Raw genomic sequence first — 72,089 nt, 5'->3', positions numbered from 1 at the left:
TATCATTTATAAGAAGCCTACAATTTAAGTGATTCAATTTAGTTAATAGGCTTAAGGGTATATATGTTATGGACCTAAACTAGTTGTATAATTTCTATTTCTATGAGGGGCAGAAATAGAAATTAAAACATATTGGTTAAAGTTGGTTTTCATTCCTTTTGAACTTTCACAATCTTTTAGTTTTGAAAACCAATAAATAGAAATTAAAACCAATAATGGTTAAAGTTGGTTTTCATTCCTTTTGAACTTCCACAACCTTTCAGTTTTAAAAACCAATTACAACCTTTAAAAGGTTATGGTCCCTATTCCTTCCCAGGTGAAAATAAGAACACTGCCATTTTTCTTTCTAAATCCTCTCAAGGAGAAACATAAGGCACCAAAGGGGAAAGGATTAGAAGGCAATAACATAATCAATAACAAAGAGTTCATTGATAATCACGCTTCCGTTTAACCGTTCATCAATAGATTCAGGTATGTCATTTTGTCTTGATTTCTTGATAATACACATGGTAAATGATCCAAAGTGTAAGGTTTATGTTCTGAAATTTATGTTGACAGTACCTACTTCTCTGCGGGTATTTGGTCTTTCACTATAGACTCTTTCACCAACTTAATCACATTCTCAAATCATAAATCATGAGTTTCGAATACCGTTTTCAATTCCACATTCGATTTGCAAATTACATTTCTTAACATTTCCCATTCTCATTTGGGTTATTCTCAAAAATCAATTCTCAATCATTACTTCCAATTTTACGATGTTCAATTCTTGATTCTCAACAATACTCACTTTCATCACAATTAAAATTTCAATTCTCAATTCAATCGAGTTTTTAAATTACAATGCTACTCGTGTATTTACAATCAACCAACAAAAAAATCTGTTCAATAACTCCACCATCTATCAATGGGTTTTCAAATCTCAAGAATTCAATAATTTAATTGATCAAAAGCGAGTTTCAATTCACCCTAGGTTGGTGATTTCTACCACAATGCAATTCTCTACCAGTTGTTAACAATAAAAAAAAGAAATCTTTTGATTTGCTCTTTCAAAACAACCCCTGATGCCTTCCGTTCTGTGGTATAACTCCCAAGAGAACTCCTACTGCACAGAAGAAGGTTGCTGTGGCTTTGAACTGGAAATGTCTGATGGATTAGCAGGGGAATTGGACAGACATACGTTGCCCTCCAAAGACCAACTGTAGGAGAATTGTACAATGGATTAGGATGATTCCATGGTGGTGCGACAAAATCTTCTATGAGAGTCTTCTGAACTCTTGATGGTTGGACAGGAGGATCAGCTCTTCTCTCTGGGGTCCTCTAAATAGGATGCACTCTGATGTCTGCAACTCGTCCTCCTGGAACATTGGTGGTAGGTGATGGACTTGCGAGATCCTTTCCTTTTATCTCTTCCTGACATTTTCCCTTGTGCCGTGTTTGGTTAGGAGATTTAGGGAGGGATTTGAAAAGAGAAAGGAAAAAGGTGTGTGAAATTATGTGAAATATAGGCATGATTTATTCACATTTCACCTACCTTTTTCATTTCTCTTTCCAAATCCCTCCCCAAATCCCCCAACAAAACACAGCATTAGTAACTCCATGAGTACCACCGAACATGCCAAAATGTTTGTGCAAAAAATATAGAAATGTACTTTTTGACTAAAACACAAGTTTTGGCTAAAACACGAGAGGTTTTTGGTGATTTGCGGGTATGTCAAGACAATAATGCCTAAATTGATGAAAATGTACTTCAAAAAATTTGACTTCTGAAAATAGGAAGCTGTGTGAGGTTTAAAGGAATAAAAGACCTACTGGTTCTAATTTTCCCTCAATTAAGAAGACTTAAAATCTTTATGAACTTTTTAATGTCAAAAAGAGAGATAAATAAAGAGAAATGAATACCAAAACACATACTTTTATAAATTTAATGGATTGAAAATTACAAAAGCATAAGAACAAGTTTGAAAACATGAAATTAAGTTACAAAATGAATGTAAACACAATCTAAGTCTCAAAACAATGCTTATGAATGCCAAAAACGACTAGTTTGACGTGGATGTCATGATTTAAGGCTAAAATCTATGGCAAATATGCCTTTCAAGTCTACTCCTAAGTTGAACTATGGCTAAACTAAAGATAAATGACACTGGGTTATGTATTAAGTTGTGTTGAATGTTGGATTAATTGGGGTTTGTTCCATTTTCATTTCTTGTATTTATAGATGATGGAGCCTCTTGAAAATGCACAACTACCTCTTGAAAATCTAAAACAACTTCGGTTAGTAAGGTGCTGAACCTGCTTCTGAAATGACACATGTTCCACTTTGTTCCTCCTCTTTAAGATGTTAATTGTATCAAAAATGTTTGAGGGCCCGAAATCCCATTGGCTCGAATTGGCTCGAAACTCAAAACGATGACGTCGTTTTGGGTTTCATTTTTTTTTTTTCTTTTCTTTCTTTTTCTTTCTTTCTATTGTTGCTTTTGAATACAAAGGAAGAGAGGTGAGAGAGAGAGAGAGAGGAGAGAAGAGAAGAGAAGATGAAGAGCAAAGAAGAGGAAAAGACAGTGATGGCTTCGACGGTGATGGCGGTGATTGCTGGTGGGTATCATCGATCGCCACTCGCCACTCGCCACTCTATTTTTTATTTATTTATTTATTTATTTTTTGGATCTGGAGCTGAAAATAAAGGGGGGGAAAAAAATTTGTTGGCTGTGTTGATGTTGATTTTGAAGATGTTGTTGACGAAGATGTTGATTTTTTTTTTTTTTTTTTCTACCAGATCTAAATCTGAAGATGAGGGAGAAAAAAATAAAAATTGTGATGATGATGATGATGATGTTGATGATGAAGATGACGTTGGCTTTGTTGATGAAGATGTTAATAATGAAGATGTTGATTTTTTTTTTTTTAACTGGATCTAAATATGTAAGATGAGGGAAAAAAAAATAAAAATTGTGATGATGATGATGTTGATGAAGATGCAATTGCTCCCTTCTCTTATCTTCTTTTTCTTCTTCTTCAACAGCGAGACTTCTCATCTTCATCTTCAACAGCGAGAAAGAAAGGAGGGAAAAAAAAAAAAAAAAATTTAAAAAGACGTCATTTTGAATTCGGGACAAATTCGAGCTTGACAAATTTGGACCCTCTAGCAGCTTTGTAATTGTATATCCCGAAGACTTGGTCATGGGTGTAACTGCCTCTTGATTTGAGCCATTGGATGGTGGTGGGGTCTTGGATGGATGACAATTGTCACATGCTTGGTCAAAGAGATCTCATAAATTTTGCAACTGTTTGGACATTTGAATTGTGACCGAATGATGCTTCTAGTAATGGAGCTCTTTGCTTTCCAGATTGATGACACATGTCCCATCATTTTTATCTTCAAAAACAACAGATAAATACATATATATACTTATCGTTTGATAAACATGGCTGGCACCCCCTATTTCGAAGGAATTTGAAATAATCATGGCATAGACTTGATTGTGTGGTCCTCAAGAATCACCAACTTCCGTTCCTCAAATTGCTAAAGTCACCCATCTTTTATCACCACATGCACACATGGCGCGTTCCCATTGGCCGGTCGTTTTGGTACCAACAATTATCCTCTTCTTTTATTTTTCTTCTTTTATTTTTTTATTTTTTTTCAAAAGGTTTCATACGCATGCATTGTCATCATTTTTTTTTTCCTTTATTTTAATTTTATAATTTTAAAGTAATTCATTAAACACTGCTTATTTGTTAGTTAATTTTTAGGGGTCTTTTTATACAATTCTCCCACTATATGTCCTTAAATTATGTTTTTCTGGACAAGAGTACCCTTAGGTACTTTTATATTTGGAATAAATTTTAAAACTTAAAAATTAAATACATTTTTTTAATCTAGATATCCAATTTTCATAAAATTTATATATTTGAAATCATCTTGTTGATATCTATCAAAAAAGATCTATATCACTATAAAATTTGGGAAAAAAATTTGACAAAATTTTTACCAAGTTAGTAAAATTTTCCTGACTAAAAAGAGTCTTGAGAAATTTCTCTATTTTCAATTTGCACTTAGAAATCGCAAAATTGATGGCTAATTATAAAACATTAGTTTCTTCTTATCAAATCTAGCAGTAAATAATTCAAAATAATTAAATTGAAAATTCTACTAAGGCCAAGTTTGGAAAATTGCCAAAAAATCAAAAAGTTAAAAAAGTTATCACTATTCACCAAAAGTTAAAAATTACGACCGCATAACTCTCAATCCTAATTTTCCCCTACACACTAATGTATATAATTTTTTAATACACATTTTTCTATAAAAATTCAAAAAGTTAACCCAAGCAACCATATTTTTTTCCTCAATTTTTTAGTCCAAAAAGACAAAAAATGCACTTACTTAGGACATACCAAACAACCCCAAGTTTGCTATCATCAAACAATGGTTAGTGAAATTTCACTGTGTTCAGATAACAAAAGCAATGGAAATTGTAAAATTGAAGGCCCATTGTAAAAATTAGGTACATGTTTTAAATTTAGGAATAAAAATATCAAATTAAGGACTCCAAAATGATAAAACTAAAGAATAATGTTTGAGGTCCCGAAATGCTTGGCTCGAATCCGGCTCGAAGCCCAAAACGACGTCGTTTTGGGCTTCAAATTTTTTTTATTTTATTTTTTCTTTTCTTCCTTTTCTTTCTTCTTCTTCGTTGAGTTGAGCACAGAAGCGAGAGAGAGAGAGAACACAGAGGCGAGAGAGAGAACGCAGGTCATCGTCGGCGTCATAGCTCGGCGGCCGATCGTCGCTCGTTGGCCGATCTTCGCATCGCCGCCTCCGCCTCCGCCCACCTCTGCTCTGCCCCCGCCCGCCTCCGCCCGCCTCTGCCGCCTCTGCCTCCGCCCGATTTTAATGGCCCCTCCAGTTCCTCTTCACCTCCTTCTTCATCCTCCTCTTCTTCTTCTTCTTCTTCTTCTTCCTCCTTCCTTCTCAAATTCGAGCCATTCGAGCCTTTGCCCTTTTCGGGCTCTCTACCGGGACTGAAAACTAAAAATTTCTCAGTTCTAAGTCAGTGAGTTTTTACTCTTTCTATACAAAAAAGTCAGTGACTTTCTCTTTCTTGAGAAAACTTTTATTTTGCTTATACTAAGTAAATTGTTAGTTGCATTAAATAACAATGATTTTTGTGATTTCTATTTTGTTTTGTGTTTTAATGAATCTTTTCCTTTAACGGGAAGTTTTACTATACACACTCCTTGAAAGAGGTGTACTAGATAAACTTTAAAGAGTAATGCTAGAGACCCCAAATATTCTACCAAAAGTTTTACCAAATGTCTCACATGGGACCCACATCCCACACCCATGTGAGACATTTGGTAAAACTTTTGGTAGAATTTTTGGGACCTGTAGCATTTTTGAACTTTAAATTATGTCTTTTTCTTTTTTTAGTTATAACAAATTTTTTTTTTAGTTATGATAATAGTTTAATTATGACTTATGAAATCTTTCATTATGCCTTATATGGTGTTTGGTTATAATTTTTTTTTTTAAATTTGATAAGTGCACTTATTTAGGTCACATAATCACTTTATTTTTCTACACATTTTTTCATAAAAAGTCAAAAAATACCTTAAAATAAACAAACCTCAAACTTTGTTGTTTTGTTTTTTTGTTTTTTTCCCTAATGGTGCTAATTAGTTCAAGCAACCAATTTCTGTTTTTGAACCTTGATTTAGATGAAAGCAGAGAGCGATGAAGATGAAAGAGTTAGAGGTGGTGGATATCATCAACGTCACGTCCAGATTAAGAAGTAAGGGGTCTGCTTGTACTCTTTTTGGCAAAAATTGTCATGTGACAATTTTCTTAACTGTTAATGCCACGTGGAAATGAAAAATGAAAAGTTAAAGATTTTATGAGACCCACGACTAAGATCAGGAAGATTAGATTAACTAAGCCATTAGATTAATTAATTAATTAATTTAGATTTGTTTGGATAGGTCTTAACCATTCTTAAAATTGAGGAGGTGATTGAGGTTTATCTCCTATTTTGGTACTTGTCTCCTATTTTGGTGCCTTAGTTGATAAGTGATGAAACTTATAAGATTTGAAGATTTTCCATATTAGTTACAAGTCTACAAAGGTGGAACCGTATTTTCCTAATATCAAGGCAAAGGCAGCTTGCGGAGATATGAAGGATCAACATGAACTACAATCAATGAGTTAATTTTCTAAGTAAGGCAAGATTGGTTCGTTGAGTTTCTTGAGGATAAACATACACAATCAAGAAAAGAGGATTCTATGTACCAACCAAGGAATCTGCCCCTTAAATCAAGCAAAATAAAGTCAAATTCAAGTCTAGAGGGACACGTGGCGGCTTGTTAGAGCTCAATGGACCAAGTCAAAGTAATAAGGATAGGTCTTAGCCTTTGAAGATCAAAACCGTTCATACTCTTGGGAAATGAAGATTAGCATCAAGGATACATGTCACCAGGATAAGTTGCCACGTTCCTGGTCGTTAAGCAGAAATATGGGCTTCTCCAATACTATATAAAGGGCTCTAAGTGCAACATTCAAGGGATCCCCGACTAAACACTTGACCAAGAGTCTCTCAATACATGTCTTTCAATGCATCTTAGCTTCATAACTTATTTATCTTAATTTCATAACTTAATTATCTTATCTTAGCTTCGTAACTTCTTTATCATAGCTTAGTTCTTTTAGTTTCATAACTTAGATTATCAATTGTGCTTCATTCTCAATCAATGCAAGTCACAATTTTAGTCTAATTATCTTTGGCACCTATAAATTTGTTAAAAGTCCTTTTCATTGGGGTAAGATTCGAACTAATGACTGTTCCTCTTACCCATACACAATTATTTCTCTATATTAGAAGTCAAAAATATTCAACAATTACTACACCTTGAATTAGGTTCACAAGTTGTGGCACGCCCGTATTTAATCAACAAGCTTTTTTGTGTTCATATTTGTAGGATTTCTTGAGTGGCAACAAGAATTTTTGAGGAGTGCAAACAGGGCCCTAAGCCCTCCAAAGTTTTGGCAAACATCATATATATATATAACAATACAATAAATTCAGATTTATCTACTCAGAATTTATTCAAAAATAATAATCAATTGTTCAAATGCATTTCATTCATGGACCTCACATTTTAATCTCCACTACACATACTTATCCTGAATAAATTTGGGACCCTAATTTTGGGATCCCATACTTTTCTTATATATATGTATGCATTCTTTCACCAAAAATAAAAAATAAAAAAATAAACCTTTCAAATGCCCCCCAAACTTAATTTGATATCCAAAATTTTTTAAAATCTCATTTTATATGAGGATTCATCTTAAAAAATGTCTCATGTAATGACCCTAAAAAAATTTAATATGACAATATAGTCTATTCGATTGATATGAAATCACATTTTTTTTTTTAAAAGAAGAAGAACATTTTGCTTAATTTCTCCTAGACAATTTGAATTGGTTTCTTGTGCCGATTTCTATTTTTTTTAATTAGACCATTTATAAAGTTTTTTTTTGGGTGAATCCATTTATAAAGTTTTATCGGCTTAAGCACAAAAATAGTATTAAAATAATTATATAAAACTTTTGGCATTCCCTATTTTAGTCCATCTTTTTATCTTTTTTAAGTTACATCAATAAATATCTTCTCTCTACTTTTTTACACATCTTTTTATAAAAAGTCAAAAAGTGCACTTATTTAGAACATCTCAAACAACTCCTTATTTGGTGTACTTCTTTATTAATGGAAAGTTAACAAAAGTTAAAAACATTCTTTCTTAATTTTTCCATAATTAGTTCATATATACAGGCCCAGTCCTGAGATTTTCGGGGTCCAAAACCAATAATCAACTGATAAATTTTTGGGGCCCTTCACATTTTTTTTTTTTGTTTTCATTGAATGAAAAAAAAAAAATTGAAGGTAAAGGATAAAAGATTTGTGTCAAAATCACAAAAAATACTTAACATTACATTACAACAACTAATAAGTATCATATGATTCTCGCTCTTCTTACATTTTTAGAAGTAAATAAATCAATCGTACTTACATAATCTAGTTTTTTTTTTTTTTTTACAAAATTATTTTCAATAGATAACAAGGCTAATTATTTTAAATGCCCTTTCAATTTTTTTAATGAATCAATTTATTTTAAATTAGTTTGGACCTTCCTTAAACTTTTTTAGACTTAAAATATACCTAATATATTACAATAAACTATAATAGGAGGGGGCCCTTTTTTGGATCTATTGTCAATGGATAACAATGCTAATTTTTTTAAATGGGCCTTTCAATTTTTAAATGGGTCTATTTATTTTAAATTAGTTTGAGTCTTCTTCAATTTTTTTGGACTTAAAACATACCTAATATATTATACTAAATTATAATAGAAGGGGGCCCTTTTTTGAGTCTATTTTGAGGGGTCCTAGGCCATGACCTGGTGGGCCTATGCCCAGGGCCGGCCTTGTATATATATATAATTTAGGGGTATTTAATAATATGATTCAACATTTAAAACTGAATATATTCAGTAATAATTAATTAAGTCTGTTTGATAATTACAATTGATATTACTTAAAAATTTAAGTACCTTTTGAAATGTAAGTTAAAACTTAAGAAAATTTTAAATCATATGAAACTTATTTAATTCTAACTGGTTTATAAATACCAAACATAAGTATCGATTTACACTATTATAAACTCATCACCACCACCACTATCATGCGACCACCACCACCACCCCTACTACCATCTTCATCACCATTGTTATTTGTTAGACTTATTTATTTTGATAATTTATTTAATTATGTTTTAATTTATTTGAAAGAGAAAAATAGAATCCAAATTTATTTTGATGATTTATTTGAAAGAGAAAAATAGAATCAAAGTTTATTTTGTCCCATTATTTCTCACCTAAACCTTTATCCTAAATGTTGTTAGAATGTATTTAATATTTGATTAAATTAGGAGTTCAAACAGCCCAAAACAAAGATTCAAACAGCCTAGCATAGCAACAGGCCAAAAGGTTCAAAAGGTTCAAGTGGAAGTATTCAAATTAGTAATGATAGAAGTACAACGGCTATAAAGGTTCAAAAGGCCAAAAGGTTCAAAAGGTTCATGTGGAAGATATTTAAATTTGTAATGATGGAATGGAAGATATTCAAATTGGTAATGATGGAAGTACAACGTCTATAAACGGCTATAAATTCAAATGACTATAACGGCTATAAACGGTTATAAATTCAAACGAATACAACGACTATAATTTTCATTATATATACCAAAGCCTCTAATGTAAACAAGTTACAAAAAAACTTGAAAATATCCTTTGATCTATAATCACTCACATCTATTCTCAGAAATTATACACTGAGCCTTATAGCATTAAACTCATCTTTCCTGTGTAAGATTTACAGAAAAATCAAAGTTTCATTTTATATATCTATCTTTGAGAGATATTTATTGTAATCTTTTTTTGAAAGCAAAAATACCATTTCATCTTGTAAAAGTGTTGCAAACACTGTGTTCTTGAAATCTTGAGAGTGATTGTGAATCACCTAAGATTTGTAAGGGTTTGGACTTGTGAAGTCTGTGTAAAATCCGCGGAGGATTGCTCAATTTGTAAAGAGGTTGCTAGCACCCCTGTGAAGCTAGAAGATAGTGAAAAATCTCAAGTGAAGCTTGAAGAGTGGATGTAGGCTTGGTTGAAACCGAATCACTATAAATCTATTTGTCTCCTCTTCCCTAATCTCTTTACTTTCTGCTACTGCTATAGCTATCTAATATTCATGTGTTAATCATTTGATTTACCCTGTATGTTAGTTATACTTCATTGTTATTTTGCTTGATCATTTATTGCTAAGTTCATCATTGTGCTTGTTAATAATTTGCTGTACTAGTAGTTAATTTTATTGGGGTATTATTAATTTTAATTTGTAGAAACCTAATTCACCCCCTCTTAGGTTACTTTTTGGGTAACAATTGGTATCAGAGCCTGGGGCTCTTATTTAGATTTAATAATCTTGAGTTTTTTATCCATAGCAACCATGTATTCTACTTACTCTGCTGTAGGACAAGCTAACAATAAGCCACCTCTCTTTGATGGTAGTAATTACATTCATTAGAAAGAAAAAATGACTTTGTATCTTTTTTTTATGACTTTGTATCTTTTTATCTTCAAGCTACCAATTATGCTTTATGGCTCATTATCACTAAAGGTCCTAAAATCCCTACCAAGGTAGTAAACCATATCAGTGTGCCTAAACTTGAGGATGAATTTGATGAGCGTGATTATAAACTCCTTCAAGCTAATGCTAAAGCCAAGCTTATTCTTGTGTGTGGACTAGATGCAAATGAGTACAATAGAATTTCTGGGTGTATTACTGCTAAAGAGATTCGGGATAAACTTGAAATCACCTATGAAGGAACTAGCCAAATAAAAGAATCTCGGATTGACATGCTTATTCATGATTATGAACTTTTTACTATGAAATAATTTGAATTTATTTCTGAGATATTTTACAAATTTACCAATATTATTAATGCTCTAAAATCTCTTGGTAAATCTTATACTAATAGTGAGCTTGTAAGAAAAATACTTGAGTCTTTGCCAAGTGAATGGGAAGCTAAGGTTACAGTTATCCAAGAAGCAAAAGACCTAACAAAATTAGGCATTGAAGAACTCCTAGGCTCACTCATGGCTCATGAACTTTCAGTGATGGATGGCAGCAAAAAGGAAGCCATTTGGGGAGAAAATGATAGAGTAGCCAACCTGTGTCTCATGGCTCTTAGAGAAGAAGAATCCACTCAAGATGAGGTAATTTCTAATTATGTAAACCTTGAAAGTGCTTTCAATGAATTACAAGACATATTTAAAAATGTTTGTGTTACCCAAAAGATAACCTAAGAGGGGGTGAATTAGATTTTTACAATTAAAATTAATAATACCCTAATAAAAATTATGACTAGCACAATAGATAAATATAATTAATGAAATAAAAATAATTTAAACAAGTGTCTTAACAGCTATGTCAGTTAATTATTTTAGTACAGTAAAAATGTGAAATATAGCTATGACAATTTAAAATAAAATAAAGAGATAAGAGAGAGAGAGGCAAACAATTTTATAGTGGTTCGGCTACAACTCAGCCTATGTCTACTCCTCAAGCTTCACTTGAGATTTTTCACTATCTTCTAACTTCATAGGGGTGCTAGCAGCTTCTTTACAAATGGAGCAATCCTTCACGGATTTTACACAGACTTCACAAGTCCAAACCCTTACAAATCTTAGGTGATTTACAATCACTCTCAAGATTTCAAGAACACAGTGTTTGCAACACTTTTACAAGATGAAATGGTGTTTTTGCTTTCAAAGAAAACTTACAATAAATATCTCTCAAAGATAGATATATAAAATGAAACTTTGATTTTTCTGTAAATCTCACACAGGAAAGATGAGCTTAATACTATAAGGCTCAGTGTATAATTTTTTAGAATAGATGTGAGTGATTATAGATCAAAGAATATTTTCAGATTTTTTTTGTAACTTGTTTACATTAGAGACTTTGGTATATATAATGAAAATTATAACCATTGTATTCATTTGAATTTATAGCCGTTGTAGTTATTTGAATTTATAGCCGTTTATAGCCGTTGTACTTCCATCATTACCAATTTGAATATCTTCCACTCCATCATTACAAATTTGAATATCTTCCACTTGAACCTTTTGGCCTTTTGAACCTTTATAGCCGTTGTACTTCTATCATTACTAATTTGAATACTTCCACTTGAACCTTTTGAACCTTTTTGCTTGCTGCTGTGCTAGGCTGTGTTGAACCTTTGTTTTGGGCTGTTTGAACTCCTGATTTAATCAAATATTAAATACATTCTAACAACATTTAGGATAAAAGTTTAGGTGAGAAATAATGGGACAAAATAAATTTTGATTCTATTTTTCTCTTTCAAATAAATCATCAAAATAAATTTTGATTAAAATATAATTAAATAAATCATCAAAATAAATTTTGAATTCTATTTTTCTCTTTCAAATAAATTAAAACATAATTAAATAAATCATCAAAATAAATAAGTCTAACAGTTTGTGTTAAGAATTTTAAATTACAAAAATTAATTACTTCTCTTTCAAATGATATGGGTGTTTTAAAAATAGAAAATGTTACTTTGAAAAATGACTTTACGTCTATTGCTAATATGAAAAACAATGTTGAGGATTTAAACAAAACTCTTGAAAATTTTGTAAAAAGAAAATAAAACCTTAACAAGCTTCTTAGAAATAAAAGATGTGTTTTTGATAAAGTAGGTATTGGTTTTGATCCTCCTAAACCTTTTATGAGATTAAATGTTTTTTAGACTAATCCCTATGGACCCAAGAAAGTATGGGTACCAAGAAAGAAATCAAGGTATTTTGTAGGTGGAATCTCAAAGAACACCAAGGACTTCGAGAGGAAATGTACAACAAGAGTGTTCAATCTAAAGAGCAAAATCAGCTCCTACAAGAAGAAGAATGATGAAATGAAAATCACCAAGATAAACAATAGAGGTAATGTATGGGTGAAGATTCCAAAGAGGTAAATGAAGGTATAACTCCTAACACATCTTTAAGTTTAAAGTTCTATGTTCTTTAAGGTGTGATTTGTGTACAATAGGTTGCATCTAATCATTGCTTCCATATAATATAATTGTACTAAGTTTGTTAAGTCATGTTCTGTTAGCTTCTTTCAAACATTCATTGAACTAAAAAATTATAATTATATTATTTTGATGAATGCCTATTAGAATATGAATGATTCATGTATTCATTAACATTTTATATCATGTCATCTATATGAAAAAGAGATAAAAAATGATAATTTTTTTTGTGAGCATACTTTTCACATCTTATATATGACTTCATACTAATATGTTAATTCCTTTTTGAGTCATATCTTTGTAGAATCAATTTTGATGTCATAACATGTTTTTGAGATGTATACTATCTATATTTTGAATTGTACATTTGCGATCTCAAGAATATGCTCAATATGAAAATTTCATGCTTATATACTTTACATTGGAATATTTAAATGAGTTATGAAATTCTTTGATAATGATCCATCAACAATGTCTAAATGAAAAGAAATATCATACGTTTGTAGAGACATTGCATCTATCTTATTGAATATATTTTGAATATGGATTATATTGGCATACATCTCATGAAATGCTTTTGATTGATAAATTGTTGAATTAATTGTTTATAACATTCATGTTGTGTTCCACATTAAGTAAAATGTTTTATCACACTTGAGTATGTGGATTGAATTGATGAAAATGCCTCTTGATAATGTTATACGATTAAATGAGATTGTTGCATCATTTCTTAATAAAACAAAGAGCATAATATTATTTTCTTATGCATATTATGCTATCTGCTACAATTTGAAAATTCTGAAAAATAGCATTCCAAACTCTTGTTTGATAATTGAATTATTTTTCACCTTTTGAGTTTGTGATAAGAAGTGATTTGTGCTATATTTTTATTGAGTAATAGTGATTGTTCTATGAATTCTATATTTACACAAAATCATATTAGAAAAGAGTAACACCAACTTAGGGAGAGAAATCATTTTGCTAACATACTTGTTAAAACCTTTTGAGGTTAACTCCTCATGAAAGAAAATTGAAGATTGAAAAGCTTCCATCTTTTGAACCTAAGGTATGCCTCATATACTCTCTTAAGCTTTTGAGGTAAAAATTCTATCTTTTTTTTTTTTGGGTGAATAAAAATTCTATCTTATATCTCTTGAGATAATACTATTATTACTTTGATATGAAAAAAAAAAAATTTCTATTTTATATCCCTTGAGTTAATACTGTTATTACTTTGATATGAAAAGGATTAATTATGCTTCATATGATTTGCAATGTATACTCTTTGATGATGATCTTACCTAAAAATCATGCCTATGCTTAAATGTGTGGTACATATTGAAATTCATGATTTTTTTTGGCATATGAATTGCTATACCTTGAACATGTTTCATTGTTTTTGGAATTACATTAGCTCCATGAGATTATATTGAGTTTAACCTATTATGAGCAATATTTGGTATTTTACATAATGCTTGAGCTATGATTGTTAAATCTTCTAGATTGCATATTAGTATCCTTGGTAGATTGCATGTTGGTATCGTTTTGGCATCCTATTTGATATTATTGACAAGAATATTTCAGTTATGAGCTTTCATTTATCATATCTCCTATTGATTTTGCGAAATGAAATAAGGGAAAGAATTTAAACTTGATTATTTTTTAAAATCCCCTCAGTTTCTATTCTGTTTTTGATATCAAACTTATGGACTTGCACCTTCACATGTTACTATTTTTTTTGCCCATTATTGTCAAATGGTATGAGCTTCAATTGTATGATCATTATGTGCTATCATTTTTTTGGTATCATAGAGCTACCTTGATATGGATGATTATTTGTGATATAATGAGACTTACATTCTTTCATCCTATATGTTGTACCATACTCCCTCCTTGTGCTTGATTTTGTTGAAAATGTCATCGGGGGAGAAAAAGAGACTTGATTGTTTTAGTATCTCTGATTATTTTGGTATCTCTATGATTTTGGTATCTTAATTCTTACAACATGACCTTTGAGCTGATTAGTTGTTGATAATATAAGAGGAAGATCGTTTTCCTTAAGGAAGAGTGACTTGAACTTTAGCTCCATATTTATGCTCTTGCTTGGCAACCTTGTTTGATCTATGCACTGTTATGTCTATTATAGTCTTGAGATTGGTATGTTCTTGCTAAGAAATTGAGAATTAGATCATGCTCAAATGCTTCTCATATACTCATTAACAATTTGGTCTCTCATTATTATTTTTTGTTTGGACTTAATTTTCTTATTTTTTTCTCTGCTTTTTAATTCGATTTTTCAGTACTTAAACATAAACACACCAACAAATCAAAATACAAATATTTACATAACAAAACCAAAAAAAAAAAAAAACCTTTATTTTTTACGGCCACATGCTGACCAAAATAAACATAAAAAAATAAATAAAAAACCCTTCATTTTTTTCAGCCATACGTCGATCTTACTAACTCGCCTCTTCCACTGCTCTCTTCTTCTTTTTATCACCTTGGGCGACCCTTGACGCCTCTGTCCCCGTGCTTTCGTCGAAAGCGACGACTCCTCGCTGACTATCAAAGGCCAAGAACGACATTGCTTCAAATTGGGCCATTGAGGTGGTCTTCCGTTTAAGCTCTTTATTTTCGACCTTCAGTGCGCCTATTTCTGCTTGCGCATCCTTGTATATGCGCTGGAGCAGAGAGAGTTGGGCGTTGACCTGATGGAGCTCACTCGTCTTGCTTTACAATCGGTGAGCCAATTTTGTGACTGCTGTCACCGTCTCCATACATGATGTCAGTGTGAAATGATTGGCTTCTATGTCAGATTGAGTTGCCATGATTTGCTCAATCGACATCATAGGAAGGTTAGGAAGAGGAATGACAGGAAGAGTAGGAGTAGAGGCACCAGCAGAGCTTATGAGATCGTTTAGGTCCTGAAATAGAGTGAGGGGATGAGATGGGGAAGCCATGGTTTAGAGGTGAGAGTTGTAAATAAAATGAGTTGCAGAGAAATAGAAGAGAACAGACTGAGGTTTGGCCTCCTTTGTTCAGTTTTTTTGTCTCTCGATGAGGAAGAAGAAATAGACGAGAGTGGTGAAGAAGAGATAGAAGAGGATGGTGAAGAAGAAAATGGAAGAGTGTGTGATTTAGAAGAAGGCTGAAGAGAAGAAGACAAGGAGGGCGAGATAGCCGAGGCGAGCAGCAATTGAGGAGAGCTGCTATTGTCGACTAATGAAGCAAAAGCCAGGCCACGTGGCAACTGCGTTTTGCGAAAAACGAGAGCGATGCGGGAGAGTTGTATATGTGATATATATATGCCTCCGTTTGGGAAGTGGGCTGGCTTTTTGGCTTTTTGGCTTTTTGGCTTTTTGGCTTTTTGGCTATTTTAGCCTGGTTTGGGAAGGGCTTTTTGGCTTTTTGGCTTTTTTGGCTTTTTTTGTGAGAGAGGATTGTAATGATTATGGGTTGGATTTGATGTTTTGTTTTTTGTGGCTAAAATAGCCTATTTTGTTTTTTGTGGCTATTTTAGCCCGTTCCCAAACAAAGGCTATATATATTTGTTGATTGACCGTTGATTGATATATATATATATATATTTTTGATGCCATTTATCACTATTATTTTTCTCTTCCTCCTCCAGATTCTGAACCATGATTTCCTTTGATAATGTCACAATGTGAGAAATTATATGATGTTATGTATTATGGTATTATTTTGTTATGATGTTATGTATTCTGGTATTATTTTCAAATTATGGTATTATTTGAAAACTAATCTGATGATTATGTATTTATAGTTTGATATTTTAGTCTCATATCATGTCTCTAATTAAAGCTTATTTATTACACATGTGCTAACCTATGTATTTAGAAATGAATTCAGAGAGCATGACTTGAGGGGGAGCTTTTCTTACTCCCAAATCAAATCAAAACATCATTGTGTGCCATCATCAAAAAGGGGGAGATTGTTAGACTTATTTATTTTGATGATTTATTTAATTATGTTTTAATTTATTTGAAAGAGAAAAATAGAATCCAAAATTTATTTTGATGATTTATTTGAAAGAGAAAAATAGAATCAAAATTTATTTTGTCCTATTATTTCTCACCTAAACCTTTATCCTAAATGTTGTTAGAATGTATTTAATATTTGATTAAATCAGAAGTTCAAAGAACCCAAAACAAAGTTCAAACAGCCTAGCACAACAGCAGGCTAAAATGTTCAAAAGGTTCAAGTAGAAGTATTCAAATTAGTAATGATGGAAGTACAACGGCTATAAACGGCTATAAAGGTTCAAAAGGCCAAAAGGTTTAAAAGGTTCAAGTGGAAGATATTCAAATTTGTAATGATGGTGTGGAAGATATTCAAATTGGTAATGATGGAAGTACAATGGCTATAAACAGCTATAATTTTCATTATATATACCAAAGCCTCTAATGTAAACAAGTTACAAAAAAACCTGAAAATATTCTTTGATCTATAATCACTCACATCTATTCTCAGAAATTATACACTGAGCCTTACAGCATTAAGCTCATATTTCCTGTGTGAGATTTACAGAAAAATCAAAGCTTTATTTTATATATCTATCTTTGAGAGATATTTATTGTAATCTTTTTTTGAAAGCAAAAATACCATTTCATCTTGTAAAAGTGTTGCAAACACTGTGTTCTTGAAATCTTGAGAGTGATTGTGAATCACCTAAGATTTGTAAGGGTTTGGACTTGTGAAGTCTGTGTAAAATCCGCGGAGGATTGCTCAATTTGTAAAGAGGTTGCTAGCACCCCTGTGAAGCTAGAAGATAGTGAAAAATCTCAAGTGAAGCTTGAAGAGTGGATGTAGGCTTGGTTGAAACCGAATCACTATAAATCTATTTGTCTCCTCTTCCCTAATCTCTTTACTTTTCTGCTACTGCTATAGCTATCTAATATTCATGTGTTAATCATTTGATTTACCCTGTATGTTAGTTATACTTCATTGTTATTTTGCTTGATCATTTATTGCTAAGTTCATCATTGTGCTTGTTAATAATTTGCTGTACTAGTAGTTAATTTTATTGGGGTATTATTAATTTTAATTTGTAGAAACCTAATTCACCCCCTCTTAGGTTGCTTTTTGGATAACAGTTTCCATATGCACCATCATCGTTTTACTACCACTATCATTGATACCGTTACCACCACCACAACCACGATCACCATGCCACCGCCGCTACCACCACCAGCACCATTACCATCACCATCAACGTTATTGCTACCGCTACCGCTACCACTACTCTCACCACCACCACCACCACCACCATCGTATCGTCACCACCACCATTACTACAACCATCACAATATAAAAATTAAAATATACAATTTGAAAATAATAAATTTTAAATTTGATCTCATACATATCAAACAACTTATTTTTAGTTCAATACTTAAATTTTTATCAAATAACTTTTCAGCTTAAAAAATTCAACATTCAATTTTTAATACATAATTTTCAATTTTCAATTTTCAGTTTTCTACTTTATCAAACACCACCTTATTTAAACTCTTTTTATCTCATAAACTATAAGAAAAAATTGCATGAAACACATTGACATACATTCTCAATATTATAAAAATAAATAAAATAAAATTTAAACAGTCTCAATAAATTACACCAAATATGACCATAGGCTTAAATGACTAGTCTCCTATATATTTTTTTTTTATTGGGCTACTTGTGTTGTATTGATTTTATTTTAATAAGTATTTAATTGTTTTAAATGTGGCCTGATCCACAATTTGACTATGTGAAATCTGGGATTAGAGAGGTTATTGCGCACTTAAGTGGTTAATGGAATTTTTTTCGGGTCTCATACTGACAATTCGAATCGTTCACTTTTTAGAAAATATCAAGTAGAACATATCTGCAACATTTCAAGTTAATTTGTATCTAAAAATTGAATGGTAAATTTAATTATAAATTTGAATACAAACATGACTTGATGGAAGGGATACCGATGTTCGATTAACTTGAATTTTTGAGAGCATGTTTTACTCGATATCTTCTAAAAAGTGAACGGTTCAGATCATCAGAATAAAGTCCGGAAAAGGCCTCATTGGTTGCGCAACAACATTGCTGCGCATCGCAACAGCACTGGTGTGCATGGTGCACAACCGCTCCCCAAGCTCGTGAAAATCTACGCTCTGCTTTTGGTCACCTCCTTTTTCTTTGAAAAAATTGTTGAAAAGTCCAAGCTAAGGAGGATATAAGGTATTAGGTCCTATGGATATTTTTTGTTGGTGAGAGGTCCATCATTTGTGAAATAATTTGGTTTGTTTTGAAAGATATTTTGTTTTTAATTTTATCCCTTAGTTTATCTGTTGACTTTTCTTGACTATTTGTTTAAATTTATATCTATCTGTTCCTATATGTTCAAATTTATATTTATTTGTTTAAATTTTTTGTCTATTGTTCAAATTTTTTTAATATATCTGTTGAATTTTTTTTCTTATATGTTGAATTTTTATAATCTATTTTTTTTCTATCTGTTCAAATTAACACCATTTTCGCTTATTTTTTTAAATCTATCTATCCAAATTTTATTAACTGTTCAATTTTTTCTTTTAAATTCTGTGTTATTCCACTATCTGTTCAACTTTAAGACAATTATGTTTTATCTGTTCACTTTGCAATATCTTTCATCCTCATCATCATTAACGACAACCTTCTAATATATATATATATATGTCATAAATAAATCTCAATCAGTGTACACAAAACTAAAGGCACTTTTGCTTCTGTTCATTATTACCAACACACTAATGGCAATCTTCCAACACACAAATGTGCTAGCATGCATATAAATTCGTTTACTTTTGTACCAGATCTGATAAAACAAATTTGCATTTTTGAGCTTTGAAGATGATAAAGATGACTCATGACACTCGTCGACGGCGGAGATAAGAGGCGCTGAAAAGATTTGAGAGATAAGAGGCGTGGTGACGTTATTGCTTCGGCTGCGACAAGATGATGATGGCAAGACAACATGTGGTAGTGGTGGTGGTAAAGGTAGATGAGGAAGATTGCCGAGAATGAAGACGGATCGCTGGTTGTTAAGATAGGGGATGAGGAGAGAGAACGATAGAGAAAGTGAGAGAATGCGTTGTTAGGGTTTGAAAACAATATGTATGCTAGGTAGTTTGGTTATTTGGAAGGAGCTTGTCCTTATAAATAAAGTATTTTAGAGTATGGACCTTTAAGTAAATAAAATTCAAAATTCAATTTATGAACCGAGTATCTTTTTTCTTTTCCTTGGTTCGGTTGTTGTGTGTAAGGGTAAATTAACTCTAATTTTACAAATGGAACAACTACAATTATACGGACACTCAATAAATTGGTTGTGAGGTGGTTTATTCGAAATAATAAGAAAAATGTCTACTTTGTTATAAGATTGAAATTATACAAATTTTGAAAAAAATATATATTTTTTTTCATTAAATTAGGCCTCAACAAATTTTGATTTGTATAATTATTACCAATTGAACTCCATGAACGTGAAAAATTTTAAGAACTATAAATATATAAAATTAATAGTTTAAAAATAAAGTGGAAAAAATGAGAATAGTTTAAGCCTCCGTTTGGGAAGTGGGTTGGCTTTTTGGTTTTTTTGGCTATTTTAGCCTGGGCTAAAAAGCTTGGTTTGGGAAGGGCTTTTTGGCTTTTTGGCTTTTTTGACTTTTTTTGTGAGAGAAGAATGTAATGATTATAGGTTAGATGTAATGTTTTGTTTGTTATGGCTAAAATAGCCTATTTTGTTTTTTATGGCTAAAATAGCCAAAAAAGCGTGAAAAAGCCCTTGCCAAACACAGGAATAAAAGTGAAATTAATTTTTTTAAAACTAATAACTTAAATTGTTGGGTTAATTAACTTTTTTACCCTTGTAGTTTAACCCTCGTTTTACTTTAATCCTGATAGTTTCAATTAGAATAATTTGATTCAAATACTTTAAGTGTAATTTTTATTTGATCATTCTATCTAAATTTTTGTTAATTTTATCCGTCCGTACACCTTATAAAATTAACAAGAATTTCAAAATTGTTAATTTTAATTTCTAATTTAGATAGAAGAACTAAATTGAAACCTTATAAAATTGAAAAGTGTTTTAAAATTATTAATTTTAACTTTTAATTTAAATGAAAAGACTAAATTAAAATTAAATTTAAAATATAAGAACTAAATTATTTAAATTGAAATTAGAAGGATTAAAGTAAGATTTAAGTTCAATTATAAAGATAAAACTGTATATGTAATCCTAAATTAGATAAAACTGTATGTAATCCTAAATTATTTTAATTATTAAAATGGGCAATCAACATTGATTTATCCCACTAAAAACATCACCACTAATAGTACTAATACATTAAAAAAATAAAAAAAAATATACAACTTCAAAATCAAAATATCACATCATTAATGGCGAGACCCTCTGCATTTTTCAATGGGCAATTTAATTGTGGTAGGTAGGTAAAATTTTTTCTCTATTAAACGCATTTTCCGTGAAAACCGAAGCAGAGCAGAAGATATGATGGCTAAATTGTTGCCAGTTTCCCAGTATTGTGTTGTTGTATTGCCTCCCAAACTTGGATTTCATGGCGGCGGCGGCTCCGGCTCCTCCACTGATCGCACCTTTGTTCGTTTCTTGACCACCAGCAGCAGATCATCGGAGCTTGGCACATTTTCTGGATCAATTGGCGCTCAACAACAGCACCAAAAGTGGGTTTCGAGGAGGACTAGGGTTGTCTCTTCTTCTTCCGACTCCAAAGCTCCGACTATTATCGTCGAAGAAATCCAACCAGATTCTATTATTGGCGGAGGAGACGGTGCAGGTCACGGCGGAGAAGGAGGCGGCGGTGGAGGCGGAGGCGGCGGAGGAGACAATAACAGTAATAGTAACGAGGAGGAGGGTGAAGAAGCCGAAAACGATAACGTGGACAAGTCATTTTCCATGTCCATGTCCCAGAAATTGACACTCGGCTATGCTGCCCTGGTCGGAGGTATTCTTGATTTTTCGTACTTTTGTGTTCAAGGTATTCTTGATCTCTTCCTGGTGACATACAGGAAATGTATGCTAGATTAATAATTCATCGTACTATGGTACCAATCACATCCACATTAAATATGCATAAGATAATCATAATCATAAGCGTCTAAAAAATTACGTAGTCAATAAAATATCCACATTGCGTCTAAAAGGCTACGAAATCTTATACTCCTCACAAGTTTGGAAAACATCCTAGTAGCTTTAGTAAGAAGATCAATCACAATCCTACTAGTAGAAAGGCACCTTCCTAGAAATTTTCTATGCCTTTACAATTCAGATTAAAGCAAACATTTTTGGGATTGCTTTTGCATCTAATTGGTTTAGAAACAATTTAGTTCAAGTAGTGTAACTAGAACCTTAACTCTTTTAGTCATTCCACCAAATCAAATATTATGGGTGGCTTATTCACATTTAAACTAGGCTACAGTTCTTGTTTGGGTACTTCTGAGCAAAGAAACACAACCCACATGTCTTTATCTGAAGCTGCATGTTAAACAAACATCATTTTGTGCTTTAGTGTGAAGCTTGCTTGGTTGCCTCAAGACAAGTTGTTTCTTGGAGGGGTGGTCCTGATGTAATAGGATTGTACAGCTCTCCTAGTCTCAGTTGTGTTAGTGGATTAGCCCATAGTTATAGTTATAAATAGGCAGTGGCTAATTGTCATTAATACTCAGTTTTGAATGATTTAGGGATTATAATTTCAGAGCTAATCCTCTCTGTACCCAAAATTTGGGCTTTTCTCCCTCTATTACATTGATATTCTAGATTTGATTGCATCATAGAGTTGCAGTGGGGGAAGGAGCCAAGGAAGGGGGTTGCAGGGTGTGGGGAGGGGATCTTGGTTGAATGTGGAGTGGATTTTGAGCAGCAGATATATGAGAGAGAGAAAGTACCTTTGAAATCTCTGTGACTCTGTGATCATTGCAGCCTTGTTGCCTTAGAGGAGGTGACTGACCATAGAGAGTCTTGTAGCCTTGGGGGAGGTTACGAACTGAGTTCAAGAAGGAGGTTAACGACACTAGAACAATTCACCCAAAAAAAAGGACACTAGAACCGAATTGAGACTGAGAAAATTGGAGAAGAGAGGAGATGAGAGACGAGGGTAGATTGTCGTCTGAGTGCCATTTGAGGACTAAGAGTGATTGAATGAATGAGGAGTGGGTTATGTTGAGTTAGGGACATGGGATTTTGAGGATTGATTGTGTGTGGGGAGGTGGCCAAAAGTTTCATGTGTAGTACTTACAAGGTATTGCGGGTTTGTTTGGTTGAAGGGAGGCGACCTACTAAAAAAAGTACTGCCAAACATCCCAAACTGTGCAGGTCGGCGTGGATTGGGTGAGTTGGCTGGTTTTTTGCAGTTCTAATGAGTAGTCCAGCTATGATGCCACCTTGTGAAATGTAGCATGAAATGGGTTGCAATTAGTGGACAAACTCTTTTTAGGGATAATTCTATATTTTCCTATCTTTTATCTTCTTCTTCTTCTTCCTTCTTTTTTTATTTTTATATTTTTATATTTTTATATTTTATTTTTTTATTTTTAAATTGTGAATCCATCATTCAGATGAAGCTTGCAATGATTTTCTTTATCAGTTATCATCTGAAGTTCTTAAATCCCTTAGATTTTAAATATGTGTGACCAAAAAAAAAATGCATGTTATTATTGCTTTGGACTTGCATCCTTGCATGGTTTTGTATCTTATGTGTTACTTTATCGTGCTCAATCCCATTGTTTTTTATTAATAACTAATGATGATAGTTTTCATGAGGCCACACATCTACATGCTATAATTTTTCTTATGATTGTTGTACGTTAGTGTGGAGTAGTAGAGTTTTTTTATTGTCACTTGGAAGGATTTGTTAGAAAGAAAAAGGGAGTACAGAGAATTTTCTTAGAAAAGAAAAATAGTGCATTGAAACACACAATAAACTGAAGAATGGATTACAAGTTGAATAATGAATTGAGTTTATATTGAGCAGATTTAGTGATAATTTTCTTGAAAACTTATATTGGGAGAATCGCTTGTTCCAACTATGATTGTGCATAATTTAGTCAATCACAGCAGCATGTCTTTCCATCAAAGCTCCTAACCCAGTATAACACAAACAGAATTGCCCTTGATCTCCAATCCCTTTCCCAACATCTGGATCTCTGCCCTCATCATTGTGTCATCATCCTACTGTGAAGATGACCATCTTCCACCTTGGATTTCACAATTGCCACCTGCAATCGTACTGAAGTTGACCCAAAAAGCCCTCTCTAACTTTGCTCATGAGAAGGTTATTTACTGGAGCCGATCAGAATAGAACGTGCACCCGATTGAGATCCTCTTCTACTGCACCTCCTTTTCTTCAACCAGCTTCTTGATTCATTTCCAAGGCTAGGTTAGGCTGACCTGATTAGAGCTCTATCCCACAATAACAATTTTAGCCCTGAGCTTCTAGACCATGCTTGGTTCTCGTTTTAACTTTGCAATTGTAAGCCATTTTCCATTTTGGCCCAATAGAATCTCTTCTCTAGTTGACCAACTGTGGGCCTCTCCTTTCATAGACCAATTCTCCATGTCTCCTCTTGCATAGATTCTTATCTTCCTCTCTACTTAAAACACCCAAACTGGCCTCTTCTTCTCACGCTCCATGGCCACTGTCACGAACCCACCCACCCCCTCCCTTATTTGGAAAAAACATACGTGCGTTGATCCTATTTTAAAAAAATTTCAGCCTTAGCTGGATAGGCCCTTACTAATATGACGCAACGTTTCCTACCGTCCATCAAAACCCTTCATCCAGTTCCGTGCATCTTTGACACCTTGTCTTTGCTAGAGCAACAGTTTTTGCAAATCAAAAATTCTCACATTGCCCTAACTCAATTTGATTGAGACTGATTTTTAACTCTCTTCCTCGAGTGATAATTCTTGCCAATCATAGTTTGTGCCTCTCACACCACTTTAAATGCTTGATATGGATGTTCGTTATGAATGAATATACTATGTTATTTACATTTGAAAATATATACAGGACATTCTTAGATAGTCCCAGCTACTAGGGGACATTAAGTTAGTTGCATATGTTGAAATCTTCTTTGCTACATGTGTGGGTTTGTTTAACTGGTAGCCAGTCTGGTTATTCGTTTGTTTAGCTCCATTGGATGTATGTTATCATCTTTTGGAAATGAAATGAATATGATGCTAATATGTTTCAAGCTAGTTAAGCTGTTTGTTCAAGTATGTTATTTTCATAAGAATGAAGATATTCATTCTTATTGTAGCTTTGGTTTAATGTTATTCATTGGGTTTTGGCTCACCCCTCTCCCCCATATTTGTGTAGGTGGTGGTAATAAGGCATGAAGATTTAGTATTTGAAGCTATGTGTATATGTGAATAAACATGGAGGCTTGTATGCCTAGTTGTCGAATGAAATGCTTGATGTTTGAAAGCTTTGTATATATTCAGCCTTTGAAATAACAAGTTGTTCTTCTCTTAGTAAAATTTTGTACCCACCTTTGTGTTTGAGCCTGGGAAGGTATAAAAATGAATAAGGAATGTTTTATTTCACTTATTTACGCACTTCCTCTGAATGGATGTTGTCGGATAAATAGGTTACAAATTGAAGGCTTCCACTATACAAACAAATTTGAGCCCAAATTTTACAGGAGTACTACATGTTTATTCAGTTAAGCTGTTGGTAGTCTATGACTACTGGTCAGTCACTACTCTATTTCAGTTTGAGATGGGATAAGGTCGTGACAGACATAGTGCAGGAAAATGAGAAACTCTTTCTAGTCAAACACATCAATTTACACATCAGAAATTTGATCAGCTGTAACAATAATAGAAAAAGATGGGGTGGTGTGGGATAAGGAAAAAATGAAGGACTAATACTATTATATGTTTACCTTGACCTTAATTGTTTATTTGGCATTTGGCTTTTCTCCTTTATTTCTGACCATTTTTCTAATTTTTATGTTAGTGGGTGGAGTTATGGGCTATTTGAAAAGTGGCAGCAAGAAGTCACTGATAGCTGGTGGACTATCAGCATTGCTACTGTATTATGTTTTTACTCTGCTTCCCACAAGACCGGCTTTGGCATCATCCCTTGGATTTGGTAAGATTTGTATCATTGATCTTGCAATCTCCTACACCAATGTTACATAACAACCTTTGATTTTCGTGTAGAACAGTATCACCTATTGACCCCCACAGGTTGTTGTTTGTCAGTCGCCATAAAATATTTTTCTATGCCCTCTTTTCTTCATTTTGCTTAACTATTCTTCCCCTTCTAAATACTAGGAAAATGTGATTTGCAAATTAGATTTACCCTACCGAAGATGAGAAAAATAATAAATGAGTTGAAGTCTCATAGTCAAAGAAGTCCAAAACATTGCATTTTCTCTTGATTAGAGAAGTTAAAGATATTTTCTTTCAAATATTTTTGCATTTATCAGTATCAGATAAGGCTAAACACTAGTTTCTTTGTTAGAGATTTGACTATGTTATATTCATTCACTATAGCTGTTTAGATCTATTGTTGCTCAGGTTGCCATCTTAGTTATGGAAAATAATGTAGAAAATAAGGTAATTGATTTTAATCCTTTTTGTCTTTGGCTTAGAAACTGGACTAGTCAAAATATATACTCTGTTTAGATCTGTTGTTGCTCAGGTTGCCATCTCTGTCATGGAAAATAAGTAGAAGATAAAGTGATAGATTAGTCTTTTTTGTCAGTGGGTTAGAAACTGGACTAGTCAATATATATATATATATATATATAGTTTTAAATGAAATAGCCATCACAAATTTTTTGGAATAGGTTCACAAAAGGTTGGGTTGAAGCATGTGATGACAGTTGGGGTTTTTCTGTGAGACGAAAATATGATAACGCTGTTAATGCATCATTATTCCTTGGTACCTGATGACCTTACACAGCAATTGATACCCATTAGGACAAGCGAAAAATTCAAAATTTAGGTTTTTGCGTTCAAATTTAGATTATACTTATTGTTTGGAATGGTGGAACACCCAAACACAGGTTCAATATAACAGTTGAGGAGGAACTTCCATGTTGTCCAAAGTACACCATTTAGCTGTTCAATAGCAGAAAATTCAAAATTTACGTTTTTGCATTCAATATTTAGATTATACTTATTGTTAGGAACGAGTGGAACACCCAAATGTGGGTTCAATATCACAGAGGAGGAACTTCCATGTTGTCCAAAGTACACCATTTAGCTGTTCAATGTTTTTTGGAATTCTGAAGCCACGAAACTCTCATTTTCCTGCACCAACAGGACCTTTGCATCATTTTCACTTAATATTTCACAATAACTGGTCTCACTGTTTTTTGATTTCTTCTAATTTCCAGGCCTTTCTGCTGCTCTTCTGGGAGTAATGGGCTCTCGATTTAAGAAGTCAGGAAAGATATTTCCAGCTGGTGTTGTATCTCTTGTGTCCCTTATTATGAGTGGTGGCTACATCCATGGAATTTTACGCAGTCTGCACTGAAAATGTTTAGGTTGCCCTTGACTAGTTAATTAGTTTCAGTCATTTTTTTTTTTTTTAAATTTTATTTTTGAATGATGTTCGTTTGGGTTTGGTTTGGTTGCTGACTCTAATCCATATCTACTTATTAGTCTGGCATGTAATGTTAGTAATTTGGTATTTTGGTATATTATGAAATGCTGAGTTTTGAGGAATTTGTGTTTTTATTTACATGCACTCAGATTGTTTACCAATTTTAAAATGGGACTGGATTGGCAGCTCAACTAAACTATCCAGTCTGGCCCATTTTGGGTCTGTTTCGATGATCTGAGTAGTTTAATATGTAGAACTCGTCGAGTGCTTCATCTTTGCAAAAAATCACGTTGATTGGATATTGATAACCACTTGATCATGTTACATTTATGTCAATAATTTTGTTTGTTAAAAATCATATTTACTGTTGATAGAAATGTGAACTGATCAATTGACTATCGATATGCGATCATCGTGATTTTTTACAGGGATGAAGTATTCGGTAAGTTCTACATATTGGTTTGAATCATCGATTTAAGCTTCGTGGTGAGTCCACAGAGGCCTAGTAGCATGGTCTAGTCTAATAAGGACTGGAGATAAGCCTAGGCCTCTTAAACTATGTTTGGTTTAAGGATTTGAGAAGAGATTTAGAAAGGAAAAAGGAAAGGGTGTAAAATTAGGTGAAATGATGGTATATTTTATTTATATTTTACTTATTTTTTCTTTTCCATTTTTTAAATTCTTGAATGAAACATAGCCTTAGAATTAAGGGATATGCTTTGTTTTTGGAGCTTTTCTCTTGCCAAATTCACATAGTTTTAGCACGTGTTTAAATTTGATTTTGTTTATAATAAACCTTTCAAGTGGTTTGAGTATAATACAAGAGAATGAGGCCATGCTGCTCTCAACACGATAGATAGAACATGTAGGAGGAAGCACACAACTTCCACTGGAGACCAAACAAGCTCAGCTCAACCATTAATATAAAAAGGAGAGGAGAGAATATTGGTGAGACCAATACAATGAGTGCCAGCCAAAGAGTAGATGCTTGATTCCTAGGGATACTCAAAAATTGATCAATGTAACATAAAGTCAAAATACAATCACCTCTTTGGTCTAATGGTTGTGTAGTATTATTGTATGGTGTGAGATTTTAAACTCAACTTTTATGAACAAGACAAATCTAAAAAAAAAAAAAAAAATTTAAAATAAAGATTTGTAAACGTGAAATTTTTATCGCTATTGATAGATAATGCATGAAAGGGGAGATCTTTAGTGCATCCAATCAAAGTTTAAGATGTTATCATGTCAATTACTTTAATCAATGGTTGAGCAATAATCAAGGCCCCCTGACTTGAAGGAAACAAATCCTAGAGGCATTTGGACCAAATGTGCTGGAAAAAGAATGATCTTAATGGGGTCCATGAGATTCATTTAAAAACATAGTTGATAGAAATTATGACCAAAATCACTCACTTGAAGCCAGTGGTGGTGGTGGTAGGAGAGAATATAGCAATGGTGAGAAGCACTAATAGGTTAGGTGAGGGCTTAGCTCCTCCTCCAACACAAAAACATTACATGTATGGGACATGTTTTCTTTTATGAAGGTAAAATTAAGTTATATATTATATATATATATATGAAACAAACAAAATTATGTAAGGACTACTTTTCCCCTGAAAGTGGATTCTTTTCAACCTCCTTCCTTCTGAGAGGTTTTAATGGGGAACATCATAGTGATAGAGATATAGAAGGAGTGCCGTAGTATAGAAGAATAATTTAGGGTAAATTACACTTTGCATTTGCACCAAATTTTACTTTAGTTCCTACACATTAAATTATGACAATTAACACTTTGCGCTTTTGGTTAAGTATCAATATCCTTTTGTTATTTTACCATGTAAGTCTTTAACAAAAGTAAATAATATGACAAGTATATGAGTACGAAATAAGGGCAAAGGAGGAAAATCACCCCTATTTCCCACCGATACACATTTCGTCTCAAAATTTATATTAAATTATGACTGTGTTCGGCTAAAACAAAACGTAGATTGTAAATAATTAAGGAGATAGTTTTGTAAAAATTGAAACCATGAAACTCTATATTTCACAATAACATAGTCTTCCGTCTATTCTTTTTTTGGCTTTTCGATTTCTCTATTGCCTTTTTTGATTTCAAAAGCTTTGTTTTCTTACTTCTTTATCTATATATATATATATATATATATTATAATTTTCACATGTTTATCAAATGGAACAAAGTGTGTATCGGTTAAAAATGGGAACGATTTTTTTCTTTTCTTTCATTTCGTAGTCACATTTTGTCACGTGATTGGATTCTATTAAAGACTTAAATAATAGAATAACAAAAGGAGGATATTGACACTTGACTAGAAGTGCAGAGGTCGACTGTCATGATTTCATATATAAAGACCAAAATAAGATTCGTTGCAAAGTATAATAATACAAGGTGTAATTTACCCCATAATTTAATTAATGTGTCCCCCTGTATTCATCATGAATCACACATCACAGTAGATTTTTTATTTTTTTATTTTTTTTGTTTTTTTTTTAAAGACATTTTCTTTTATTAAATTAACTAAAGCACAAAAGCACAACCCCACCCCCACTTATTACAGATTTGTTTTCCTTCTTTCCGTCCAAAAAGCGAAAATGAGAATGAGAATGGGAAGGGGTCCTGCTGCTGCTTGCCCATCACCACAGAATGACACTAAAAAAAATAAATAAATGAAAACTACCTAGCTAGCTATAGAGATAGCTGGGAAAGTGCATTGAATCATATAGTTGACGGGCTTAGACCTAACTTTCTTATTATTAATAGATGCCTACAATCATCTTTAATTAAAGACTTTCGGATCCGGGGATCCCTCTCAGGATATTCAAAACAAACCACACACAAAGAGCACAAACAAATTTACGTGGTTCGACTTAATACCTACATCTACGGGAGAAAAACTATTTTTCACTATATTAATGGAAAGAATATAGAAAGATTACAATGGAGGAGGAGATTCTCTCTCACTCAACTCAACACTCAGCTTCCCCTCTCACACTGAGAGAGCGCCCTCTCTACCGCATAGGGTCTCTCTGTTTCTGTCTCTCTCTCTCTCTCTCTTTCTCTACATGTTTTGATTCATTGATTTTCTCACCTTTGACTCTCTCCCTCCCTTCTCTATTTATACACCTCCAAGAGAAGTGTGAAAGCTTGGTTGGTTGCCGCCTCTTCTTTCGGCTGGACAGTGGCCGCCATTGTTGAACCATCTTAAAGCTTCCATTCTAGCACATGGTAACCCTCCATTCTTGACCTTCCTTTGCTGCTTTCACATGGAGGAATGAAGGAAGGAAGAAAGAGGGTCACCCCTTTCACATGGGGTGACCTCACAACAATCACCTCCTCAACCCATGTGAGGTGATCCTCAACAAAACCTACTGCCACTCCTGTCATGCCCAATATCCAGCATAGTTTGCATCTCCACACTGAGACACCTGCACCCCCTGACAAAATACCTGACACCCCATTATTCGAGTGTCCATGGTAGAAGCTAGAGATAAATACCAGAGAAATACAGAGATACAAAAGCCCCGTTTGGTAGAGCTGTGGGAAAGTGCTTATAGCTTATGCCTAAACAGCTTATAGCTTATAACTTTCAGCTTAAGCTGATTTCCAGCTTATTCTTAAAGCATATCCTGCCCCACTCAAAGAATAAGCTGTTTTCTGACTTCCACAAAGCTATAAGCTATAAGCTATAAGCTAAACCAAACACATCAAAATAGCTTAAATTAAGCTGAAAGCTGAAATAAGCTGAAATTAAGCTGTACCAAACAGGGCCAAAAGAAGGAGGGAATCCAACATCCTCAACTCAACTCACACTACTCTCTGATTCTCTCATGGAGAGAACCCTGCTCAATCTCACACACATCTCTTCCACGCTTCCCTGTCACTGATGTTTTCACCTGCCATGCTTGAACCTGCGTAACCAAGATATTTGGTACTGCCTAATTGGATGCCCAACACCCCCTGCCCGGGATGCCCTGCTCTCTCTTGAGTGCTTTATGACACTACAGCTTCTTTTCCTGAAATGTCACTACCCTGCCCATGCATCACCTGTACGGTCAACATTGGAGCAACTGAGAACTCTTTGTTTGCCTGGTCAACGTTCCCGGTTCTCTTTGCTCAGAGCTTCCTTTGAACTATTAGCATTTGCCATTTGCACTCCTGAACAACTTCCCAACTTTTCCATACGTATGTTGTTTATGCCTTTTGTAATCCCTAATCTCTAGTTCAGTGATACGTGTTACCTGTGCATCTCTCACTTGTATTACTAGACTGATGGTTGACAGTAGCTCCCTCTGCCAAAGTAGCTTCAACAGGTCTGTACAAGTCACCAACTATGCAACACCTAGCATAGTATTTGCACCCATACTCCTTGAGTGCTCATCGTGGCTCCATCTCTCTTTCTGAGCTTGTTTGAGAGATCTGCAACTACTCTATCTCATCAAGAGGTGTGTTCACGGCCACAGAACCAAAACCATCTAGTGAAAACTAAATGCCATCTGCTGTACTGTGATGCCCCGATTCTACACTATTGGTTGTAGTCAAGAAAGAATCACGAATGAGTCCTGTGGTCAATAACCAAGTAAGATCCCAGTTTGCCGGAAGAGTCAAATTAGCCTCCCTTTTAAGTCCGGCTTTCTTAGGCAGCGCACTACCCTTTTGACAGATCTTAAAAGGCATTGACACAAGGTCTCATAAGCAATGATGAGGTGTATACATTTAAATATAGAATAAAACTACATAACAACCACGAATATCCTTAATTTTAAAAGCTTGTTCCATTACATTACATCCCAAAAAGAAAGTTTAAAACTTCATACGAGTCTTACAAAATATCAAAAGGAATTTCTAACTTTCCTAAGATAGCCAAAGTCTTCGAAGGTTTCAGGCTCTTCGTCTCCAGCTATAAGTTCCTCTTCGTCACCTGGCATGATACGCCGTGAGCTTTGAATGCCCAGTAAACACACACACACCCCGTCTTTTTTTTCCAGTCCAATACACAATCACCAATATAACACCAAGTATAAAGCATGATACTCAAAATAAAGAAACAAAGGTTACAAGTTAGGTGTTAGTAAACTAGAAATCCCCCAAAGCGATTTTGTCCTCCCAACCACAAGAATTGGACTCGGATTATTCGGTATGCCTCCTCTTTTGCTGCTTTGTTGCAGAACTAACCTCGGATGCCTACCAACGGTTATACACCGCGTAGCGCCAACCGCAGGGCCTCAAAAGAGACAGTAATAATGGGCCTTGCCCAAATCCCTCCTTATACCAAATACCTAGGGTCCGAATACAACTGCTCCGTTCAAGGGTTTCGAAAACTACTTGCGCAAGACTATAACTTCCAAGTAGGGAACGCATCCCAAAAATCCACACATCACACATTATCATCATTACTCAAGTGATCGAAAACCCAATATCATCCCAATTAAGTTTCCCGTTAAGTTAAATGTTTTAAAACAAGGTTAGACCAACATAACAAGATAATAATATCTACAAAAGCATGCATCATTGAGATGAAGAAGATAAAGAACATAACCATAACACATATAATATCAGGCCAAGATATGATCATAAGCTAATAAGCATCATCATGAATACTAGAGCATAAAACATCCATGCACAACAGAATTTCCAGATTCAATATCACATAAGGATTAGAATGAAAAGGGCTATTCTAGAATTTTTACCGAACTCGGCCTCCCTATGGTTTGTGGAGAATTTAATCTAGTTTCCAGAACATATTTTGAAAATGGGATAGTGTAGACACCCCATTTTTGACCGTCTTCAAGACTTGGACGTCACCGCTTGAACACTCGGTGATCATCCATGTTTGTGTTCGTCTTGAGTTCCCGGCGGCCTCGGCTACGCGCCTTGCCTCAGGATCTCTCGACTCGACTGTTTTGTGTCTGGTTTTGCACCAAACACTTGTGTTTTTGCTTTGGAGGGCAGGGAATGGCTTTTGGGACATCCCCACACTCCACCGGTCATGGCTTGAGGCCACCGGCTGTGTTATGTTGCCATCGGCCAAATGTGATGGCCGGCCGGCCAATTTGACTGCCGGTCGGCCACTTTGATGGCCGGCTGGCCAAATGTGGTTTTCAATAGATATTTCTGTAGACAGCTGGCAGCTGTCATTCTAGGCCATACCCCAGCCCATACCTGGATGTGGCTGTTCTAAGGAGCTGCAGATTGATACATATCTATATCAATCAAGCTCTCTCACAAGAAGAAAAGAAAAAAAGGGAGAAAAAAGGAGGAAGATATATAGAACTTGGAGCAAAAAAATCTCTCTCTCTCTACATTTTTCTGCCTTTCTCTCTAAGGTTTAGGGCTTGTTTGTGCTCAAAAGTGCATTTTCTTTGCACTTTTGCATACAAACACCTAGTTCTCTACTCCCTTTATTGAGCTGAGGTCCTTGAAGGTGATTTTTGGGGTGATTTGAAGCCTTTTCTTGGTCCAAAAGTTGCTGATTTGCTGCTGTGCTTCAAGGGTGAGCTTTTACCTCTTTTAAGCCTTGTTTTCATAGCTTGTTTTGCCATATTTTCAACTGTTTTTGAGCTTAACATATAACATAGAAAAGTCTTGTTTTTGAGTGCTCTAAATAGTTTGTTAAGGGCCTTTTAAGCTTTGGGGTTGTTTGACCCCTCTTAAGGCTTGTTTGGCCTTTGTTTTGTGCCATTTCGGTTGAGCTCCGGGACCATTGTGTTTGGGCCTCCTCACCACTGAAATCTTGAGAGATTTCAGTGATGAGGATGGTACCTTGAGGTCCTAGGAAGGAGAGGGCCACCCCCTCTCATTCTTGTCCTTGAAAAGGGCCATTTTTAGCCTCTTGAGGGAGCATATAGTTTGAGTGTGTATTGACCATGCCTTGACTGATTTTTGTGCTTATTATGTCATAATATAGCATTGTTGTATGTTGGTTTTGGTACACCATGCTTGCTTAGCATACATGCCTTGTAATGCCTTGTTTTAGCCTTAACATGTCCTATGCTTTGAGCCCTTATTCAAGCATGTTTAGGCCTAGCTTTGTGAAGCTTTTATGTTTGTCTTGCCATGCTTAAGGTCTGTCCTTGGCTGTTTTGGTCGACCAAGACATGCATTGCATAGTCCCTTTGCATCTTGGATTGTTAGCCTCAAGTTTGTGAGTGTGCAGTGCGCGTTGCTTGCATCATTTTCAGTGGTTTGGAACCACTTACCATGCTATTTCAGTTCATATAACATGCTTGCATGCTTTGGTTGCATAATGTTTGCATGCTCATTACTTGCATTGTTGACACATGCTTAGCTCTATTGCATTTTGTTGCATGCTTCCCCCATGTTCATATAGCATACTAGTTTGCATGCCTAGGTTGCACGCCATCTAGCATGCATGCCTTGTCCCTTGATCTAGTGATAGGGATTGGGCCTTGGTTTGTATGTGTGCATTGCATTTGAAATCAAAATGCATACTTGGTCCCTTGGGCCATCATGCATGGAAATACGTGATTGGTGGCCCGAGAATCGAGGCCCATCCTCCTTTGAGTCATAAACATGATAGGGAGTGTGGTTGGTGCATACATTTGCTTGAAATACATTGCCATGCCTTGTCTGCCCTCTGCTGCTGTCAAACAGGTTTCAGCAAGAAGAATTGGCCGGCCGGCAGTGTTAGGTGCCGACCGGCAAAACAGGTTTGGCCGAGAGCATAATTTTGTGGCCGGTGGCCATTCTCCATGGCCGATGTAGTTCTCACTCAGCCGGTAGTGTTCCACAACACTCAGAGAAGCAACCTTGGGAGTTGTGCAATTTTCAGAGAAGCAAAAAAGTCAAAGCAGAGGCAAACTTGTGCATGGCGTTGGATTTTCGAGCAAACCCGAGCACGCGCGCATTGGATCCTCTTCCCGAGGCCTTTACTGCTTTCTTAAGCTTAGTAAATTTGCTTAATTAATTAGGTGATCTATAATAATTAATTAGCTTGTAGGTTAATTAATTTGTATTATTCTTTTGGTCCCTCCGAGAGAGGGTGAATTTGTAATAAGTGTGGGTGCGTGTGTGCATGTCTTCCAACCCCCACTTTTTTCTCCCTTTTACCTACCTGCTTTGATGGTTAGTATTAGGACATATTCACTTTAGCATACCTTATGCTATGCATACGTGCATCATTCATCAGTATTGCATGCACCAGGCTCGGCGCATCATACTAACTGCATAAGTATTTCAAATCTAACTTGAACACATGCTACTTGTGCATTTTCACATGTCATTTATAGACTAGTCGAGCCTACTCTAGTGACATTCCGTATGCGTTGCATTAGGCATTTAAACATGGACTTGGATCATGCATGATTGCTAACATGTTCTTGTTTTGGCACGGAGTACTAGGTGAGCTCTTTATGCTTTAGCATACCGCATGCGTGTGAGTGTTGCCATAACAGCATGATTACCATGAGGCTAGCTTCTTATGTGATATAACTGCTTGAATGCCTGTGGATGGAGGTTGAATTACCTAAATTGGAATAATGCATTAAAACTGTGAGTTTTAAGCCCACTGGATAGTGGCAAAACCATCTTTTCTAAAAGCCCACTCGAGGGTGGCAAAATCTGCATTTTAGCTTACTTGCGAGTAACAAACCATTTTCAAAACGAACATGCAATGTTTTGTTCCAATTTAGGCGATTTGGTCTCTACTTATTTGCTGTGCGCATAACATAGTAATTCTAGGCTAATAAATGGAATAAGAACACATAACGTTTTCAAAAACGGATATCACGGTTAGTAGAGGTCGATCTTCGGATCGGGCGAGAGGTGGTGCTCATAGCTGACCTTCCCCAATCGTACCCAAGCTCCCGAGCCGAGGCAACTTTGGTGATGACGGACACGTGGCCTTTGGCACCGAGTCAGGGTTTCCTAAATTCCCCCATAAAAAATATTTAGGTGGCGACTCTGTATCTGGCAAAGCAGTCCATGTTTGGCACTTCTTTTCAAAAATCTGTTTCTCAAAACGATTTGCCGGATTTGGACTCTTTGGTTCAGATTAAGGACCGTGACACAAATTGAGTCCGAACTGTAGTGAGGCCCATGGGCGCGTCTACAGATAGCTTTTCTATATTTTAAGTTATTTAGAAAACACTCCAGCGCTGTTCAGATTCGTCGACCGTTACGAAAATTTGATTTTCTTGCAAACCGCTCACTGTTTTTTAGTGAAACCAATTTTAGTTGAAAGCTAACTCCATAAGGAAGATTTTGACATAAAAAAAGAGGTCCAGAATAATTTTTTACATTTTTCTAGAAATTTTGAAAGTTGGCTTTGAAAACAGATTTTAAGGCACAATACCCAAAACAAGAAGATTTGTGAGAAAAGGGATCCACTAAGGAAAATTTTCGTCTCTTTTATGATGAAAACATGCTAACTAACACATATCAATGACACATCTGAAAACAATAATTAGAACCCTTAAGAACATGTATTTGAAAAAGAAAAATGAAAGAGAAGGTTGTGTTGTGGCTTACTTGCTAAGCTTTGAACAAAATGGCTCTCTTCTCCCTTCCTCTTCCTCTCAAGACTTCTCTCTTGTTCTCCTTCCCCTCCTCTAGCCAAAAGTGTGTGTGTGGGTGTGATGCTTGTGTTTGCCAAGCTAGGGAGTGGTGATATTTATAGGCAAATTTGGTGTAAAATGACATAGAAGCCCACTAGTTGGAATTGAATGGACAAGCTAGGATTTACTTGGAGTTCAATGAATTAGGAGTGCTTAGGAAGCTTAACCTTGGGAAGTTCAATGAATTAGGAGTGATTAGGGAGCTTAACCTTGGGAAGTTCAATGAATTATATTTATACAGATCTCAATTAATTGACGGTACTTATAATATAAGGTACATGTACTAGTTTTGGGAAAATTTTGAATTTAAATAAAGAAGTGAGGGCTTCAAGTTAAATTCATGTATTGCATGTAGAATTTAATTAAATTAGGCTAAGGAATCTAATTCAGCTAGGATATTCTGGTTTTGATAAAAAAATGCTAACCGACAAGATTCGAAATAATTCAAGTAACTAAGGGCTTTAAGAAAATAATTTAAACATTAGGGTTTTTAAAGAGAAAACATTTTTCAGGGGCTTCACATGTACAAAACACGAACGCTCTTCCAAAAACATAGCAGACTCCATTGCTCAAAATCACATTAAGACAATGGACAAACATGCAGAATCGATAGGGCTAGCTCTTCGATTTTGTGCAACTTAAGCTCCACCACGGTGCCATGTTCCGATTTCCATAGAATGGACAAACATGCAGAATCGATCGGGCTAGCTCTTCGATTTTGTGCAACTTAAGCTCCACCACGGTGCCATGTTCCGATTTCCATAGGCACCAAACAAGTTGTCCTTAACAACTCTAAACAAATCATGGTGAACAACTCTGCTTGAACCAATGCTGAGAAGACTAAACAAGAGAGGCTTCAAATTCTCCGTCAAAGTAACTTCAAAAATGGTACCATAAACTTCATGTCCGATCAACCATCGAACACAAAACCGCTCTCTTCCAGCTCGAACTAATCACGAGAGCCAAACAAATTCTCCGAGAACTGAGGCAAGTTCTCAACCAAATAAATCTGGACTGTGGATGCAATTAGGCTTTAACCAATTCTGAAATATCAGAACAAACTTCAGACAAACTAACAAAATACCAAGAGCCAAAAATTTTGAAGTGTTGAGCAAACTTCAGATTCTTCCAACTGCAATTCCAACTAGCAAACACAAGATGATACACCATCTTCACAGCTGCCAAAATTGCCAAAAGGCATATGTACCGTAGGTACATAACTCCAACAGTCCCTGCTGACTCCACTAGGTCAACACACGATCTATCTCCTTCAAATCCAATGACAGATTGAGGGATAGATCCCAAAACATGAGATTCAAAATCCCCATCTTAACGTTTCTCCTCAACAATCTCTTCTAATCTTCAACGAACACCAACGATCACACCGCTTCCATAGAAGCAAACACCCAGAGTCTGAATCGTCACCTAGACTACCAATAGCTAATGTCTTCAAATATGAGATAGATTGCAAAAAAGAAAGAATCCACAAACGGAAGCAATGATCAAGTCTCACAAACCAGAGACATCTCTGGATCTAATCAGACATGATCATAGATCCTAATTGTGATAGTGAATCTCAACAAACCATGACTCTGAAAAAGTCGCCAATAATCCGTGAAAGACTGCCAAAAACAATGTCTCCAGCAAACGTTGAAAAAAAAAAAAAAATCAAAGCTCCATCAAGATCTGAAGTAGATTGCCACAATTTCTCTTCCAAATCAACAAATGCAGACACCAAGGCTACACCAGATGCGGATCTTCCAATAATGATCCATGAAGGATCTCCAATGCCTCCACAGAGGCCAATGCCAATAAAGTACTATTATTTGGACTTATCACACGTGCCAAATCTTCGTAGTACACTCTGCCAATGCCGATTCTCTCTATTTCCTAGAGAAATCCCAATGAACTGTGAAGTTCTACAACTAAATCGAGAGTCTCCAAATGAACTGATAAAATTTGCAACTGACTCTGAAGGGTCATCACAAGGTTTTAAAAAGCGGCCGCAACCATTACGTAACGCTGTTACGTAACGATTTTGGTGGTTATCGCCACCCGTTACGGCCGCTTTTGCAGTATGAGCGAGATTCACAAGTGTGTCGGTTGTAGCGGCTACCGTAATGGTCATAACGGTGCCGTAACAGCCGTAACGGCCTGTTACGCACCGTTACGTAACGGTTCCAAACTGTTTCTTTCAAAAAAACACACAAAAAAAAGCTGAAAATAGAGGGATGGAGAGAAGAGGGAAGATAAAGAGAGAAAATGGAGGAGCAAGAGACAGAGAGAGAGAAAAGGGAAGATGAAGAACATGTTATTGATTTGTTGAAACTGTAAGACCTATGCTATTCTATTCAGCTGCTATCACTAAACTATTTTGTTTGTGTGTGTCTATCTATATATTGTTTGAAAATAATAATAATAATAATAATAATAAGTGTGGTCATTATCTATTTGGCTTGGTAAAAATATGTATATATATATATTTAGGCTCTTATTTATTCTCTTACTTTTGTCATTGTTTATCTTATATATAATAGTTAGTGATTGGTTTTTTGTATAATATAAAGTCATTAATTATTAAAATAAAATGTAAAAAACTCAGTTTATAGTGATTTAAAAATATAAAATATATTGAATCATACTTAAAAATTTACAAAAATTGATCAATATTTATTTTTAACCCAATAAATATGATCATGGAAAAAAATATACGTATCGGTAAGTTTTTTTCAAATTGTGCGAAAAATAAAAAAATTCACGGTTCCGGTTACCGCAACCGTTACACTACGGCCTTTACACCCCACAACCGCAATCGCGTCATCGCCACCGTTACGGCGATCGCAACCGCTTTTCAGAACCTTGGGTCATCAATTGGCTTCCAACTAGGTGAACAAAACTTATTACCCCCATCACCTACATGGGTGATAAAACGTCGTTGTACAAATACGCCTCCATTCTACCGAGCATCTGGAGTGTCATAGCTCTTCCTGCTTGGAATGACTTCAACTGCCACACATGTCCTGCACCTCTATTACCAAGTACTTGCATCCTTCAGTAGAATGTTTATTGTTTCCCTGTTGAGGTGCCTCCACTCAAACTCTATATGTGCCCGTCGTGACTTCATTGCCACGAACCAGATTCTAGACAAAGAAAGAGATTTGCCTCTCCATGGGTGCACATTGTTGGGTCTTATCTGCCTTAATTTCTTTGTCTAGAGCTTTCTTCTGTGAATTGGTTGCTATTGTCAAGCCAAAAATCCTACACACTGCACCTCTGTACGACTCTGCAGCATACTCTTGCACTACTGTACGTATGCACCTTGTACGACATTCCGACGTACTCATCTGTGCTCTCATAGCCACATGCTCCCGTGGCTTATGTTTACACTTTTGCAGCTGTTGCTCTTCCATATTCACATACCACTAGCACTATTCGTATTTTGTTTGCCAGCAGCTTCAACTACCATAACATTTCCCTGAGCCTGTACTGGTTGCCAATCATCTGTCTACTGATGAAGTGGACTTTCTCCGATTGAACTAGATCTCCCGATCGCCTAGACTCAACAACCAGAAAAGTTTCCAGGAAATACTGGTGAGGCCACAATTGGTCCCACTTAGACAGTGTCTTTTTTGACAGAACTTTCCTAGAAATTGTTAATCCTGAGATAATCATATGCAATTCTCTGATCGCCCCTTGACCAATCCCGATCTCCCTTGATTCGCCACTTGATTAAGCCTGATCTCCAATGATCCATTTTCCGATCTATCTAGTTATCCAATCCGGTCTGAATCTTGCCATTATGACCTTTTTAGTGAATCTGCAGTGTTCCACAATATCAAGCAACCTTCTTTAAATTATTAAAGATGACAAACTTAAACTTCTGGAAAACTTCAAAAATCTTTCAGAATTTCACCATTCTGATCTCGCGGTTGCGTCTAGAACAGTCCATTTAGCTAGGACCAACCTTTGCTGCACTTTCGGGGGACTCATTAAAAATATTCCCCAAAACTTGAGGCAAAATTATAATTTCTGGAAAAATATGGGCCCTCCTGCAATTTCCAAAAACTTCTAGAGAATATTCCGTTATCATCAAGAATATTCCATCCACTAGTATCATCCCCGAGAATATTCCATTATATCAGGAATATTCCATCTACTAACGTCATCGTTACGTTACGGCGACATCATCGCCCAAGGACCCCTTTTGGGGTGGTTCGGCCCGTCAATTGACCCATTGACGTCATCTGGGTCAGTCCCTTCTAGGTCGAATCTACTGGTATCATCTGGGACAGGTCCGATCTCTCCTGGGTCGAGTTGACCCACCCGCTGCGTCATTCTTCACCTTTAAAAAAAAAAATTTCAAGATGCTTTTGGAAGGATATGACCCCTCAACCTTGGGGTTAACTTGCACCTTATCTAGTCTGCCAACCAGAAGCTTGTTATTTATATTTTGCAAAGAAAATATATAATCAATAAAAATTGGGTATCTTCAACCTTAAGCTTCCACGCGCCGAACTGAATGTTTCAGCGAGTTTCTGACCATCTCCGGCCAAACTTCGGGATGTGCATGGTGGCACGTGGAACCTTCTTTTGGGATGGTTTTTCTGGGTCTAGACTCCTCTCGTCAAGACGCACCTCCTGGTATGCTCAAAACTTGATTTCGAGGGGCTGATTTCTAGGCCATTTCTGAAAACACATTGCTTTTCCTAAACTGGGCTTTGGTACCCCTTGTTGGGATCCAGGGATCCCTTCTAGGATGTCTAGAATAAACCACACACAAAGAACACAAACAAATTTAACATGGTTTGACCCAACGCTTACGTCCACGGGAGAGAAATCAATTTTCACTATATCAATGGAAAGAATACAGAAAGATTACAATGGAGGAGGAGATTCTCTCTCACTCAACTCAATAAACAGCTCCCCCTCTCACACCGCTTCCTCTCTGCCACAAAGGGTCTCTTTGTTTCTCCCTCTCTCTCTCTCTCTATACATGTTTGGTTCACTGATTTTCTCACCTTTAACTCTCTCCTTCCCTTTTCTATTTATACACCTCCAAGAGAAGTGTGAAAGCTTGGTTGGCAGCTACCTCTTCTTTCTGCTGTCTTGAAGCTTTCCATTCTAGCACATGGTAAGCCTCCATTCTTGACCTTCCTTTGGTGCTTTCACATGGAGGAATGGAGGAAGAAGGAAGAAAGAGGATCACCCTTTTCACATAGAGTGACCTCACAACAGAGGACCTTACAAGTCTACCTTAACTTCACAATCAATAATTATTGATGAAAAAGAAGACAAAATAGAAATTAATAATGTCATAATGACCACATTTCCATATCACATTGATTGATTACAAGATATCTGTGATCAGATAGGACTCATTTAAACTAATATAGTAGTGACACATTAGATGAGATGAGATGAGATGATAAACAACTTTTGATAGATAATGTGATCATCAATGTAAGCTGTTGTTGCAGGTGCACACTAGTGGGTCTAAGTCTACCATAATAATACTAATAATCATGCTATTATTTTTTTTTTGATTTTTTTTTTTTTAATACAGAAGTCAAAAAGAAATTAAGGTGAAGGAAAACATTAGGGAGATAATTTAAGGCAGGGTATAGTAGTGTTATTAGCTTCAATATGCTTTGAAGAGTTGAAGCTGTGGTTTTCCAAGTCTTGTTTTTGTTCTTCTTCTTCTTGAGGGGAACTAATTGCATCATGATGTGTTGTTGGAGAAGGCCCAGAGGAGGAAAATGTGTTGTTGTAAGAAAACCATGTGGACCAGAAAAGATAGTTGAAGAAGTTGATGAGGCTGAGAAGAGCTAGCAACCAGTAGAAAAGGTCTAGCCTATCTTGATTGAGGTCATTGTGACTGAGCCATCCACCATGGCCAGAAGAGGTGCTTGAAGAGGTGATTTTGTTGACAAGTGAAACTAAGAGGGAGCTCAAATAGAAGCCAAAAGAGTAGGAGCAGTAAGTCATGGCTGTCAAAAAGGATTGCATTCCTCCTTCCAATGACTGCTTATAGAAGAACTCAATTAGGCCAACTGCAGTGAACATCTCTGATAGGCCAAAGATAAGAAACTGCGGCGCAATCCAAAAGATGGAGATGAGATTTGTTTTGTTGTTCGATGAATAATTCAAAGCAGACTTCCTTCTCTTGTTCTCTATAATTGCAGCTGAAACCATTGAAAATGTTGCAATGAAGAGACCTACTCCAACCCTTTGAAGAGGTGAAATTCCAGAGTCCCTTCGAGTGATTTTTCTTGCTATGGGTACGAAAGCGGTCTCATAAAGAGGGACTACAAATATGAGCATGATGTAAGGGATGGATTGAAGAGATGCTGGTGGGATTTGGATTTGGATTTGGAACTTGTTTGTGAGCCAACTGAGACTGAGCTGCGTGTTCATGGTGCTTCCTTGTTGAACAGAGAATGTTTGAAGTTGTGCTAAAATAGTGTTGAAAATTATGGTGCACCCAAATATGGGAATCACTGACATGATTATCTTCACTTGCTCCACTTGGCTCACCGTGCAAAGCCTCCATGGGCTTTCATCACTCCTCCCTCCTCCTCTTCCATCTTCACTTTTGATGCAGGCCTTGTCAAGGAACCTACAATTTTAATTAATTAATTAAATTGTAATGTGTAAATTAATAATCATGTGTTGTATATATAATCTATCTATCATCCTTGTGTATATGTATAACCATATATATACTGACAGTGAAGTGTCTAGAAAAAAAGGTCATTTTTATCTTTGTTGCATTAATGCATTATTAGATTTCATCATGCTATATATGTTTGAAACATTCAATTCAACCCACCCCACCTGAACTTTTTTGTGTGAAGCAGATTGATGAGGTTAGGTGAGGTATCAGAAACGCAACCACGATCTATGTTTTGGCTTCCATGAAGCATATCTGGACTCGAGGGACAGATCTGCTTTCTCTTTGTAATTGCAGCTACAAAAACCTATAAGGAAGGGGAGGAAATAGAACAAATGAAAAATGAGACAAGTACCATTACAAAAAAAAAAAAAAAAAAAAAAAGAAGAAGAAGAAGAAGCAGCTGACTTTATCAATGCTGTAATGTTTACAACTTCCCATTTTGATGGGATGAAGTACTAGAACTAAACTTTTCAAGGAATCATGAAACATCAGAAAACATAATTTTCTTTTATTAGAAGAAACTTTATTTCAATAATATTCCCCTGCCTAACTTTCTGTTTGCCCAAGATAGCCGGTATCAATTTCCTGAGTAGCTAAATCTTTTAATCCTACTCCCCAACGAAATTCAATAAAACATTTTTTGACCAAAAATAAAATGATAAATATCATCTGTAAGAAAAATCATCACAAAATCTTAGTGCGGTCATTATTAACACAGGCAAACAAAAATAAAAAATAAAAAACAGAAAAGGGAGTAGTAGTATATTAAAGTATGCTAAACTTGTAAAGGAAATTGAAAACAAGCAACTACAACTTTATGATTTTTCTTTTCTCTAAATAAATAAATAGGAAAGCTAGAGTAAGTAGTTAAAAGGTGATCACAACACTGCTTTCTTTGCACAAATAAACCTGCACAATAATAGGCCAGAGAAAGAAAAAGGCTACTACTTCTAATTAGTTTCTTAAAAAAATGAAAGAAAAAAATAAAAAAAATAAAAATTCCAATATAAAAGTCTCTTGAAAGAAATTGAGAGATTACCTGGGCAATGGGTGTGAAGATACTTCCACGAGGCGGTTTATTCCTGTAAACAAGTGTACCAGAAATTAAGCTGATCAAGCCCATAGTCATGGCTGCTGCAGAGACTCCAAAGCCAACATCCATTCCAGAATGTGTTTGTACCCAAACAAGAAGGGTGAGTGCAACAAGCTCGCCCATGCAGAAGGCAAAGTAGGCACAATTGAAGTAAGAAGAGAGTTTCTTGGAGTCTTTCTTTTGGAATTGATCGGCTCCGTGAGAGATTATGTTTGGCTTTAGACACCCACTTCCTAAAGCCACCAGGTAAAGTGCCACATAAAATATACTAGCCTTGTAACCCTTTGCTTCCACGCACCCTCCTCCGACCATGTTGCATTGGGGAGGCCTTAGTTGTGGGAGATGGGCTTGTACAGATAGTAAAATAAAACCCTGCAATATTATTATTGATCCAAAACCAGTGTCTGTTAACTTAGGATATATGCAACATAAATTAATAAGCCAGATTTTTTATTTATTTATTATCATCAATATTTTTTAATTTTTTTTTAATTAGAGAGAGAGAGAGATACTGTAAGTTCCACAAAGCCAAAGATCAACATGGTCCAGAAGCTCCCAAGATAAGAATCAGAGAGGAAGCCACCAAGGAGGGAGAGGAGAAAGACAGTTCCGATGAAGTTTGTTACTACGTTTGCCGACTTTGACAAAGGAAAGTGCATATCATTGAAGACATAGGTTATTAGATTGTTTCCCACTGCAGCAATTGCCATCATCTCAAATGCTTGAAGTCCTGAAAAAATAAACAATAAATGAGCACCCTTCACTATCTATAAAACACAATTTCAAGTCAAATTAATTATTTCCGTCATCAAATTATTGATAAAATAGATTATCGACCCACTTCACTAATATAACTATTTATAGATAGTGCTTCCAAAATAATGAAAAGAAGGGTGAAAAATTAGCTGATTAAATAAATCCTGTAGACTGTTGTAGAGTTAAACTACCAACCAAAATAACTGCTGAAACGTCCAACAGGTGTAGTAGAGAGACTAGGGATTAAAAAGAGTGCTCTAAACACGAAAGCATGAGCCATATATACAGTATGTTCCAACCAATTTCAATAACCAAAAGTAACAAAGTTGAGTTGGATGCCATGCAAGGTCATACCTATATGCAACATATAATATATTACATGCACATGAGTGAGACCAAGAAACACACAAGGACAGAGAGACTCACAAACAGAGACAGAGACATAGACAGAGAAAGAGAAAAGAGAACGAGAGAGAGACCGAGAACAAAAGCAGCAGCAGTCATTCCACCATGGCTGTTAGGTTTGCAAGGTCTGCCTCTCCAATCAACGGAGATCTCCTCTTCCTCCTCCTCCTCCTTCTCCTCCAGTACTCGTACAAAACCAGACACAGTTTCTCCCTCAAGTTTCTTTCCTGTCCCTACCCTATCCATCATCTTCTTCTGTTTTTATCAAAAGAAATAGTATTTGCTTGCTGTTTTCTTGACAGGTTCAAAAGACACTTAATTATACACTATATGTATATATATGGAAAACCAAAAGCTTTGTCTGAAGACAAGATCTTCCCAAAGGCTTCTTTGTTGATTCTGAGATAAAGGTCACAAGTGGATTTGCCTCATATTTATAATGTCAGTCCCTCATTTACTTGCCATCGTCAGCCCATCTTTCCATCCTTGGCGAGTCCACTCTTCTTCTTCTTCTTCTTCTGCACTAGTGAGTGGCCTGGCTGGCCCACAAAAGCACAAAATTCAGCTCCATCAGTATTCATTCGGGCCCCTCCACCCCACAACCTCATCCACAGTCACTCACAATATATTCTTATGCTATATGCCCATGGACATGGACACGGACATGGACATGGACATGGACATAGACATGGACATGGACATGGCGATGGCAGAAAGAAAACAAAAAAGGAGTGAGTTTTCCAACTTTCCTCTATATATTGATAATCATCATCATCATCCCACTTGATATATAGCTGGGTGATTCGGGGTACCATGGACCGTACTTGTTCCCCAACAACAGCCATTCATGTGTTCACATTTAGGATCATTCTGGTTGGTGTGCCTTGCCATCTCTCAAGTCAAGTGGGACATCAAGTCAGAGGGAGAATGGAGATTGGAAAGATATAAATATATATATAATCCGGCTTCCACTACTTATTTGCTTGCTGTTTCCTGTACCATTTCATTATGAACTACAAGAATTTGCTCACTGCTTTGTTGCAATTTGCAAATTTCAATTGCACTCACTGTGAATCCCACAAAAACTCTGTATGTATTATGCCATGATGGCTGCTCATTTGTATTCTTTACTTTTATCGCCAAAAAAGACAAAAAAAATTCAGCATCAGTGGCTATATATATATATGGCATAGGTGCATCTACATACATGGCATATGCACCAAGGGTTTGGCCTGGTCGTCAAGGCTTGGGGTGTGTTCCCTCCACAGTCTCACTAAGTTCAAATCCTAAACAATTTGTTGGGACCGGTCCATACGGGGTTTTGTCTCAGCTTTAATTGAGTCCTGCTAGTGGACGGTAGGATTGACCTCTCAAATTAGTCGATCTATTAGGCCGGATATGAGTTATCGAAAAAAAAAAAAAAAAATAGAGGTGCATCTACATACACTATGTGGAAGATTCGGAATCAAAATATTTTAATCCAAGTATTACAGCTTATATATATATACACACTACCTCTACTCCTAACACCTCTACTCCTAACAACAGAATTACTACTAACATTTGGTTTGTTTGGCTTGCAGACTTCCATATCCTGATACTGGAATTGTTCCTGATCCTTCATCTGCTTGTTCTTGATTATTTTCTCTAACATCCCCCCTCTTCAGTTCCATCCTTCATCTAACATTTGGTTTGTGTTTCAAAAAAAAAAAAAAAAAAAAAAAATACAAATTTATTTGAAAAATAGAAACTAGTTTGATTAAAATAAATATAAAAAATATAATTTTAAATTTTTAAAAATTATTTCTGACCTCCCATAAGCTAAAATTACTTAAAAATGATAAATATTTTATTTCTTTCTTTCACCGAATTAATTTTTAACTTTTTTTAAAAAAAAATTGGAAATCAAACCAAACATGACATGTTTTGTCTTGTAAGGTTTTTGATGGTCTATGACTACTAGTTAGGCATTATTCTATTTTGGTTTGGGGTGGGATAGGGTCATTACAAAGAACCACCAACCATATATTTTTGTTGCAAAATGGTTTTAGTGACCAAAAACACATTTTCTGCGAATAAATTTTTAGTTGGCAAAAGTGTATTTTTTTGGTAGTGCTTTCGATCAGACTGTAGACATCTTCACCAATAGCACTGAGTAAGGAATCCGAAAAAGCCACAAGCCAAACTGGTCCAGTTCAATCTGATAGGTTAGGTTTGGTTTTTCTAATCTGTGGTTCGGTTCTGATTCGGAAAATTGGAGAATCGGTATCTGTGAATCAATTTTGGATTTAAGTCCACAGTTCTAGATTGGAACCAAACCAGATTGTATATAACTTAAGCCATATACCTACCATACACCCCGATGCATACAATCCTACCCTCTTATATATAAAACCAAACCCAAATTCATATCGTTTCAGTTTTCTCTTCTCTTTTCTATGCCGCTAGAACTAATTTTTTTAAAAAACAATTATTTAGCATAATTTTTGTTTTGTAATTGTTGTTGGCACGACAATATTTATTTGATAGTAGTTTTATGCTTATTACATGTTGAACAATATGTTTATTTACTAGATATTATGTTTGTTTAAGTTAATAGTAGAACAATATGTTTATATTTTGAAAAATCATGAGGAAATTAATATTAAACAATGTTTGCTTAATAAAAGTTTGTTTGGTGAATCTTATATAATTTTTCTTGTGAACATATATGTGAAACTCTGATTTCAAACCTAATCGAACCGTATTTAAATGATTTGGTTCAGATTGATTCTATAATTTAAATAGATTAGTTGGTCGTTTCCATGATTTACTTTCTAAACTTACGAGTGCATCTGTTGAACCAATTTGAATTTGAAGAGAAATATTAGAATATCTTAGAATATATTTGTGAAGGGGTAAAACGTTGACCCAAAATCCAAAGGTAAAAATATGGGAGATTTGGTCAAAATCCTCTCATAATAAAATTTTAATACATTAAGGACAATCACAAAAAAGTTTTCCTTGAAAAGTCCAACAAATATTACTATTATCAAAATATTAAACTTTTAAAACAATATAACTTTTGATGTAGATGTCGGTTTTTAATAAAATTAATATATTTAGAATTCTCTCATCAAGATCTATCAAATAAGATCCATGTTGACTATGAAATTCTTTTTTTTTTAATTTTTTTTTATTATTGTTGAAATTGATGTAAACAGTAATAGTAATATGTTACTCTGTTTAACAATTACTCTATTTGACAGTAACATGTTACTCTGACAATATTATCCAAGAATATATATATATATATATATTACTTTGTTCTTACTCAATTATGTGTTTTCTCCTTAGGGGGTTTATGAAGAAAAATAAATTGGGTTGTCCTTTTCACCAAACAAGGGTCTAATGGAGGGGTTTTGACTAAATTTTTCTAAAAATATTGGCCCAAAGCCCAAGTCCAACCAAGCAGCCCGAATCAAGAGAAAAGCCCAAATCATCGATAGGTCTGTCAGATGAGGGGACAGTGTCACGTGACCAAAGCTTGAGTAAAATCACCTTTTGGAAGGCGATCTGTAAAATGCAGGGATGCCCTTAGATTTATTCATAATCAACGGCAAGGATCACCATCTTCAGAGATAGGAGCATAGGCCCAACCAACTCAAACGACACAACCATCCGATGAACCTAATCAGACAGATGGAGCAATCGGCAAGTTGGCCACTAACGCCTGACATAATCTAAGCTACACACAACAAGATAATCCAACAACAAAGAATCAAAGCAACCTGGCCATTTGCTTGACCTAAGTCTGGCAGTAACCAGAGTCCTTAGATGAAGATGTCAATCCAACGGTCGAGGCCAAGACAATAACACTATAAAAGGAAGAATAAGGAAAAGCGAGAGAGGTAATAAAGAGGAAAAAGAAAATCTTTCTTCCTAACCAAATATTATATTTTTGACTTGATCGTTGGAGGGTCCTCCTGACTGTCCCTGGTCGTGAGTGATCGCTGACGGATTGGTTTCTCTTTGCAAAGTAAAGGAATGAGCATCTCATCTTGTTTTCCTTGTGAAGAATCTTTCTACCTCCCACAATTGGCATCGTCTGTAGGAAGGACGAAGATGAGTATCCATTATTCTCTAGAAGAGATACCAAGCGATCATCAAAATGCACTGATCGGGAACATGGCCAGTTTAAACTTCGGCCATGATTCTGAGGTAGCACGCGAAGACTCAGGAAAGATAATTCCCCCTGCCAGATGATGACCACCAATGGACTCCACTCATAGATTGGTTGGTGGCACAAGTTGAGGCCTTCAAAGAAGAACTACGCTTGGCCCAAAGTAAACTTGACGCCTGAGTAAAGACTGCTGATAATAGCATGAAGACCGGTCCTCATGGAATTGCCAGCCAAACAACCAACAACCACCCTGATCAGACGTAGAGAAAATGCCAAGTCACTAGAAGAGAGGACTCACGGGATTATCAGAAGAATGACTTGTGGAGCTGACTTGATGTTTGAATGGGGGACAATCCTAAACCTGTTCGAAGAAAGCTCTTCACATAAGAACTAGTTTTGCCATTCTTTTGAGTGATAGAACGCGCAGATCCACCGAAGAGGTTTACCCTACCTAAATTCAACCTATACGATGGTAAAGGGGATCCGACTAGCCACATTCAACATTATACTCAAGTTATGACATTATGGAGCAATAATGGTCTAATCATGTGTTGAATGTTCTCATCGAGCTTAGGAGAAATGGCACTTCGATAGTATTATAAACTGGAAGCCCGATTCACCAATGATTGAAAATAGTTGCAACGGAGTTCATCTCATGCTTTATCACCAACAGCCATCTATCGAAAGAAGTGGATGTACTCCTTACAATGAAAAAAGACGACATAGAGAGCCTACGAGGGTATGGCAGTAGGTATTGGACGACTTATAATGAGATTGATAGCACAACGAACAATTAGTAGTTGCCTCATTTAAGTTGGGATTGTAACCTACAAGTAAGCTCTGACAGTCCTTAACAAAAAAGCCACCTATTGACGTGGGTAGTCTAATGAGGCGAGTGTAATAACACTACAAGATCAAAGACAACCTACGAAGGACCGAAGAGCCAAAACTTGCTCGGCTCCCGTCAAGGCTTCTAAGAAAGGACAAGAAGAAGCCTTCTGACATCAAAAGAAAGGAATCAAACGCCATTGCCGAATAACCAAAACCAAGAAAAGAGGCTTTTCAAGCAATCGTCACCATTTTCACTGAGCCAATTTACCGTATGATGGCAAAGATCCAAATTGAGCCTTACTTCTCTTGGCCTTCAAAGATGATTGGGGATCCATCTTTTTGAAATTGTAGGTTACGATGTTCCTACCATAAGGATTATGAATATCTTATAGAAGATTGCAAAGCATTGAAGCAATTTCTGGAAGAATTGGCACAAAAAGGGCATTTATGATCTTATATCGACCACTTCCCTGATTGAAAAGAGAAAGGAAAGGACAGAGGTGGTGATGCACAACCAATGGCAATTATCAACATGATATATTTAGTCCCCCTGAAAAGGCAGACAAGCCAAATGAAGGAAGAAATCAGGAAGTCGGCACATCATGGAGAAGTGATGGCTTTATCAGAAGTTCCTACCAAAAGAATGCGTTGTTCCAAATCAAGGATCACATTCTTTGATGAAGGTCTGACATGGGTTCATCATCCCATAATGATGCTCTGGTAGTAACCTTGCAGATCGAGGAATTCACTGTTAAAAGGATATTGATAGACCAAGGAAGTTATTCGGAAATCATGTTCTATGAGCTCTTTAAACGATTGGGATTGTCCCTTGGAGCCCTACTCCCAGTTGATTCATCACTCTATGGTTTCAATTCTAGCCCAGTTTTTTCCTTGGAAAAAATCTTCTTACCAGTAAAAGCTGGAGCAACAGTTCAACAAATTTAATTTCAAGTGGTAAATGTGCCCTCCCCATATAATTCCATAATGGGAAGGACATGGCTTCACTAAATGGGGGTTGTCCCATCTATATTCTACTAGGTCATACGCTTTCCAAAAGGGGACAACATAAGGGAAATAATGAGAGATCAGACAATGGCAAAACAGAGCATGGCTGTGTCTACCACAAATCAAATAATTCAAGAAGTCTGAATACGTGAGTCAGAAGAAGAGAAGGTCGGCGCCCAACCTAGTGATAAAAGCGCCGAAGAGCTTGAAAAAATTATGATCGATCCCACAGATGAGGAAATGATCTTCCTCTTAGGAAAGGGTCTTCCTTCAGAAGAAAATGAGTAATTAATCAATTTCCTATTTTGTTACAAGGATGTTTTCGCATGGACCCCATATGACATGAAGGGAATCAACCCAAGGGTGGTGTGCCACAAGCTCAGCGTAAATCCAAGCTCGAAGTTGGAGGTACAGTGGAATAAAAGATCGGCACCACAACACACGAAAGATGTAAAAGAAGAAGTTATGAAGTTGCTCGAAGGTGATGCCATTCGTGAAGTACAATACCTGGAGTGGCTGTCTAATACTGTTGTCGTTAAGAAAAAAGAAAGTGTAGAGTTTGTGTGGATGATATGGTCATGGATACAACATCCAAAATTGACTAGTTGGTGGATGCAACGTCCGGGCATGAGAGGATGAGTTTCCTAGACGTATACACAGGCTACCATTAGATAACTATGCATCCGGATGACTAGGAGAAGACATTCTTCATCACCCCCAACGACTGTTCTGTTACAAGGTAATGCCATTTGGATTGAAAAGTGGAGGGGCTACATATCAACGGTTGGTTACAAAGATGTTCAGTAAACAGATCGGTCGAAACCTTGAAGTCTACATTGATGATATGGTGATCAAATAACAGGACTCCGAGATTCATCCAACCATTCTCCAGGAGGCATTCAGGGTACTTCGAAAATACAAGATGAAACTTAATGCGCAAAATGTGCGTTTGGGGTTAGAATTGGAAAATTCCTCGGATACATTGTTACTCATTGAGGAATAGAAGCCAACCCTGACCAAATTCAAGCACTACTTGATTTAACTCCTCCTACATTAGTAAAAGGAATCCAGGCACTGACTAGAATGGCAGTGACACTCAACAGATTCATTAGCCGATTATCAGACTGGTGTCGACTATTCTTTTAATTAACAAAAAAGAAATCTCAGTTTGAGTAGACCTTGGAGTGCAATCTTGCATTACAAGAATTGAAAACCTATCTAGAAAAACCACCTCTGCTCACAAGCCCCGAGGTAGGGGAAAAGTTGTATGTATACCTAGCCGTATCCGATCATGTTATAAGTTCAGTACTCATTAGAGAATCATTAAATGGGCAATCATCGGTCTTCTATATAAGGAAAACATTACTCAATGCAGAAACCAGGTATTTGCCTTTAGAAAAACTCATTTTGGCACTTTTCGTAACATCTCGGAAATTGTAGCATTATTTCTTGGCCCATCCCATCATTGTTTATTCCAAACATCTACTTAAACGGATCCTCCATAGCCAGATTCATCGAAATTTTTTTTTAAATGGGTTGTCGAGCACAGGAAATATAATATCCAATTCAAATCGTGAACTGCAACGAAGGGACAAGTTCTGAAAGATTTTGTGGCAGAACTCTCCCCGCAAAAAGGGACCAGAGTAGGGGATGGGTTCTCATCAAGAGTATCATGGACCATGCGTTGCGATGGGGCCTTCGACAATAGAGGTACAGGAATAGGGTTTATACTGACCATGCCCAACAAAGAGGCAATAAAATCTTCTGCTCGGCTAGCCTTCTCGACCACCAACAATGAGTGTGAATATGAGGCTCTCATTAATGGGTTCACCACCGCAAAATTGCTAGGGACAAACTCTATAAGTGTTTAATGTGACTTACAGTTGGTCACAAAGTAGATGAATGGGGAATATGCAGTCTGCGATGGAAAAATGATGAAATATTTGGTTGCAGCCAAGAATACAACAGAGCAATTTTCTTCGTTCGAGATTCAGCAAATAGGATGGGATCAAAATAGTCATACAGACGCATTGGCTAGCCTAGCCACGATGGTTGATTAAGAAAAAGCTGAACAATTGAGGTCGAAACTATCGTTTCTTTTAGCATTGCAGAGGGAGACGTGTGACATATCCAACAGGGTGGAAGTTGGATGATCCCCCTCATCTGTTATCTGTCTGAAGGAATACTACTAGCTAACAAAAAGGAAACACATCGGATTCGGCTCTAGGCTGTGCGTTTCTAGATGAATGACTCAATCCAGTTGTTTAAGAAGTCATATTCTGGTCCATACCTCAGGTGTATCCATCCAAATGAGGTAGCAAGCACATTGGAAGAAAGGGTTGTGTGGAGCTCATGCTGGAGGCAGATCTTTGGCAGATCAGTCCCTTATCCAGGGCTATTGGTGGCTCTATATGCAGAAAGATGCTCGATAATTTGTGCAATGATGCTCGGTATGCTAGAGATATGTGCCGATCGTGTAGTAACCATCTGAAAAACTCAACCAGTTGTGAGTCCTTGGCCATTTGCACAATGGGGTTTGAATCTAGTCGGACCAATGCCTAGAGCCCTAGGTAATTTGAAGTAGTTGGTTGTCGCCACAGATTATTTTACAAAATGGATAGAGACTGAACCACTGGCCAATATCAGGAACGTGGATATCATGCGATTTCTATGGCGCAACATAATTACCAGGTTCGGTATTCCAAGAGCGCTCATATCCGACAACGACATGCAATTTGACTGTAGATTATATAAGGAATTGTGTGACCAATATGGAATCAAATCTTACTACTCTACACCGGCTTATTCTTAGAGCAATGGGCAAGTAGAAGCTTCGAACAAAACTATCTTGAATGGGATTAAGAAGTGGTTGGAAGCTTCCAAAGGGAGGTGGGCCGAAGAGCTCCCAATGGTCCTCTAGTGATACCGAACTACCTCTCGACGCGCAACTGGAGAACACCGTTCTCCCTCACATTCGGAATGGAGGCTATCATTCGATTAGAAATTGATTTCCAACATGAAGAGCTAACTTGGTAGAAAATAGGATAAACAAAAGTCTGATTTTGATGGATCTTGATTTAACTAAGGAAAGACGCGAGAGGGAGTCACTTTGGTTAGCAAGATACCAACAAGAAATAGCTCGGGTCTACAACAAGTGCATGAAACATCAGCGGTACACGATCGAGAACTAGTCCTAAAGAAGGGCCTCCCAAGCGACTGCAAGGCGATCGAAGGAAAACTAGGGCCAAACTATGACAGAGCATATCAAGTCACAGATTTGACAGGGGAAGGGGCGTATGAAATCGCCGGGCAGTAGGGAAATGTTCTCCCGAGGAAGGTTAATAATATTTCTTTTTCCAAATTTTTCTCTCTTTTTGAAATAAAATTTTCTTTTTCAAAATTTTCTCTCTTTTTTTCCCATTTTTTTCCTCTTTTCCAAACAACAAAATGAGGTGATATCTATAAACTTCCTAAACACCCAAAACACATGGCTAACCATGTGGTATTTTCAAAAAACACATGGCTTGCCATGTGGTATCTCCAAACCATGTGGCTTGCCACGTGGTGTCAAAGCTGATTTGGCCAAAACAGGTGTAAGGTTGGAATTAAAGCTTAAACCAAACATTTCTATTGAGAAATTCATAAAATAGCAATTTCCAATTTTCATTATTAGGTGTTCGGAAAAAAATGCCCAAGTCTTAAGGCTCGTTAAAATGGGGTGTCTACAATCTGCAGGCAAAAAAAAAAAAAAAAATTGTGATTAGCATGACAAACACAACTGCAACAAATTGAATCGAAAGACTCTTTGGGATAATGCTCACCTGCAGCCAACACTCTGGGCATAGTAGCAGCACCATCGATAAAAAGAGAAGACAAAAATTCCCAACCCCCCTGAAACCATAACTGCATCTTCTGCTTCTACGACATAGGTTCCAGGAAGTAGCTAAACAAGTGACCTATCCTGATCTCGGTGATTGGATGCAAGAAAAAAATGCTCCGTAAGTGGAATGATAGAGGCTGTGACAGTATTGTCGCTCCTATTCACAATTTTGAAAAATTCATATTATGCATAAATGGGGGAACTCTATAGTGCGACAGGATCTCGTGAAGACGGGGATGAAGAGGAAACCCAACCCAACCATCTACTATGGCTAAAACTAACCAAGGAACCTTATCATCACTAGAAAACAAGAAATTATCATTTGGGCGAGGAGGTTCTATATTCACCCTATCAGGAATATCACAGGTTATTCGAAAGTGAGCTATATCTTTGTAGACACTCCATTTTTGACGGCCCTTCAAGACTTGGATGTTCTTGCAGGTACATTCAATGATGAGTTTGATTGAGCGCTTAAAGCCCTCAGCGAAACGCCACATGTTTGAACCTTTCGAACCCTGCATCCATTTTGTTTCCTTTTTGGACCATGTCTTGGTCTTGCCAGCCATCTGTGAAGACTGTCGGCCAGATCTTTTGGTCTGTCGGCCATTGATGTGCCTTGCCAGCCATCAATGATGCCTTGTTGGCCATCACTGATGACCGGCCAGCCACCAGTGTTTTCTGTAGATATTTTGTGCCAGCTGGTTGCACAGATGCATGCATTTGTCCACACGTGGAGGGCTGAATCTCCTTGTATAGAATTCATGTTTTCTACATACAGGGAGTCCCCCTCTCATGTTTTAAGGTTGGAAGATTTCAAACTCATAATTTTCTCTCTCTCTAGTTTTCTCTCTCTCTAGTTTTCTCTCTCTCTCTCTCTCTCTCTCTCTCTCTATCTTGCAATTCTCTACACTTTTGCCTACTTACACTACTTCTTGGCTTTACTTCCTTAACCAAAATTGATCACCTTTGAGTTGAGGTTCTTTGAGGCCTTCTTGGAGCTCTACAAGTTGGTTTTAGCTTGAATTGTTGCCTAGAATCACTCTTCTTTTCAAGAGGTATAATATTTGCTTTGTTAACTTACTTTGCATATTTGTTTTCCTTTCTTTTTTTTACTATTTTTGGGCTGTTTTTGGGCTATAAAAACTTTGTCAAAATGGGCTGAAATTTATGGTTTGAAGCCATTTTAGGGTAGGGGGTGGTTCACCCTTTTTTGTACCTTGTTTGTAAGGCTTCTTCACTTGTGTTTCCCATTTTTAAACCATCTCTTTTTAGGCCTTTAAACACTGATTTTTAGTGGCAAAAAACATGTTTTGAAGTCCAAAATTGGAGGGGTTAGCCTCCCATCCTTGTGTCTTGTTTGCTAGCCTAGTTAACTCCATATGTTAGCATGTTTTTGTAGTTTTTTGTAGCTTTATCTAGCATGTTTTTGCCTTTGTTTTAGACTGCTTTAGCACTTTTTTGGGCTATTTGGGTCAGTTGAGTCTTGTTTAGCATGGTTATAGTGTAAAGGTCCTCACAAAGATGGTGTTTTAGGCCATTAGGCACCTCTTGTTTGAGTTGATTGCATGCTTTGGTATTGTTTTGCACTTCATTTCAGCACTAATCACCTCTGCAGCCTCCCTCCTTTCTTGATTTTTCTTTTTGCTTTGAAAGTTGTTTCAAGTCACTTGTGTGCCTAAGTGTGGAATTGAGGTTTCATACTTAATGGTTTAATCCCTTTGGGGGTTCTTTACCAATGGTATAAGACTTCTTTCATACCCAAAGTAGCTTGTGTTTTGAGCCTTCTTTCCATTAGAGGACTCTAACTCACCTTGTGGACTTAATTGGATTCAGGAATGGTTGGTAAGTTAAAATGAGTAACTAACAACTTGGGACTAAAATTGAGCAAGATAATAACTTGTGTGTTGTGTGTTCAATTGGACGTTAATTGAACACAAGGAAAATTGGGACATTTCATACTAAAAGTGATGAAATGTCTCAAGTTTCCTAGGTCTCCATTGCCCTTGATCATGCATGATAGGATGATGGTTCTTGAGTGTCTTGCCTCGCATTCATTGAGCTTGCACACCTTGAATCACAAGCCATCATGCAATGAAATTGCTTGGATTAGTGGTTTGTGGTTTAAGTTCACAACTCCTTGGATTTGTCCATGAAAAGGAGGGGTGAATGGTGCAGACAATCCTTGGAAAAATCCTTTTTTTCCTCTGTTTGTACTCTATTTGCAGCATGGTGAGCCAGTGCATCAGTGGCCGGCAGGCCACCATCCATGGCTGGCAATGCACTATAGATGGCCGGCAGACCACCTTCTTTTTTAGCCAATGGCCAACAGTATTCATCCATGGCTGACTGGCCACTGATGTAAACTTCAGCAAAATTTTGGTAAGGTGGAGCAGAAAGGTTCTGGAAATGTTCAACTCTGCAAATAGAGGCTTTCGAGAGCAAAACTGAGGTCTTTTCGGGCAAAAACTGTGCATGTGCATCTTTCCACTTCCCGAGGTAGAGTAGTGACAACATAATTAGAAATGTTAACTGCTTAGCCTATTTACACTTGTGTTGTAATTTAATTAGTTAGCTTGCTAGTTAGTTCATTCAAGTGTTGTACTAATTAGTTAATTAGTTTAGCTATTTATTTCATTTGGTTTGTAATAATTAGCTTAGCCCTAATTAGTTGCTAGTTAGTTAGCTTTTATTCATTCGAACTCTCCTTCATGAGAGCAAAATGTAATAATGTGTATGTCTTCCAACCCCACGTCTTTCTCCCTTTTGTTTAATCGCTTTTGTTGGTTAGATTAGGGACATTTTTCAATTAGCATACCCTATGCTTGCATCCATTTATTTTGTATTGCATGCACCGAGGCTCGAAGCATCATTCAAACTGCATTGTTGTTTCAATACTTCTTTGAATACCTGTTAACCACATGTTATCAAATTAATTCATATGTCATATTAGTAGCCGTCCCTATTAAATTGCATATTGCATGTGTTGCATTAGGCATCTTGTATAGTTAGGAAGCATGCATATTTTTCTAACTCATATTTTCTTAGCTTGGAATACTAGGTGAGTTTTAATGCTTTAGCATACTTGCATGAATGTGAGTGATTGCCATGTCTAGCATGCTTGCCATGAGGCTAAATGCTTACTTGATAAACTGCTTGGATGCCTGTGGATGAAGGCTTATTGCTTGAATTGGAATGATTCAACGAATGTATGTTTTAAGCCCACTATGTTTGGTGACAAATTCGCAGACTTTAAGCCCACTTGAAGTGGCAAATTCAAACCCTTTTCGCAAAAACAAACATGAAGTTGAATTGTTCCAATTTAAGAAAACTAGTCTATACTTGCTTGTGTGCACCACATAGTAAAGCTAGCCTAATAACCTGAACAAGAGCACATAATGTTTATAAAAAATCGTATCATGATTAGTAGAGGTTGATCTTTGATCGGGCGAGCGGGGGTGCTCAATTCATGACCTTCCCCTCTCGTACCTAAGTTCCCGAGTCAAGGTAACTTTGGTGATGACGGACATATGGCCTTTGGCACGAGTCATGGGTTTCCTAAAATTTTCCAAAAATAAATATTTAGGTGGCGACTCTGTATTTGAAAAAGCAGCCCAATTTTGGCATTTTTTATCCTAAAATCAATTTTTCAAAAAGATTTTCCGAATTTAGATTCTTTAGTATTTATCAATTTCACATTGCGTATGTGAAATTAGATTCAGAACCGCATGATTCTGAACTGTAGGGCTTCTTTCAAACCTCCGAAAGGGGGCGCGAAAAAGTCGAGCTACAACCTTCTATACTACTAAGCAAGTAAGCATATTTCCCTATCTCTACACGAATCTATGGAAGCTAAAACAACAAGAGGAGAAGTAAAAAAAACTTATGATAGACAGAAGAGGATACCCAGGGAAGGCGTTTTGCTGAACAATGGCACAAGAATAGGTGTCAGCACTAGGCGTCGTTTTGGTCGAAAATGCTATCAAAGCAAATATCCATATATCAATACAAATGATTTATATCTCTATATGTGTAAAGAAAGGAGAAACGATGTTCCGATGTACATGTCGCTTTGTTCGAATAACGTGCCCTCGCATTTAATGTCAAGTATTGATAGACGTTTCGAATCACTGATACGTGCCCAGGTGATGTAAATGCACAAAATACTGAAGCCCCTAAAACCCTAAAGAACCTATCCCAGGGATAGTATATTAGCCAAAAACGATGCTAATCTCTTGCTTAGGAGCAAATGGCAGACCTATGAGGGTTCTCTTACGAAAACTTGTCCTAGGGATAGTACATCGACCAAAAACGATGCCGATCTCTTGCTTAGGAGCAAAGAACGGACCTATGAGGGTTCTCCTAAGTAAACCTATCATAGGGATAGTACATCAGCCAAAAACGATGCCAATCTGTTGCTTAGGAGCAAAGAATGGACCTATAAGGGTTCACTTAAGAAAACCTATCACATGAACCTATCCAAGGAACCCTATCATCAATAGAAAACAAGAAATTATCATTTTGGCGAGGAGGTTCTATATTCACACTATCAGGAATATCACAGGTTATTCGAAAGTGAGCTATACCTTCTAGACAACTAAGCAAGTAGGCATATTTCCCCATCTCTATACGAATCTATGGAAACTAAAATAACAAGAGGAGAAACGTAAAAACTTATGATAGACAGAAAAGGCTACCCAGGGGAGGTGTTTTGTTAAATGATGGCACAAGAACAAGCGTTAGCACTAGATGTCGTTTTGGTCGAAAATGCTTTTGAAGCAAATATCCAGATATCAATGTAAATGATTTGTACCTCTATATGTGTAAAGAAAGGAGAAACGACGTACCCTTTCGACGCGCATATCGCTTCGTTTGAATAACGTGCCCTCACATTAAATGTCAAGTATTGATAGACATTTTGAATCACTGACACGTGCCCAAGTGATATAAACGCATAAAAGATTGAAGCCCCCAAAACCCTAAAAAACATATCCCAGGGATAGTACATTAGCCAAAAATGATGCCGATTTCTTGCTTAGGAGCAAAAGACGGACCTATGAGGGTTCTCCTAAGAAAACCTATCCCAAGGATTGTACATCGGCCAAAAACAATGTTGATCTCTTGCTTAGGAGCAAGGAACAGACCTATGAGGGTTCTCCTAATGTCACGACCCCATTCCGCCCCCAATGGAATGATGCCGTGATGGTCAGTAATCCGAGATTACCGAAGGCCAACTTACAAAGATTCACACAAACAGAGTATATATATGGAGCATACATGTGCGAAAGCATAAATTTAAATCTAATTTATCCATAAGAGCTATGCATAGATTAAATGAAATGACATACATATTAACATGGTTTCACAACTTGAATACAACATAAAATAAACTTAATATTACATCTTGATCAAAAGGCTTCTCAAGCCCAAACATACAAGACAAATGATCTATAAAGCTAAGAAGCATAATCTTCAAGATGAATACAAAAGCATAAAACAAAACACATCTTCCAATAAAGCTTAGGCGACATTGCCTTCTTGATGAACACCTACATATATATATATATATATAAAGGAGAGGGGTGAGCTAAAAACTTAGTGAATGATATAAGTAATAAAGGTTTGAATGAATGATAGTTGGGATTTTATTAAAACAATACATATCATAGCTTGTAACAAAACAAGGGATGAACCAAGGTCATCAATCAAAGTTTTTCAAAGTTTCAAGGGATGTTTACTAATACATACATAATACAAGGGATGATATTCATTGACAAAACAAGGAAATGACCGACTCGGAATTGATTAGACAAGCCCACCCATCGGTGGCAAGGGAGATATCTCAAACAAGGGTACTAGTTGTGTTAAAGTCCCCTAGCACACAAGGACCTTTCTGGAATGTCATCAAAATAAACATAATACTTGATACAAAAAATAAGGGATAATCATTCATGTTTGATCAAATACTTTTTCAAAGCAAGCAAAACTTTTATCAAAACATTATAACATAAATTATTAAAAAAAAAACACTCACAATAGCTCTTCAGATGTAGGGTTTAAGGCAAAGATCCAAGACCTACAAATACATGGCAAAGTCCACTGAATGCACTTCAAGAAGACAAGAAGAGATGCTCAAAGATGGTTATGTAATGCACTCTCAAAACAAGCTTCAAAGGAGTAAATAGATCTCGGCATTTCTTTCCAAAACCAAGTCAAAATAGAGTAAAAGATGTTCTGGAAGTCAAATCAATGTTTTTCTTATTGGAAAAGCATACTGGGTACAAATTAGGTCTTAAAATGGATGCACAGAGATGAATTGGGCCGAAATGGCCTAGCTGAGTGAACTTAGGAGGTCTTGGCCAAGGTTTCACACCTCTTGGCCAAGGTGTGGTCTCCTTAGTCGCCGGCCAGGGTGCAACAAGGTGTCGGCAAAGGTGTACTGTGGTTGGCCTAGGTGTGCATGCAAGGCAGACTAAGATGCAAGTGATCATACAAGGTAGGCCAAGGTGAGACGCACTGCTTGGCCTAGGTGTAAGGTCTGGACAAGAGTGGGTCTTGATGACCACACTTAGGGAAATAGTAAAGTCTCGAGATCTGGGTTTCCTTTAAAGAAAATGAAGAACATGAAGAGCATGAATGCTAAAATCATGATTTCTTATTCAAAATATGAGATTTCATGATATGAGTTCAAAAACATGGACCTGGGTACCCATATATGAAGATTTCATGAAAACGAATACAAAAACATAGAACTTGTTACAAACTTTTGGATCAAAACAAAGCTTTCTTTTAAGAACACAAGAACATCACTTTCTCTCTCTAAAACAAAACTTTAAAGCAATGCATGACTCATGAATCATACTAGATCATGCAATGTGGTCAGATTAACATAAAGAACATCAAGAGTAGATTAAGAATCTAACCTCAAAACGCAAATCTAATGGTTCAAACTCTAATAATCAAGCTTAGAAAGTCTAGCTCTCTTAGTCTAAGAACTTCTTCTTCTTCCTAGATATTCTCTCTCTTCAAGACAAAGATATGGCAAACGATATGGGTTTCTCAACTGTTAACTAACTTAAACCCACTACTGGGACATGTGGCATCATCTGATCAAATCTCCTCAAAATGGTGTCAGAATGAAAAGATAAGAGTAGGTCAAAGTGTATACAACAAGTAAGGTGGCATAGGCACTCTAATAAGGCAAGGATCCTGGATCAAAACATAGGCTTCGGATAGGTAAGGTCTCTCTAACCTTGGCCAAAAGGGGTGACACTTGGCCCAGATGTGACACATCTCGACCTGGGCTATACAAGTCAAGGAACAAGATTGCTAGGTGTTGGCTAAGCTGCATAACAAGGCTGCAAGGTTCAAGGATTGAAGATCTCGGATGCCTAGATGATACATATCTCGGCCTAGGTGATACACACCTCGGCCTATATGATGTACATCTTGGCCAAGATGCTAGGGTGAAGGTGGAGGTCAACCAAGACGGTTCCAAGATGCCCCTAGGTGTTGACGCTTAACGGCCTAGGTGTAAATGGTTCAAATGTGTGACCTAGGTATGAGTTAACAAAGGTAGATAGCCTAGGTTCAATACACAAAGCAAGGAGCAAAGCATGAATCTAACAATTAGACAAAAACACATTAGTACAAAACAAGACATGATCCCGTACTTAGACAAAATATCAAAGTTCACAAGTTGCAAGCTTAACAAACCAAAATCATGTAAATTCTCATGAATATGACTAAGGCAAAATGAGGGTTGTTATACCTAAGAAAACTTATGACAGGGATAGTACATCAGCCAAAAACGATGCCGATCTCTTGCTTAGGAGCAAGGAACGGACCTATGAAGGTTCTCCTAAGAAAATCTATCACAGGGATAGTAGATTAGCAAAAAACGATGCCAAATCTCTTGCTTAAGAGCAAGGAACAGACCTATGAGGGTTCTCTTAAGAATACCTATCACAAGGATAGTACATCAGCCAAAAATGATGTCGATCTCTTGCTTAGGAGCAAGGAACGGATCTATGAGGGTTCTCCTAAGAAAACTTATCCTAGGGATAGTACATCGGCCAAAAATGATGTCGATCTCTTGCTTAAGAGCAAGGCATGGACCTATGAGGGTTCTCTTAAGAAAACCTATCCCAGGGATTGTACCTCGGCCAAAAACGATACCGATCTCTTGATTAGGAACAAGGAATGGACCAATAAGGGTTCTCCTAAGAAAACCTATCACACGGATAGTACATCGGCAAAAAATGACGCCTATCTCTTGTTTAGGAATAAGGAACAGACCTATGAGGGTTCTCCTAAAAAAACCTATCTTAGGGATAGTACATTGGTAAAAAATGATGCCGATCTCTTGCTTAGGAATGGACCTATGAGGGTTCTCCTAAGAAAATCTATCCCAAGGATAGTACATCAGCCAAAAACGATGCCGATCTCTTGCTTAGAAGCAAGGAACGGACCTATGAGGGTTCATCTAAGTAAACCTATCCCAAGGATAGTACATCATCCAGAAATGATGCTGATCTCTTGCTTAGGAGCGAGGAACATATCTATGAGGGTTCTCTTGAGAAGAATCTATCCCAGTGATAGTACATCGGCTAACAAACAATGCCAATCTCTTGCTTGGAAGCAAGGAATATGCTTTTGATAATTCTCCTAAAAATTCCAGAAATATTCCAAATCAGTAACTAAAAATAGAGATACCAATTAAATAGATAATAAAGAATGATGCTAACAAAGACGTAATTTTAAACTACATTCATACAATCAAAAACCGTTCATAAAACAAACTATAAAGTTAATCCACGAAATCTTTCATACAATAAAAAATATTCATAAAACAAACTACAAAGTTTATCCACAAAATCTTTCATACAATAAGAAAACATCCATAAAACATACTACAAAGTTAATCCAAAAAATCTTACAAAAAAAATAAAAATAAATAAATAAATACAAAAAAAGAAAGAAAGAAGAAGAAGATGAAACTCTTCATCACTCGCCATCACTCTGCTCTTACCCTTTCTTTAGTCTCTCCACTTGGCTTTTCCAAGGCATCTGGGCACGGATAAAGAATGTTCTTCCTCAGTTCGGACTCCACTTAAACATTAACAACTCGAAGTTCAAACGTCCATCCATCTTCAAACATCATGTTCTCCAATTTGGTGAACTGCATTTCGTAAATGGCAGTGGCTTCACTACATCAGTCATCCTTGGTCACCTTGACCACATCCGAAAGACTTTCCTTTAAGGCAGCAAGGGCAGTAGAGAGTTGCTCATTTTCTTCCTTCAAGCCATTGATCTCCTACGCCAAAGACTTTAGACAAAGTCCATCATCTGACGCTTCTTCTTAGCCTCCGCCATCTTCACCTCTGAAGTGGCCAGCCGAAGTTCCAGCTCCTTCACCCTCTCGTTTTGCTTGTCACTCAAGGTCTTCAGCTTGTCAGTAGCCCTAATTATTTTGCCATGGCGCACCATGGCCTCATAAGTAGAGAACAGACCCTATAAAAAGAAAAGAGTAATGTTGACAAGAATTTTCTTTAAAAACAAAAAAATGAACACCTCACAGCAGGGTGATGATAAGCACTTACCACTAAAGAAAACTGCAAGATCTGTGAGAAGACAACCATATCTGACTGTTCAGCTAATCGAGCGACATCAGCAGGGAAAATGGAGCTACGAATAATTGAAGAGGCCACTTCGGCATTGCCTAGCATTGGTTATCTACCAATCCTTTAGGGCAGGCATGAGGATGATCGGGGAGCTGACGGCTATTTCCTTTGAGGTAGAAGCTGGAGACGAAGCAGCAACGACAACAATAGAAGAATTTGATCGAATCTTCTTCCACACCTCTACTAGTTAGTCGGTGGGATGCTTGCCCGATGTTTGACCTAAGGCTTAGGGAGAAGTGCTCTCAGTAGTAGCTATGACAGAGGAGGGAGAAGAATTGTCTACCACCACGATCGACGATCGTTTTGGCCAATTAGAGACATCAGAGACAGCCTGGGAAACTGAGGCTGACTTACCATCTCTTTGATGCTTTAAGGCAGTAGCAATCTCTAAGAAATTCTTCGAGGGCATGATGTCTGAAATCGTTGCCTTCGAACTAGATGATTTTTCTTATGGTTGTTCTTCTTCAGGTGCTACTTCCTTGATATTCTCCCGAAGATAGAGAAGGATGTAAAAATTGAAGCCGCCGTCAGCACCAAGGTCTAAACCGTCTGTCGCAGTCATGGTACCATAATAAGGGACATAGGAAAACAGCACATGTGCCGCCCCACATTGGCCTTGTTGTTCTGGTGGCTCTCTGTACGACCAAGCTTATGGAAGAAGAGGGAGGTTCACTTGATCTTTCCACTCTCTTGGATGAGAAAAAACTTCAGGAGCTGGAAAAAGTGACAGGAAAGCATTAACAGACAGAAAATCATAAAAGATGATATTACAGGCAAGTAGAAAAATAGAGAATAACATAGTGAACCAATGACCCTGGGAATAGATTGGATCTGATTAGCATTAGGGGGGAATTCCCAATTCCCCTCTACTATGACAAACACATCGTTGACACCCTTGCCAGAATTAGGAAGCATTTGAACAAGTTGACGCTTCGCCAATCTGAACTTAAAGTAAAATTTTGACCTTTCTTTGGTAGTTGGGACAAAATTATAACAATATCTAATCTTATAAGGGCTTAGATTGATCCCTAAGATATTATTCAGGGCAATTACGCCCATAATAATTCTAAAAAAATAGGGCGAAAGCTGGGAATGAGGTACCCCATAGAAATAAAGCACCTTCCTAAAGAGAGGATGTAGGGGGAATCAAACTCCCTCATCGACTATGTTTATCAAAGGAAGAGTAATTCACTCCTCTGACCCCTCTGTGATGCTATCGTTAGAAGAAGGAAAACGAACGACAACATCATTAGGAATGCTATACAGAGTTCTAAACTTTGTAATACTTTCATTAGACTCAAAGAAACCTATTAGGCGATTCATGGTGAAAGTAAAGGAAAGACAATAGAAGAAGAAGCGGGAAGATGTGAACATAAATTCAAAATTGAAAGAAACAAACGAAAGAAGAAACTTACAAGGATTACAAACTAGGACTTTAGGAGAAGGATAGAGAGGAACGCGTATAGGGTTCTGAGAAGACAATGAGCAAAGTGGCAAAAGGCAAGGGACACCCCCTCAATTAATGTGTCTGAAGTGAAATGGCACATTGAAAGATGAAATGACGGGTGTCATCATTAAATTTAAAACCATGGAAAAGACGCGTGTCACTTACAGGGGCAGCGATCTGGATTCCAATTAGGTTAACCATGATGCCTTCGACAATTCGCCACAAAAAATCGCTGAAGAGAGCCAATTGTGGAGGGGTAAAAACGTTGACCCAAAGCCCAGAGGTAAAAATATTGGCCTAAAGCCCAAGTCCATCCAAACAATCCGAATCAAGAGAAAAGCCTAAATCATCAATACGTCCGTCAGACGAGGGAACAGTGTCACGTGACCAAAGCTTGAGTAAAATCACATTCTGGAAGTAGATTTGCAAAATGTAGGGATGCCCTTAGATTCATTCATAATCAATGGCAAGGATCACCATCATTAGAGATAGGAGCATAGGCCCAACCAACTCAAATAACACAACCATCTGATGAACCTAATCGGACAGATTTAGCAATCGACAAATTGGCCACTAACGCTTGACATAATTTAAGCAGCACACAACATGATAATCCAACGGAAAAGGATCACAACAACCTGGCCACTTGCTCGACCAAAGTCTTGTAGTAACTAGAGCCCTTAGATGAAGATACCAATCCAACGGCCGAGGCCAAGACAATGACACTATAAAAGGAAGAATAAGAAAAAAAAGAAAATCTTTCTTCCTAACCAAATACTATGTGGCCGATCATATTTCTGACTTGATCACTGGAGGGTCCTTTCGACCATCCCTGGTAGGGAGTGATCGTTGGCAAATTAGTTTTTCTTTGCAGAGTAAAGGAAGGAGCATCTCATCTTACTTTCCATGTGGAGAATCTTTCTACCTTCCATAATATTATAAACACACACACACACATATATATATCTTAGAATATATTGTCAGAATAATATCTTAGATTATATATTATTCAAATATATTAAGTGTATTTTTGTATAGATAGGTTATGTTCCTCACTGTATAAGGAGAGATCCTTGGAATCATTTGTGAATACAATTCACCTATATTTTTATTCTCTCTCATTTCTTGTTTATCAATCTTAGTGTGCGTAAAACAGGAAGTGACACTTGTCCTTGGAGACACTACACACCCTCCTCTCCGGGAGAGCAAGATAGTCTAATGGAGAGAAATTGTACATAGATGAGACAATATACTATAAATGATAAATTTTTTTTTGTGTGTGTGTATAATTTTGATACATAGAAAGAGTTGTATTAAGTATAAAAATAAATTTACACCATACACATAAAAAAGTTACATTATTATAAAAATATAATTTTCTTGTCACTACTCCATCAAAATGTAATTTTCCTAGACTAAAAGAAGTAAGCAACTTCGCAAGCTTAATTTATAGACACCATTGACCAACAATTAATGCTCATATTTTAATACAGAAAGGCTTGCGTTTTGTAAGATTGAAATGCTTAACAAGCCTCCTGATACGTATTATGTAGTAGTTGGCCCGTGCTATAGACAGGATAAAATAATTAATTATTTAAAATGTACAAATAATTTAATACAATATATTTATCAAATTTATATAACTTATTGAGAAAAAAAATTTATTGTCGACTAACATCTATTTTTTTCTATATAATTATTCAAAAAATTCTTAAGTTATGTTTGCATCTAGAATTTTTAAAGAAAAAAATTGAAAAGTTGAACAAAATGAACTTTTATTTCATGCACAAACCTATTTAAATTATTTTCGTTTTATACAAATCCAAAATTTTATGGTAACTGCCTTTGCACAAATTCAAAATTCCAAGGTCAAACTGATTTTTTTACATAATCCACATCAATGAGTGTAATATGGATTCTAAGGAATTAGGTATTTTGATGGAGATATTGAAGTTGTGCAGTAGTTTCAACTTTTAATGAAATATTTCAATTTTAAATTTGGTTCAGTTTGGTTATATAGATAATAGAGGAAAGTGGAAAAAAAAAAAACATAATAAATTTTTATGTGTTTTTTTTTTTAGATAGAGAGTCCTCAAAAGTAATGGAAACTAAAGTTTCTTGTACAACTCAGCTTGTTAGTTACACTAATAATTTCTTTGCAAAATATATAGGAAGATTTATTTTTTCTATATTACTCTCCACAACGTTGATTATATTTTTTTCTATCATTTTCTTACAAAAAATTTCATCTATTTTATAACAATTCTGGTTCTAACCTGACACTTTTATTGCTTTTGGATCTGAGAAATCGTATATTTGATTGTGGTTCGGTTTATTTCCATCTTCTTGTTGTTTTCCTCTTTGTTGTTGGTTGGGTTTGGCTATTGGGAGTTTTGGTTGTATTTGAAACAAGTTAGGAAGTTAGTGTTTCAAAGTGTTGTTCCCCAGATTTTTGTCTGTTCGCTCGAAAGATGCTTCTTGCGCTCGAGCAGTCTTTTACAGTCTATAAAACTATTGAGAGTTTGATATTTGTGTTCGAGCGATGCTTCTTGTGCTCGAGTAGTCTTTTACAGTCTATAAAACTACTGAGAGTTTGATATTTGTGCTCGAGCGATGCTTCTTGCGCTCGAGCGGTCTTTTACAGTTTGTAAAACTATTGAGAGTTTGATATTTGAACTCGAGCTACACTTCTTTTGCTTGAGTGAACTTTTACAAGTCTAAACTACTGGGATGGGGCCATTGTGTGCTCGAGCAGTGGTTTTGGTCACTTGAGTGGTGTCACTTACTATGCATTTTGGCTTGAGTAGTGTTTTGATTGCTCGTGCGGTCTGCTCGTCTATCCTTTCGAGAGACAACCTTTTTGGATCACCTTTTCATCTCTTTCTCTCACTAAACATTTCAAAACCTTAGATCTACTCCCTCTCTCTCTAGTTCTTGAACTCTAGCTCCACATACTCTCAGTCCGTGCATTTCCTCACCCTAGTTCTTTGGAGTAAAAGATAGATCACGTCGAGGGTTTCGTTCTAATCGGAGAAGTTAGTGTTTTTGGCTCTGCCGAGTTCTACTTCTTGTTTCCTTTGGTCTTCTCCTTTGAGGTAGGATTTCTTTAAGTCTTTTATATGATTTTTAGCTTAGTTATTTGCTCTTTGAAAAATGTTATTTATTTGGAAATTTTTTGGTAAAACCTAGGGTTTGGTTTGAAATCAAAAGAGGGGTTTTCCAAATTGATTTTTGAAAATGGTTGTAGGAATATGGTTGTGGATGAGTTTTGTTGAAATAATGGAAATCTTTTCCCAAAATTGATTTTGAAAGAGAAGCGGGTTTGCCCTTATTTTTTGATATTTGAAATTGTAAAAAAGAAAATGGAAAACAATGTTGGATAATGTGAAATTGGAATAATGGTTATGTTGATGATAATGGTGGAGTTGGATGTATCTTCTGATTGGAATTTATATATGGAATAGGAATATCTATTTTGGGCTATCGGTGGAGGATAGTCTTGATTGTTGTAGACATTGTATGAGAATTAGGTTGAATTGAAACAAATTTATCATCCATTGTGCATTGTGCACCATTATACATTAAACATTGTAAATGTATTTGTTTTTTAGAAAAATGGGTGAACATCGTGCTGAATCTGGTTAGGAGGTGTGGTTGTGGTTTTATTATATTAGCCTGTGTGTCCTTGGTGAAAGTCGAAAAACCCGCGCGGTTAAGTGCTGATCCTTCTGGTTAGTACTTGTAAAATGGCTTTGGTAGTGCTTGTATAGCCTACTGGTAGACATGTACCTAAAGATTCCCAGTGTTCTGTATCCACTACCCTAGTTTTTGTATAAAAGGATAATTTTCATGAATTGATATATAATCTGGCATTGCATTGTTTTGAAATGGAAAATGAGAAGTGTTTGGAGAATGGCATGCATTGTGCATTCACCTTATAATTGTGCTAAGATTCATATACCGTGTTAGGGTATTTTTACTGGGCTTTGGCTCACCCTATGTGGAAACAACTTTCAGGTGCTGATGATATGCCTCCGCCAATGACATAGCTTGAAGAGACTCGGAGCTTGAGGCCTTTTTTTGGTTTCTTGATGTAATTATTTTGTTTAGGCCTTAGGCTTTATGTGTATTAAGTTTAAATTCATTTTGTTGTAACCAAGTACCATCTTGGGAAGTTGTAAGCCATTAGGGCATTTCTTATTTGATTTTAATTTCCTTTTTGCTTTGTATCGATGACATATGCTATAGATTCAGGATCTACGATTTGTGAATATATATTGCATATGCCACCTTTTGTAATGATTAAAGCTATAATGAATAGAAGATATGAGATTGTTGATCTATTGTAACACTGTTATGTAATGGGTTATGGTTAATTATTTCGGGGCGTTACAACTTGGTATCAGAGTTATCGGGTTAGAATACTTTGGGATCGCTAGAAGTGGTTATTACCACAATAGGTTCTTTTGCTAGATAATTTTAGAAGTAAACCAAGTATGCTATGTGATAACATGCTTAATCACTGTTATTTCTAACTGGAACTTTGGCAATGTTGCGGAATAGTCACTATCTAGAAAGGAAATTTGTTTGTGTTTATGTGGCTATATGCTTAAGTGTTGTGAATTAATTGTTGCCCACCGCATTAGGACGAGAGTGAATTAGCTTTGGTACATTTGAGAATGTGCTAATTTTTTGTGCTACATTTATTAGGATGTCAGGATGTGGACGTGGTGGTGGTAGGCGTGGTGGGTCTAGGTGGCAGGAGGTGCCGTTACCAGATGAAATTCCAATGCAAGAGGAAAGAGTTGGTCAGGCCAATATGGTCGAGCCATCAGGTCAGCAAGCTATGGGTGTTTTAGCTCAAAAATGGTTGGTGCTTTGAGGGAATCCATGGACATTCTCAGGGTTGAGAATTAAGTCTAGGCCATGTTGCTGAGACGGGGCCATCTTTTCTAAAGAGGGAATTCTTCCGATCGAATCCGGATGAGTTTTTAGGGGATCTAAAGGAGCCACCGAAGGAAGATGAGCGGCTGGAGAAGATGGTGAAGATGTTTAAGATGCTTGGCATTGAGGATGACGGTTTAAGAGTGACCTTGGCATCCTTCTAGTTGAAGAGAGATCCGGGTTAGTGGTGAAAGTATACACGTGGGCACATTGGGGTGACTTGGGAGGCCTTTATTAACACTTTCTAGAACAAGTTCTTACCTCTCACTGTTAGGCAGAAGTTGAGGGATGCTCAAGCAACTGAACATG

At 36.3% G+C, this 72,089-nt stretch overlaps 2 protein-coding genes across 3 annotated transcripts; one reads left to right on the top strand and one right to left on the bottom strand.

Moving 5' to 3' along the window:
- The first annotated feature begins 21,123 nt into the window (after window positions 1–21,123).
- LOC114311303 (uncharacterized) lies at window positions 21,124–27,432 on the top strand. 2 transcript variants are annotated; one of them, XM_028257423.2, is made up of 3 exons: window positions 21,124–21,697; window positions 25,712–25,846; window positions 27,102–27,432. In XM_028257423.2, the coding sequence occupies exons 1-3, from the start codon at window positions 21,226–21,228 to the stop codon at window positions 27,239–27,241; spliced, it is 747 nt and encodes a 248-aa protein (XP_028113224.2). In that variant the 5' UTR covers window positions 21,124–21,225; the 3' UTR covers window positions 27,242–27,432. The 2 variants fall into 2 exon arrangements, with proteins under 2 accessions (XP_028113224.2, XP_028113223.2); XM_028257422.2 differs by having other exon boundaries at window positions 21,150–21,730.
- A 14,775-nt stretch (window positions 27,433–42,207) lies between these two features.
- On the bottom strand, window positions 42,208–46,947 carry LOC114288620 (protein NRT1/ PTR FAMILY 4.4). The gene is made up of 5 exons (XM_028232138.2): window positions 45,906–46,947; window positions 45,183–45,400; window positions 44,617–45,042; window positions 43,739–43,881; window positions 42,208–43,520 (listed from the first exon to the last, which is right to left on the bottom strand). Exons 1-5 carry the CDS (start codon window positions 46,078–46,080, stop codon window positions 42,500–42,502), a joined length of 1,983 nt encoding a protein of 660 aa, XP_028087939.2. The 5' UTR covers window positions 46,081–46,947; the 3' UTR covers window positions 42,208–42,499.
- Between the last annotated feature and the right edge of the window lie 25,142 nt (window positions 46,948–72,089).

The sequence above is a fragment of the Camellia sinensis genome, chromosome 5 (genome assembly GCF_055761805.1).
Source record: "Camellia sinensis isolate YWXY chromosome 5, ASM5576180v1, whole genome shotgun sequence".
In the NCBI taxonomy this organism is placed as follows: domain Eukaryota; kingdom Viridiplantae; phylum Streptophyta; class Magnoliopsida; order Ericales; family Theaceae; genus Camellia; species Camellia sinensis.
Note: the sequence above shows the minus strand (reverse complement) of the source record. Positions and strands in the feature narration are given on the sequence as shown.

Bases quoted from the DNA above. Each gene is read 5' to 3' on its own strand.
- LOC114288620 (XM_028232138.2), bottom strand. From the start codon at position 46,080: ATGATGGATAGGGTAGGGACAGGAAAGAAACTTGAGGGAGAAACTGTG. The intron at 45,401-45,905 runs GTCTCTCTCTCG...TTATTTTTTCAG, and splicing joins TGCTGCTGCTTTTGTTCTCG to GACTTCAAGCATTTGAGATG. The intron at 43,521-43,738 runs GTGGGGTGGGTT...TTAAAATTGTAG, and splicing joins CTTCACACAAAAAAGTTCAG to GTTCCTTGACAAGGCCTGCA.
- LOC114311303 (XM_028257422.2), top strand. From the start codon at position 21,226: ATGATGGCTAAATTGTTGCCAGTTTCCCAGTATTGTGTTGTTGTATTG. The intron at 21,731-25,711 runs GTATTCTTGATC...TTTTTATGTTAG, and splicing joins TTCGTACTTTTGTGTTCAAG to TGGGTGGAGTTATGGGCTAT. The intron at 25,847-27,101 runs GTAAGATTTGTA...TCTAATTTCCAG, and splicing joins GGCATCATCCCTTGGATTTG to GCCTTTCTGCTGCTCTTCTG.